The sequence below is a fragment of the Myodes glareolus genome, chromosome 6 (assembly GCF_982192425.1).
Source record: "Myodes glareolus chromosome 6, mMyoGla1.1, whole genome shotgun sequence".
Classification (NCBI taxonomy): domain Eukaryota; kingdom Metazoa; phylum Chordata; class Mammalia; order Rodentia; family Cricetidae; genus Myodes; species Myodes glareolus.
In genome coordinates this window covers 43,131,068-43,203,156 of record NC_142031.1, presented here as the reverse complement: position 1 = coordinate 43,203,156, position 72,089 = coordinate 43,131,068, and the positions used below count along the sequence as shown (strand labels likewise).

The window sequence follows — 72,089 nt, the reverse complement described above, 5'->3', positions numbered from 1 at the left end:
GGAGGACTCAGCCTCCAGGTATATGTAGGAGGCGTGGCAAAGGTCGACATTGAACCAATGAATGTAGGTTAATGACAGATAGACAAGACAACCCAGTACCATCGGGAAACACCCTGAGGGGCCTCGCTTAAGCCCCCATGATGAATGTGGTTCAGTCAGTCCCAGTTACTGTGGAAAACCTGTCTCACCAGGAAAATTTAAATATTCACTGACTGCTGTAACAAGCAATACTGGCAAGAATGATGGGTTAAATGTGGAAAATGAGTCAAAAAACTCTAGTAGGACAAAGGAAACACATATTTTGGTAGTCTATAAATTATCAAAGACAAAAGCAAAGAATTTGTATAAAGGGTATTTTTATTGAAGGCTTATTAGACACAACTCAAAGAAGGGAAGCACACAAACACTACCACAAAAAAAAATAACCAGAGTTAACAACCACTGGTCATTAATATCATTTAATATCAATGTAGTCAATTCACCTATAAAAAGGCACAGGTAAAGAGAATTTCATAAAAACATCATTTCAATAGCAAAGTTTAAAGAAAGAGTTTTCAATACATGGCAACAAGCTAAGGAGATTATAAAGATGTGCACTACTTGCTCTTTCTATAAACAAACACCATTGCCTAAAGAGAGGAACTCTAAGGGTGCTCAAAGAAATGAAATCTGGCAGATGGATGTGTTCCATTTATGGAATTTGGTAAATTAAAATACGTACACTACACCATAGATACATGTTCAGGTTTCAATGGGCAACTACCTTGAGCTTAGAAAAGGCTGATTCAGTTATCACACATTTATTAGAAGTTATGGTCATCATGGGCATTCCTGCACGGATAAGGAAAGACAATGGTCCAGCATATGTATTTAAGAAAATGAAGCGTTTTTATGCTTATTATAATATAAAGCACATTACTGTAGAAGGCCGCAATCACACTCTCCACCATAGATGGCGCTGCACCACCAGATGAGCTAGAAAGCTCACATGTGTTGGTATTTTTCCACTACTCCCAAGGTTTCACCTGGGACTTGGAGCAGTTGACCAATCCAGGAATGACACGTCCAGGGCAGGGTCTGTTTCCTTTATAAGGGCTGGGTTCCCCTCATTCTGGGTCTCCGCCATGTAAGCTTATGCTCTCCCTCTCAAGAGACATAAAGCTTTACTGCAGAAGAATCCTAAGTGTCCCGCGTCGTTCTTGCTGGCGAGACGGTAGCGTGGGACAACTGGTGCCGAATCCCTCGGGACGCTGAGGGACCCTGACAACTGCTTGCACCGCCGGAAACCCCTTGGACACAAGGAGGATTCAGAACTGCAGGGTGTTTGCTCAGAGAGGTACGACTATTCTTGGACTTTTCGGTTTTGGGCTTGACTTGTCTCCACCTTGGAAAGATTTTGTAGAGGCCTTGGTACTTCTTAGCAGTTCTCTTATCATTTTGAAATTGCTTAGAAGATAAATCCTGCCAGGCTGTTGTTGCAGACGGACAAAATGTATTGGAGGAAGTCCAGGATAGCATATCAGAAACTGAGTGCAGTGAGAGGTTAGGCGCGCCTGTAAGAAAAAGAAGTAAGGAAAAAGAACCCCCCGGTGGAATGGGGGAGACTGAAAAGGAAATAAGAAAAAAGGACCCCCCGGTGGTTCTAAAAATGGGGGAGAAGATGCAAAAAAGCTTTATGTTATGTTGTTTGTAATGCAGCTGCGGCTGGAGGGCGGCTGGAGTGGAGCTTTGCTCTGTGGCTATGGTGGGAGACACGTTGTGCCGGCTCAGTCGGTGCCTGGCCTGGAGGGTATCACAGCAGTACCGAGAATGAGAGAGGTGCCACGGGCTGCCAGGCCAGAAGGCTTGCAATGTGCCTGAAACTGTGAGGGGCTCTGAGGCTGGAGTGGCTTCTGTTCCGCTTGGCTGAGCTGAGCTGTGCTGATCCTAGGTAACAAAGGTGGACCAATAACCTGGGGCAATGGGCGGGGCGAACAATGCCGGCTACTAGCCCGAGAGATTTTCCATCTGAATAAGGAACTGAAGAGATAGCTTAGGGGTTAAGAATGCTGCCTGCTCTTCCAAGGGTCATGAGTTCAATTCCCCAGCGACCACATGGCAGCTTACAACTATTTGATTTTAAATCTAATGTTTCAGGATCCACAGGGAGGTAGATGCAAAAAGCCCTTAGATTTTTAAGGTGATTGGGTCATTGGCTAAATCTGTGACTGTGGCAAAAAAGCCCAGAGTTTCCAAAATGCCTCTGGTAGACTTCTTGATGCAGCTGGAGAATTGCGCCCCTGCGATCCCAGATGCAATGACTGATTATTAAGCAATTGTTTAGTTATCTTCTAGGTAATTGGACTGGAAAACTTGATGAGAAAGTAACAAGGATGACCCTCTAAACGCTACCATACATCTATTAGAGGTAGAATAAAGAACAGGTGGATATCTTATGGCAGCTTGCCCAGTTGGGCTGTGAATGGAAAACTCCAGCCTTATGTGTAACCAATGTACCATATGAGAACTTTATAAAAGTGGCTAACTTGTCCCGAGAATTGTCTTTGTATCTTGCAGGAGAATTTTGATGATTTGCTGTCCTCCTTGAGATGGTCCATCGTGACAATCAACTCCACGCGAGTGGACATAAGCTTGGCCAAAGAATTCCAGTCCTGGATTGTGTCCTTCATCTCCTACTTCAAAGAATGGGTGGGGGTTGGAATGTTTTGGAACAATCCTATGATATGGAATAGTGTTTCTCCTCTGGATGGTCTGCTGACTCAAATCCCAAAGTCTTAGGGACAAAGTGGTTTTTGCACAGCGCTGGCTGCCCTGGAACAGGGAGCCTCTTCTGATATGTGGTTATCTATGTTAAAGCAGTAAGGTTTAAGCCAACCAGCTCTTGCACCCCTAGGACTGTGGTCCATTGCACAGGGTGGAGTGCTTGGCTTAGCTAGCCCTGAAGGTTGTCGAGCTGAAGAGCATCGCACAGAGAATGACCCTCTCTGAGAGATAAGTCGCTCTGCTTAAGGGTTTCCTGCCGTATATTCCCTTTCCCAGAAAAATGGCAGAGGGCAGGCCGGATAGGTTCCAGGTGTCATGAGCCTAGGGACAGATTCCGTGTAAGCCCATTTTAATGTTTTCATTTTGGGAAGTGCGACCTCTATCTTTACCTTCCTAGGGAGTTGCCTTTCTGCAAAGAAGTAAAATTAGGGGGAGATGTAGAAGGCCGCAATCACACTCTCCACCATAGATGGCGCTGCACCACCAGGTGAGCTAGAAAGCTCACATGTGTTGGTATTTTTCCACTACTCCCAAGGTTTCACCTGGGACTGGGAGCAGTTGACCAATCCAGGAATGACACGTCCAGGGCAGGGTCTGTTTCCTTTATAAGGGCTGGGTTCCCCTCATTCTGGGTCTCCGCCATGTAAGCTTATGCTCTCCCTCTCAAGAGACATAAAGCTTTACTGCAGAAGAATCCTAAGTGTCCCGCGTCGTTCTTGCTGGCGAGACGGTAGCGTGGGACACATTACAGGAATACTAAATTATCCTACAGGTCAGGCAGTTATAGAAAGCTCAAATCATACTATAAAGGACATGATGTTCAAACAAAAAGGGATAGAAAATACCCACAGAAATTGATTACATAATGCTTTTTAACCTTGAGTTCTCTTAACACTAATGAGAAAGGGATAACGGTAGCAGAGAGACATTGGATAATAAAAAAACAATCTTCTGAATTGATTCAATCATTGTATTTCAAGGATGTGTTGACCTCACAATGGAAATCAGGAGATGTACTACATTGGGGATGGGGTTTTGATCATGTTTCCACAGGAGAAGAAAAATTATGGATACCATCAAAATTAATTAAGAATCGGTTTGCAAAGGAGAAACCTCTTGAAAAAGAGAAATGACAGCCTGTCCACAATGGTAACAACCAAACACGTGGTAAGCAATCTTCATTAGGGTTGGGGCAGAGTTCTGTTCTTGTCTTTGCAGGTAAATACTCATCTTCAAAAATTCAAGAGAAGAAACCCTGTATGTTTGGATACTGACAGAAGGACAATTAACTAGGCACTAAAGAACATCAAGAAAAACAAATCCTATTCATGAGATCAGGTAACTGATATATGTGTGTGTGTGTGTGTGTGTGTGTGTGTGTGTGTATTTATGAATGTATAGAGCTGGTTTTGAAGTTGGACAATGACTCTGTCCTTCTCTAAATTCAATCATGTTGTTAAAAGAAAAATTTAGAGTTTCTGTCTAATGTCAAGAGCCGTATAGTGTGGAACATAAAGAAAAAAAGAATTACTTTTTTTCCTTATCTATTTTTGTCTCTTTTATAGATTTCATTGAATATAGATGGCTGTATATGTCTATATAAATAATGTTTAAGTTTGTCATGATGAACAATAGATTTTCTTACAGATCCCTTTCCTGCAGTAATCTTTGAAGTTTCCAGGAAAAAGATGGGGCCCACAACAAACACTCCACCTAATTGAGGTGACATCATGATGTACCAGTGCTACTATAAGACAGTTGATGAAATGGTGCACCTTCTCATATTCTGGCCAGAACTCCAAATGAGAACTTTGGAAAAAAACAGAACAAAAACAAACAATCAAAAATATACTGACTGCTCAGAAATTGTTTGCAACTAATACTAGACAGTAACTTTGGAACTTAACCACCACTTAATTATTGCAGGATCTCATTAATAGAGCATCATCCCCATCAGAGCGGGAAGCAATTCTAGAAGACGATGCCCCCAATCCCAAAAGTTTGTCCATAGAGTTGGAAACATTGTTTAGGGGTTGTTGATTGTTACTTGTACTAGATAGATGGATAGTGAGAAAACTTTTCAAAAAAATGGAGAAATACTAAAAGTAGGTAATAGAGTGAATACTTATGAACTATTATTTATGGATGATTTATATTGGTATAATTTTTGTATATTGATACAAGTTCAAATTATATTTGTTACTTTTGTTTACATTATTTGTACATATATACAAAGTTATTTTGTCAGATTGTTTATATGCATGTTACTATATCGGTTTAGGACATTTTGTACATTGATACAACTTTTAGGGTGTATTTTCATATTATTATAGGTCAATAGTTGTTCGTGTTTCTTGTACATACAGTTAGATCAATTAGGTTCTTTAGATACATAAATATTGTATTCTGTATACATAGGTAATCCTCAACCATTTCAAGGATTTGTGGAACACGGCATTTAAATAACTTAGGGTTCTGTTGACACAAGACATGATTGTTTCTGACAGCACCAATCTATTCCTGAGAGAATGTTGAGTACTGAAGACACTCCAGTTGGAGCTTGTTTACTTCTTGGCAAAACTGGCTTTTGGCCAAGGAACTGACAATGCCTCAACCACTGACAAGTTACATAGTATCTAGAAATGGATAAGCAGAACTGTCAAATTTTGCCAAGAGAGGTTAAAATGGTTTTGAAAATTTTCCTGCCTCTGAAATGGTCTATCAGTTACACTATGCCTTAGCCAAAGTTGACTGCTTCAACATTGCAAAATGAGACTTTGTGTGATTGCGCAGGTAGTTAATTGTCTCCATTATTAATTATTATTAATTGTATAAAAATATAATTGATTGTTAATTACTGACTTTGGAAGTTACTTAATTGTACTTTCTGCCTGCTCAAGTAATATCTCCATTCTCAGGCCTTTGATGGTATTGATCATTAGATAGTCATAGTTACTGTACTCTCATTATGTAACCAAGCCATTTCTTATACAAGACTTAGACTCCATTGGATAAAATGTTTATTAAAACATTTAGCATATGTTCCTTGCTTAATATTGTTTATGCTGATTGTAATTCTAATCTTATACCTGATATCTGTTCCTAGGCAAAATTGGTTTGTATAGTGTTTGGAACTCTCTTACTTAACCAAAAGGGGAGGTGTTCTGGAAGTTTCTTCGGCTCTTCAGCCAATAGGCATTAAGATACCAGCCCACTGGTGCATGGTCTCTTATACTTTAAAAAAAAAGGAGCTGGAACTGAATTCTGTCTCTTTCTTCTTGTTTCTCTCTTCCTGTTCTGGTGGCTAGACTCTCTTTCCTGTATGCAACGAGAGAACTGTTGTTTGGGAAGGTGATCTGTAAGTTTTTCCCCTTAAATAAATAAACCTTTTTATTGTTCATAATTCTTTTTTTGTCTCTAACAGTTTCAAATTTATTTAAAAGTCCAAATTTCAAGGTGTCTTCTGAGATTCATGCATTCTCCTAATTATAATCCTTAAAATCAAAATGAAAAAACAGACCATTTACTTCCAACATACAGTGTCACAAGATGTACATTATCATTCCAATATAAAAGAAAGGCAGCATAGTGAAGAGACACTGGACCAAAGCAAGACAAGAAACCAGCTGGGCAAACTCCCAAATCAGCATCTCCATGTTTGATGTCAAAATATAAAAGATCTCCAACTCCTTTCAGCTTTGTTGACTGCACCACACTTCTATTTCTTGGGAGAGTTGCACTTCCTTCTAACAGCTCTCCTCAATAGGCAACCCATGCCTCTGTCATCATCAAAATTTTGTGGTCGCCAAAGCAATCCAGGCTTCACCTTCACAGTTTCACATAATGACCTCTATTAGCCTCCATGCAGAGACAATACTGACACATTCCTGGCCTCAGTGGCTTTCCTAGGTTGTGGGGGGCGGGTCCATTCCCTTTTTTTCTGTCCTTGGATCTAATGGTAGAGTCATGTGGCCAGAACTGCAACATTCTCCTGCTTGGAACATGACCGACCCATTCAATTACAACTCCACCAACTTTCTGTATTCCAAGGATTCCATCACTGCCTAAGTTTGGCTGTCCTGGAACTCATTCTGTAGAACAGGTTGGCCTCTGACTCAGAGATCCACCTGTTTCAGTCTCCTGAGGGATGGACTTAAAAGGAGTGAGCCACCACATCCCACTTAAAGTTTTTCTTTAATTCCTATTCACAGCTGGAGGCTTAGCTGGGTGGGATCTTATCCTGAAGTCACCAGTCCCTTTATTCTATTTAACATCAGGATTTTCATTAATCTGTTTATCCCCTTGAATGCAGGATTTAGCTCCATTTTATTTGTTGGTGCCCCTTTTCTACTTTTCTATTTTTGTTAGCTTGTTCTTTTTCATTCTAGATCATCATAAGAATGAACACTAACAAGCACATGATAAAGTCAATACTAGGATGTTTTGAAATTTCCTCCACAAACACAATTAATCAAAAACTCTTCAATTCAGCCCTGGTGGACTTTTTGGATAAGGTTCAAAAGCAGCTATGTTCTTTACAAGATGGGTCTTTAGGTCTCAAGGCCACATACATATATTCTTCTCTGAAACATCTTATATTTATTTATTTATTAGAAATTTCCACCTCCTTCCCTCCTCCTAATTTCCTCCCACTTCCCCCTCCCTCTCCCCCTCCCCCTCCCACTCTAGTCCTAAGAGTAGTCAGGGTTCCCAGCCCATTGGAAAGTCCAAGGTCCTCCCCCTCTATCCAGGTCTAAGAAAGAGAGCATCCAAACAAACCAGGCTCCCACAAAGCCAGTCCATGCAGTAGAATCAAAACCCAGTGCCATTGTCCTTGGCTTCTCAGTCAGCCCTCATTGACAGCCACATTCAGAGAGCCCAGTTTGATCACATGCTCTATCAGTCCTAGTCCAGCTGGACTTGGTTAGCTCCCATTAGATCAGTCCCAACATATAAGTGGGTGGATGCACCCCTCCTGGTCCTGACTTCCTTTCTCATGTTCTCCCTCCTTCTGCTCCTCATCTAGACCTTGGGAGCTCAGTCCAGTGTGGGTCTCTGTCTCCATCTCCATCCATTGCCAGATGAAGGTTCAATAGTGGTATGCAAGATATTCATCAGTGTGTCTATGGGATAAGGCCAGTTCAGTCACCCTCTCTTCTGCTGCTCAAGGAACAAGCTGGGTACATCTCCTTGAAACTGGAAACCCCTCTAGAGTTAAGTCTCTTGCCAATCCTAAAACGGCTCCCTTAATTAAGATATTTACTTTCCTGCTCCCATATCCACCCTTCCTCTATCCCACCCATCCCATTCCCCCAAGATCTCCCCAATCCTCTCCTTCTCCCTTCTCTCTCCTCATTTCCCTTTAAACCCACCCACCCCCACCCCTGTGCACCCAACTTTTTCCAGGCAATCTTGTCTACTTCCAATATCCTGGAGGATAACTGTATGATTTTCTTTGGGTTCATCTTCTTATTTAGCTTCTCTAGGATCACAAATTATAGTCTCAATGTCCTTTAATTATGGCTAGAATCCTCTTATGAGTGAGTACATACCATATTCCTTTTTTGTGTCTAGGTTATCTCACTCACTAAAGTGTTTTCTATTTCCATCCACTTGCATGTGACATTCAAGATGTCATTTAATTTTACCGCTGAGTAAAACTCTAAAGTGTATGTGTACCACACCTTCTTTATCCATTCTTCATTGAGAGGCACATAGGTTGTTTCCAGGTTCTGACTATTACAAATAGTGCTGCTATGAACATAGTTGATATTATTCATAATTCTTAACTGGTGTGAAATTGTTTTGCGGCTTCAGGATGGAATATTCCATACATGTCTGTTAAGTCTCTTTGAGTTATAACATCTGTTAGTTCTCGTATTTCTCTGTTTATTTTTTTTTGTCTGACTGACCTGTCCAATGTTGAGAATGGAGTGTTGAAGTTTCCCACTCTTAGTGTTGTGGATTTAATGTATAATTTAAGCTTCATAAGTGTTTCTTTTACATATAAGAGTTCCTTTGTATTTGAGGCATAGATGTTCAGTACTGAGCATTCCTCTTGATGGATTTTTTCTGTGACTATTATGAAATGTCCTTCTTTTTCTCTTTTGATTGATTTTAGTTTAAAGATTGTTTTGTTAAATTTCAGGATAACTACATCCACTTGATTCTTAGGTCCATTTAATTGGAATATTTTTCAGAACCCTTAACTCAGAGACAATGTTTATCTTTGAGGTTGAGATAAGTTTTTGCATGCAGAAAGATGGATTCTGTTTTTTTATTCAATCTGTTAGCCTGTGATTTTTTATAGGTGAGTTGAGTTCATTTACATTAAGGGATATTAATGATCAGTGATTGCTATCACCTGTTAATTTAGTTTTCATTGTTGGTGATATTAATTTGTGTGTTTTTCCTTCTATGGGATTTGCTGCTGTGAAATCATCAATAATGAAAATTCAGGTGTAATTCTTATAGGTCTGCCTTTATATGTTACTTGGCTTTTTTTCCTCCGTAGCTCTTAATATTCTTTCTTTACACTGTATATTTAGTGTTTTGATTACCATGTTGTGAGGGAACTTATTGATGCAGTCTATTTGGTGTTCTGTAAGCTTCTTGCATCTTCATAGGCATATCTTTCTTTAGGTTGGGAATGTTTTCTTCTATGATTTTGTTAAATATATTTTGTGTGCTTTTGAGTTGATCTTTTCTCCTTCTTCTATACCTATTTTTCTTAGGTTTGACCTTTTCATGGTGTCACATATTTCCTGGATATTTTGGGTGAATCTTTCATTAGATTTAATATTTTCTTTGGCTGATGAGGCTATTTACTCTATTGAATCTTCCATGCTTGAGATTCTTTCTTCCATCTCTTGTATTCTACTGTTCATGCTTGTGTTTGTGGTTCCTGATCATTTTCTCATGATTTCTGTTTCTATAATTTCCTTGGATGGGGTTTTCTTTATTGTCTCTATTTCAGTTTTCAAGTCTTGAATAGTTTCTGTGAAATGTTTGATAGTTTTTTTTTCTTGGTTTTCTTTAAGGGATCTGCTGATGTTTTCCAATGTTTTTGTTCAACTTTTTTTCAATTTCTTTGAGGGAATTTCTCATTTCCTCTTTAAGAGTTTCAAACATTCTCCAGAAGTTACTTTTTAGGTAATTTTCTTCTGCTTCATTGATATTGGGTTACTCAAGTCTTTGTGTTATATGGTCTTCATTTTATTGGTGTTGTTTTGCTCTTTGTGGTATGGCATGTATTCTTACTTTTCCTACTCATCTTTTCCTCTAATAGGAGTGGTTGGCATTGTCTGTGATTGTGTTGATTAAATTTCTAGGTGCCAGTGAATCAGATGGTTCTTCCCCATAGTATAGTCAGTGTCATGGTTGTAGTTGCTTCTTTGGTCACTCTGTATACTGGAAGTTGCTCAGCAGTCCTGGGTTTTGATCTACTCCCTTACAATTCTCTGTCTCAGGTCTCCTCCAGTCTAGGTTGTTGGATCAGACTTGTTTCTTTAAATGTCCCTGGTCTGGATCTGTTTCTGCAGAGGTCCCTGGCTTGGGGGTGTCGGACTATAAAGATCTCTCACTCTGGTCTACTCCCTTGGATTTCTCAGACTCTGGTGTACCCAGACCCGCAGAGGACCTCGCTCAGTTTTACTTCCTCATAGGTCACAAACTCATGCTCAGACCTGCAGAGGTTTCTGGTTCCTGACTATTTCCTTTGATTTTCCAGACCAATGGCCAGACCCATAGAGTTCCTTGTTCAGGCTTATTCACTCTGAGGTCCAAGACTCACACCTGGACCCACAGAGATCTCTGATTCCTGCCTAATCCCTCAGAGCTCTCTGATTCATGCCTATATCCACAGAGGTCCTGGCTCAGGCCTAGTTCCTTGGAGGTCTGAGACTCACAGTTCTCGCTTAGGTCTACTAGCTTGAAAGTCCCAGATTTATGTCTGAACCCTCAGCAGTCTCTGGTTCTGACTTATTCATTCAGTGGTTGCTCCACGGTACCTGTTTCTACATAGTTCTCTCTCTCAGGTCCACTCTGGCCCAGTTTGCTAGCTCAGTATTGGCCTGACAAATGTCCATGTACTGGATGTGCTACAGTCCCATGGAGATCCCAAGGAGATTGCTTTCTCAGGCCACAATTGATGTTTCAATTTTATGTTTCTTCAGTTTTTTTCTTTTCTTTCTTTCCTTCTCCTTCTCCTCCTCCTCCTCCTCCTCCTCCTCCTCCTCCTCCTCCTCCTCCTCCTCCTCCTCCTCCTCTTCTTCTTCTTCTTCTTCTTCTTCTTCTTCTTCTTCTTCTTCTTCTTCTCCTTCTTCTTCTCCTTCTCCTCCTTCTTATCCTACTTCTCCTTCTTCTTTGGGTTTTTTGAGACAAGGTTTCTCTGTAGCTTTAGTGCCTGTCCTAGAACTAGCTCTTGTAGACCAGGCTGGCCTCAAACTCATGAGATCTGCCTGCCTCTGCCTCCTGAGTGCTGGGATTAAAGGCGTGTGCCACCACTACACGGCTGTTTCTTCATTTTCAAACTTGATGCAGGATATTCTTACTTCTGTTTTATTGAGTGTTTTGGTGATGTCTTTTTTCTCTGTGAAAGGAAAAGTAAGAGTTTAGGACCCACAAGACCAAGTTCTCAGCACAAAGGAGAAGTCTTTACTTCAGAGGGAGAGAGGTCAGGGAACTAGGGAAAGTACAGGAGAAGGAGGAAGGGGGAGGGGGATATGGTAACAGTGAAAGGGGACATAGTATTTGTCTTAGAGAGAAAAAGGATTGCCACTCAATAGAGAGACAGACATAGAACATAATAAAATTGTAGTTTATAAAGTAGAAACCTGGTGTTAGGATGAGGTGCTTAATCTTATTTGGAAATGTTAATTAGGAAAATCAATGGGGACTTTTGATTGCTACCTTTTGATATTCTGATAGCTGTACTTTAGAAGTCAGTCTCAGGAGAAGGAATTAGGCACATAAGCAAATAGACCTTGGTGAAGAGTTTCAGGAATGTAAACTAATGGTTGTTAGCAATACAGAAAATTGAGGATAAGCGGAAGGCTTACAGAAGTCACATGCTTGAGTAGGCTAGTGTGCCTTCACTGAGTGTTGTATTATTTTAATTTAACATTTCAATTGTGATATTTCCCTTGCTCAGTTATTTGGTCGAGTTGCTGACTGTTTTCTCCATCTTGCTTAAGTTTGCCTATATGTCACCAGCCTTCCTCCCTACATCCTTGTCTGAATGAATTCTTTTGTTGTAATTGATCATTTTATTAGTACATTTTTTTTAAATCTTCACACAGTTTTTTATCTTTTTCAAATATTTGATTTGAATCCTTCAGTGAATGATTATTCTTTAGGACATCATTTTTCTATATTATTTTTGACAATTTCTGTGTTCGGTTCATACCTGTTGGTTTAAGTACCTTTTAGATTTATGTGAGGCTTTTGTTACATTAGCATTCTAAACTCAAGGGATCACTAAGCAGAAACATTCAGAGAACTATGCAGTTTTGGGGAATGTGGAGATCTCTAAAAACTTTTTGTAGACTGTAGCTCTTGTTCCCTGCCAGAACTCCAAAATACATGTTCAATATTTCTTAATGAATATATGGACATGATTAGTTATTATATGGTTCACACAGGAACAAAAATACCCCCTCAAAAAAACCACTAAACCTATTCACTGATATGAGACTAGAAGGGAACAACTGTTGACACAAAGTTATATCAACCAATTAGGGTGAATTGAAGGATATCAGTCTACACAGTCAACAATCAGAAAGAAAAACTTCAGAAGGAGATGTGGCCCCAAAATCAAAGGCAATATATATCATAATTTCCCTCTTTTTCAGATTCTAAATATGTCTGTATGAGTGCATAAGTGTCTTGTGCTAATATGTGTAAACATACTCTATACATGTCTATCTATCTATCTATCTATCTATATATATATATATGTGTGTGTGTGTTTGTGGGTATAGGTAGGTATAGGCATGTGTGAATGTATATGTCTGAGTGACTGAGTGATAAATGTAGAAGACGAACTAAGGGAAGAAGAGAGAACAGGAGAGGGAAGAAGAAATGAGAAAGTTTTTTGGGTAGAGTAAAAAACTTATGATTTACTGGGAAAAAACCCTGCTTATAATAAAATTGAGTAAAAAACTCATGTACAATAAAGGAACTTCTAGAAGCAACACATTTCTCATTCCAAGCTTTATTATAGATCTATAGTAAGGAAAACACCTTGGTACTCTCATAAAAAACAAATGGGTTGACTAATAGAATCAAATTGAAGTCCACATATCTCTGAACACCTGATTCTTAACAAAAAAGCTAAAATTAGACAATGGAAAAGTGAAGCATCCTCAACAAATGGTGCTGATATAACTGGATGTCAGCATCCAGAAGGATGCAAGTAGACCCATATCTATCTGCATGCACAAAATCAGGTCCAAATAGATCAAAGACCTCAACTGAACTGCATAAAAGAGGAAGTGGGAAGTAGCCTTGAATTCGTGGGTACAGGAGACCACTTCCCAAATATAACACCAACAGCACAGACACTGAGAAAAACAATTAATAAATGGGACCTCTTGTATAAAAGAAGATCCTATAAATCAAGGGAAAAAATCATTAAGACAAAACAACAGTTAACCCCACATCAGACAGAGCATTAATGTCCAAAATACAGATCTCAAGAAACCAAACATAAAAATACCAAATGATCCAATTAGCAAATGGGATACACATGTAAAGAGAATTCTCAACAGAATAGTAGCAAATGGCTGAAAGACACTTAAGGAATTGCTCAATATGATTAGCCACTATAGAAATGAAAATCAAAATGACTCTTAGATATCATCTTACAACTGGCAGAATGGCTAAGCTCAAAAACACCAATAATAGCTCATGTTGTAGAGGATGTGAGTAAGAGCAGCACTCCTCCATTTTAATGGAGGTGTGAATGCAAAGTTTTACAGCTTCTTTGGAAACCAGTACAATTTGAGTACAATAAATTTATTTCAATTAAAGACTTTAAGGGACATAAGGATCCATCCGAGGGCAAAGACACTTGCCAACAAGCCTGATGTTGTAACTGACTTTGATCCCCAGACCCAAATGACAAGCAATCAATATAGTTCAAGTGTTCTTTAATGTCCACACTATGCCATGTCAAATGTGTACCTAGAAACATGCCCACACATACACACAGACAAACAAATGTACACTCACAGAGACACAGAAAAAAGTGCATAATTAACTAAAATATAATAAAAAGTAAATAATTTATGGAGAGGCATAGAAAAAAAAAACCAGAAGAAATGGACACCAGAAAGGAAATAAGAAAGCACCACAGAATTCAGTAAAAGAACAATAAACATTTTTCCCTTCCTTCCAAACTGCTACCATCATCATTATTTCTGTCCATAGCATCTTATGCTGGACACTGAATTTCCAGAACTGCAAAAAGAAACCCCTCATGTTCAAGCAGCAGAGCTTGTGGTAATGTATTACAGAAGGAATAGAAAGATAACACTGAATTCTTTTACACCACTGTTTGAACACATCAGTCTCAGTTAGCAGAGGACATATACAGATCCAGGGCTGTGTGGTGCAGCCAGCTGGTAAGAATGTCAGAGAGGTTTCTGTTGGAGGCTGAAGCACTGTGGGAGGAACATTATAATGCTTCATACAGTAGTAATCTGCCAGGTCTTCAGACTGAACACTGTTGATGGTGAAAATGAAATCTGTCCCAGACCCACTGTCTGTGAAGCGATCAGGGACCCCAGTGTGCCGAGTGGATGCATCATAGATCAGTAGTTTAGGAGCCTGCCCTGGGTTCTGCTGGTACCAAGACAAGTAGTTATTGCCACCACTCTGACTGGACTTGCAGCTGATGGTGACCTTCTCTCCTGCTGACACAGACATGGAGGATGGAGACTGGGTCATCACAATATCTGCACAGCACCTGCAATCAGCAATAAAAATGATGATGCATAACATAAAAAATTGAAATTAATGCATTTGTAATATCATATTGTCACATATTGTCAGAGTATTATTGTGTAGGACAAATTCTATCATGACACACATTGTAAATATCTTATATACAAAGAAGCAACTCTAAAAAGATTATAATACTTTTGACTTCCTCACCAGACACCCAGAGATGCAGGGACATAAGAACCTGGGTGTGTGACACCATGTTGATGCCCTGCCTGTCAGTTCTCACTGAAAAGACTTGGTTTATAAATTCTTGGTGGTTGGACTGAGTTGGAGGAGCCTATGCAAAGCAGTTAGCAAATATCTTAGAAATTGCATGAGTAGTGTGTGTGACTAGCTGGTGTCAATCAATAGGCAAAAATAACAACAGGCAAAAAAATAAATAAATGGGGAGTGTGAGCAATCACTGAATGATATCATCTTATAGCACTCAAACAGAAATCTCTTAGGCACTCTAATGACAACTTGGGTTTAAAATTCACAATACTTTAAAATCAGTTTGTTTTGTAGAATGTTAGGAAAGCTATCTAAGATTAACAATTCTATGGAAGTGATAGATTATGTTCAAAAAAATCACAAGCAAAGGAACATAGAGTTCCTTTGAAATTTGAAAATCAATAAAAGAAAGAAATGATGGAGAAAGGAAAGAAGAAAGACAGAGAGAGATAGAATAAAGGTTAAATTTGTTCATGTTATCCTATTTTTAAAACTAAACTTAATAGAGGACAATGAAGAGTGCCAACAACATTGTACTCCAGGTTCTAGACTTAAAACTAGTACATTCCAGAATTCCCTCTATGCAAATCCTGGAGAACATTAAGATTGAGATGAAATAATTTTAAATCTCAAGCAATGGTACACCCTGTGGAAATAAACCCACATGAAACAAACAAGTGTCATCTGCACAACTTAGGGAACAGAAATAAGATGATAAATTGTGGGAAATTCAAAGAGGAAGAAAACAAATTTGATTTCTTTTATAAAATTCATTGTTGTAGACCAATACTTGCCATGAGTGTTTATTCCATAATGCATTTATAAGATTACTTACAAATTAACTGTATTGTAAGTGTGTAAAAATTGTCTTCCAGACATAATAAACACTAAAAATCCTCTCCAGAAGGGAACACTGTCATAAATCAAGCAATAATTTTACAGAGATCAATAGACCACGGTACCAGATATTGAAGCTATACAAAGAAAAAAATACTTGGGTATGAATGACAATCATAAACAATAACTTATTTCACAGTACATATATGGACTTCAGGTTGGTGAACTCTTAAAGAACATATAAGAAGTAAAGCCAGTATTATGGGTAAAGTACAAGAAACCGAAAAATAAATAAAATGTCATGTGAAGACGTTGGGAATCATATCTTTAATCTTAGACCTGGAGAAACATAATAAGGAGAATTATATATTTGAGATTAGACTGGGGCACAGGTTCTAGGCCAATCTAATTTGTGCAAGGAGACAATCTTTCAAAATGTGTGTTATTTAGCAAGTGCTTAAAAGGCTTTTTATGCATTTGATATCTAAATCAAAGTAGTTTTCTAACATTAACAGTTTAGCATTAATGCTTCCAGAAGTTCCTTTGTTGTATAAGATGGTTTTGGCTATCCTACATTTTTTGTTTTTCCATATAAAGCTGATTATTGTTCTCTCAAGGTCTGTGAAGAATTTTGTTGGGATTTTGATGGGGATTGCATTGAATCTATAGATTGCTTTTGGTAGAATTGCCATTTTTACTCTGCTGATCCTCCCAATCCAAGATCAGGGGAGATCTTTCCATTTTCTGATATCCTCAATTTTCTTTCTTCAAAGACTTAAAGTTTTTGTCAAATAAATCTTTCACTTCCTTGGTTAGAGTTACCCCAAGATATTTTATGCTATTTGTGGCTATCGTGAAAGGTGATACTTCTCTGATTCCCCTCTCTGTTTCTTTATCCTTTGTGTATAGGAGGGCAACTGATTTTGGGAGTTGATCTTGTATACTGCCATGTTACTAAAGGTGTTTATCAGCTGTAGGAGTTCCTTGGTAGAGTTTTTGGGGTCGCTTATGTACACTGTCATATCATCTGCAAATAACAAAAGGTTAACTTCATCCTTTCCAATTCGAATCCCAATTGATCCCCTTATGTTGTCTTATTGCTATTGCTAGAACTTCAAGCACTATAATGAAGAGGTATGGAGAGAGTGGACAGCCTTGTCGTGTTCCTGATTTTAGTGGAGTGGCTTTGAGTTTCTCTACATTCAATTTGATGTTAGCTGTTGGCTTGCTGTAACTAGCTTTTAATATATTTAGGACTCAGCAACTCCACTCCTGGGAATATACCCAAGAGATGCCCTATCATACTACAAAAGCATCTGTTCAACTACATTCATAGCAGCACTATTTGTAATTGCCAGAACCTGGAAACAACCTAGGTGCCCCTCAATAGAAGAATGGTTAAAGAAGGTGTGGAACATATACACATTAGAGTTTTACTCAGCGGTTAAAAACAATGACATCTTGAATTTTGCATGCAAATGAATGGAAATAGAAAACACTTTACTGAGTGAGGTAACCCAGACCCAAAAAGATGAATATGGTAGGTACTCACTCATAAGTGGATTCTAGCCATAATTAATGGATGTTGAGCCTATAAGTCATGATACTAGAGAAGCTAAATAAGAAGGTGAACCCAAAGAAAATCATTTAGTTATCCTCATGGATATTGAAAGTAGACAAGATTGGCAGGAAAAACTTGGGTGCATGGGGGTGTGTGTGGGTGGGTGTAAGGGGTGATGGGTACAGAGAAGGGAGAAGGGCAGAATTCCGACAGCTTGGGGGAATGGGATGGGTGGGATGGAGGAAGGGTGAATATGGGAGCAGGGAAGTTAATATCTCAATTATGGGAGCCATTTTAGGGTTTGCAAGAGATTTGATTCAAGAGGGCTTCCCAGGTCCAAGGAGAGGTCCCCAGATTGTTCCTTGGGCAGCAGAGGAGAGGGTGCCTGAACTGGCCTTGTCCCATAGCCACACTGATAAATATCTTGCATATCACCATAAAACCTTCATCTGGCGATGGATGGAGAGAGAGACAGAGACCCACATTGGAGCACTGGTCTTAACTCCCAAGGTCCAAATGAGGAGCAGAAAGAGGGAGAACATGAGCAAGGAAGTCAGGACCACGTGGGGTGCGTCTACCCACTGATATGTTGGGACAGATCTAATGGGAGCTCACCAAGGCCAGCTGGACTAGGAGTGATGGAGCATGTGATCAAACTGGACACTCTGAATGTGCCTGGCAATTAAGGCTGGCTGAGAAGCCAAGAATAATGGCACTGAGTTTTGATTCTACTACATGGACTTCCTTCATGATAATTTGGTTTGTTTGGATGCTCACCTTTATAGACCTGGATGGAGGGAGGAGGACCTTGGATTTCCCACTCGGCAGGGAACCCTGTCTTCTCTTAGGACTAGAGAGGGAGGGGAAGGTGGGGCAGGTGACAGAAAAGGGAGGTGGGGAGGAGGTAGAAATTTTTAATAAATAAATAAAAATTTTAAAAAATTAAAAAAAAGAATTCTCTAGAGTATTGTCGGTACTGTATCCCAGATGACATTTTGGCTGGCCCTTTGGTATTGTCAGTTTCTGTTATTCTGAGGTACCAGGTGAGGAGTGAAATGCAATTACTCTGACTGCTCTAGTGGATGTAGGTTGCAGAAGCCTGGTGAACCCTCAGAACTAAACTATTGAAATAACTTTTATTTGTTCTTTTTGTTTTTCTGAGACAAGTTTTCTCTGTAGCTTTGCAGCCTGTTCTGGAACTAGGTTTTTTAGACCAGGCTGGCCTCAGTTTCACAGAAATCCACCTACCTTTGCCTACTGAGTGCTGGAATTAAAGGCTGTGCCACCACTTCCCAGATCATTTACTCTATGTGTATTTGAAGATTTTTCTGCATTTGTGATTCTTGCACTTGAATTCTAAAAGAGGTCATTGGATCCCTTGGACCTATTTTGACAGATGACTGTGAATATGGGTGCTAGCATATGGATGCTAGGAACTGAACCTATGTTAACTACAAGTCCAGTAGTTAACTACTCTTCTCCACTGATCCATCTCTTTATCCTAAACTAATTTTTATATCTTATAACAACAACATATTTTGCATTTGAGTAGATACTTCTCAGCAAGAGAATATAATTAGATTCAATAAGATTGAGAAAAATAAACTTGTTTTGTGTTCAGATTAGAAGGGGAAGTTGGCTTCACTACGAAGCTTTAAAGAAATGTCCTCAGGAATCAAACAGGCAAGGAGCTGTGAGAATAAAATAAAGAATGGGACTGTAAATGTTAATGTGTAATGAACAAGTGTCACTGAGAGTGAGGCAGGTCTCTACATCATCTCATTCCAAAGTCAGTACTGAGTCCACATGAAGCTTTCCCAAATGGAGGAAGCTTTTACCCTGTAAACAGAAACATATCCTTAGAATCACAGTTCCTGTCAATCAGCAACCAGATTCAAGTCCACATTGTTCTGTTGGCAAAATGGTGGATGTTCTGTGGACAGAATGATTGACATTCTGTCAATTTCCTTACTATAAAACCCATGGAAGATTATGATGCTGGGCTTTGTGACCCTTTGGACACTCAGCATTCTGTCAATTCCACATACAACTACAGCTTTTAATAAAAACCTCAGATTAGCTGGGAAGTGACACTTTCATTATCAGCATTTTCCTTTTCTATGGCTCCTGAACTAGAGGTACTGATAATATGAGGGCAAGTTGGACATTTCTGTTTCCAGGTTTTTGACAGGTAGAAATGTCTCAGACCCTCACATCCTCACATAATATCATTATAACTCAAGGGACTGAGTGAAGCTCAGTGCTCTGTAATCAAGGACTGAAATACATTGCAACTTGACTGTCTTCATTAGGTCGTGAAGCAAGGCATTGATCTTCAGGCTGTTATTTTGTTTGGTGAAGAAACATGGATGGACACAGGGGCACTGAGAAGGTGTGCTGTCTCTAACCCTGTGCTCATGTAGACAACAGTGTGTCTGCGATGTCCTCCTCTTTCCTTTCCACAAGATCCTCAGCTTTGATCAACATACTCCTGTCCTAATAAACTACCTCACAGTAGTCTCACATAGGACCTTACTCCCATGGGACACAACTTCCAAAACTAAACCAACGTTAAATCCATTATCTCCTTTTCTTCTTGATTTCACAAACATGGTTTTAGCCTTTCAACGAAATTCAAATCAAGAGATACTTAAGTTATTGCACAAATGAACACTGACATACTTACTTCAATGGATGGTCGTGAGATTATTTTCACCACTGTTTTTCATTTCTATGACTAAAGTTCCTGGGGTATTGAGATATATTGCATTATTGTATCACACTGTCACCACAGACTGCATGGTTATTTCTACTAGGGAGTGTCAGAAATTTTCCCACCCTCTATTTTGTTCAACTTCATTATTCCATGTCTCAAGGACTTCATTGTAGGAATCTTTAACTTTCTTGTTTAAGCTGGTTTTAAGATATTGTTTTTTGAAGTTGTTAATAGAATTTACCCTGATTTTTTCTTTTTTTTTTTTTAGTTTCAGAGGCTTAGTTTATTATCATCATGGCAGGAAACATAGTGTAATGCAAGCAAGCATAATACTGGAAAAGCATTTGGGAGGTACACATCTTGATCTGCAGACAATAGAAAGTGACCTGGGACACTGGGCATAACCTGAGCACAAAAGAACTCAAAGCCAATCCCCACAATGACACATCTCATCCAACAAAGGCACACATACCTTAACAAGCTGATAGATCATAATAATGCCACTCCCTTTGGAGGCCATTTTCTTTCAAAGCACTTCACACATGCTAATCTAAAGAAATTATGTCTTCTTCAAAATTGTCTTCATATTTCAATTTTCTGCCTTCAATTCATTTTTTTTCACATTTACTATTTATTTTTCTCAATAAGTTCATTCCTATTTGACGGAAAACCTACTGATTCTTGAATGCTGACTTTATTTCATATTCTTTGTTTATATACTGTTTTTTATGATAATATTTTCAGGTCTAAGAGTTCTCTGGTTGAGTTTATGGGGTATTTTATGTATAAAAACTTATTGCGGAAATTTCACTACATCATTTGCTATTTCTATCCTTTTTATTTCTCCCTCCTTCCTCTTTTCTATTGACTGAGGTCTGAGCATCACATTGAATAAAATTGAGGGAGTAGGAATGCACGCTGTTCTCATCTCATACTTGTGAATCTCTTGCTCTGTGTTTCACCACTTACGGTAACTATAATGATATTGCTACCATTCATAATTTTTGTTTTTGTTTTATCTTGTCTTACTGCATGATTACAAATTTCTTTCAGAAAAACATCCATGTTTCATTGTTGTTATTATTATCATATAATCCCATGGTTAAATGACTAATTAATCAACTCAACACTGTATAGCAGACACACAATAAAACAACTTGGCTCAGAATTGCCCAGATTTGTCATTCTCTCAAATGCTTTTGTAGTGTGACTGGGCATCTCTTGGTATATTCCCAAGAGTGGAACTGCTGGGTCCTGAGGAAGGTTGACTCCCAGGTTCCTGAGAAACTGCCAGACTGATTTCCAAAGTGGCTGCACAAGTTTGCATTCCCACCAACAATGGATGAGTTACTTACTCCACATCCTCTCCAGCATAGGCTATCAATGGTGTTTTTGATCTTAGCTATTCTGACAGGTGTAAGATAGTATCTCAAAGTTGTTTTGATTTGCATTTCCCTGATTGTTAAGGAGGTTGAGCATGACCTTAAGTGTCTTTTGGCCATTCAAAGTTCTTCTGTTGGGAATTCTCTGTTCAGATCAGCACCCCATTTTTTAATTGTGTTAATTAGAGTTTTAGTGTCTAGTTTCTTGAGTTCTTTATATATTTTGGAGATCAGACCTTTGTCTGATGCAGGGTTGGTGAAGATCTTCTCCCAGTCAGAAGGTAGCCTTTTTGTCTTACTGACAGTGTCCTTTGCTTTACAGAAGTTTCTCAGTTTCCGGAGGTACCATTTATTCATTGTTGCTCTTATTGTCTGTGCTACTGGGGTTCTACCTAGCAAGTGGTCTACTGTGCCCATGTCTTGTAGGCTACTTCCCACTTTCTCTTCTACCAGGTTCAATGTGGTCAGATTAATATTGAGGTCTTTAACCCACTTGGACTTGAGTTTTGTGCTTGGTGATAGATACGGATCTATTTTCATTCTTCTACAGTTTTTTATTAGGTCCAAAAAGCCCAAAAGAAAATGCTGTTTCCCTGTACAGAAATTACAACTGTCATCTAAATTAATGAGGATGTCTATAGCTCAGCTAATACTTCCTGAGATTGTTCACATTAGGAGGCCAACATTCCTCCACCCATTTAATATGAAAGAACCGATTTTCTCTTATACAGAAATTGTTATGTATACACCTAATCTACAAAATGTGAGTAAAGAAGAATTTTTCTCTTTTCCTCTGTATCCTAGGAGAAAGCCCTTTTGAAGTAATCCCTGTTAAGATTTACTAAGTGTCCTGTTGGTTCAGTGCATTTATTCTGGCATTTTTCTCTGGTGGTGTTCCCATATGCCTGTATATGGATCCCTATTTTACAAAAGCTGTTCCAACGGTGGCACATTTTCATCTGACATCCAACAAGATCACACAATTCCAAGTTCCAACTAAAACTCTTGCTGCAATTACTTCATCTACAAGTGCACCTGGCACATCTAAATCCCTCCAGCTCCCACACTATGTCTAGTATATAGTCTGATTCTGGGTGGAATTTGTATAGCTGCCGATACTTTAGCTGTGCAAGCCTTTTCAATTTCTAAACTACCACTTTGTGCTTAGTTTTTACTACCAGGAGTGTTTGCAGTATTAGTTTCTGGAGTCTTTGTTCTCTCTGTTTATGCTCTATTTCCATCTACCTATTCATCTTCTCTAAGCCCATGAAATGCTTCATCTCTGGTGTATGGGTTTCATTGACTTCTTTCAAATCCTCCAAAGAGATGAAGAACTCTTCTGTGGGATTTCTTTTGAATCTTGACAAAGGCAAAGTTTCTTATTTACCCTGAAAATCATTCACTTGACTTTAGAAATGTTTTATAAGTATCTCTTCAATTGTGAATTTGTGATTTAGTTTGGCAACTTTGGGAGAGGAACTTTCTAATGTATTTTCTCTATGATGAGATATGTGGAGGGCATCAATATGTCCAGCAGTGCCATCTTTGACCCTTTTAATGGAGTTTTCAAACTACTCTATTGATGCTTCAGATTCCATTCTCAGTTTATTTCTCTATGACACAAATATGTCTAGCTCACTTCTCAGTCTACATTTTACTCTTTAAACCTTTCGAATATGGGAAGCACTAAAGGCATGTTGATGGTACAATTTGGCATGCAGGTTTCCAGGTAAACAGTTTGCACATCCCCTATTTGAGTGAAATTCTTATTTTTCAGGTTTTTGGCAGAAGTTTCCTCTCAGATTCTGGGGTTCTGCCTAGACACCATCATTCTTCTCTCCTTGAAGGTTCTCCAGAGTTTTCAAAATGTCTTGTAACTCTCTCCTTTTATCTGCCAGTTTTTACTCAAGTCTTCCCAACTGTGCTGTGGCATTTGTCTACTCTACCTGGAAGTCTATATACTGAAGGTTCTGATCATCTTTGTCATTCTTCTTGTGTCCTAACTTAGAATTTTTTTTTTTAGTAAATTTTATTAAATTATAAAAGTTTCCATTTCCGCCCCCCCTCCCAACACCCTCCCACTCCCCCCACTCCCCCCCTCCTTCCCCTCCGTCCCCCAGGGCAGTCAGGGTTTCCTGCCCTGTGGGAAGCTCCAGCTCCCTCCCCCTCCCTCCAGGTCCAGGAAGGCGAGCGTCCAAACAGACTGGATCCCCAAAATCCAGCATATGCAGAGGAAACAGGTCCCAGTGTCATAGTCAATGGCTTTTCAGAAAGACCCCGGGCCAGCCACAGTCAGAGAATCCGGCCAAATTCCGAGAATCTGGCTAGATCACGTCCTCGTTCAGTCCCAGTCCGGCTGGCCCTGGTAAACTCTCATCAGATCCGTTCCCTTGTATCAGTGGGTGATAGCATCCCTCGCAGTACTGATTTCCTTTTTCATGTTCCTCCTCCTTCCGCTCCCCCTCCGGACCTCGGGGGGCTCAATCCGAATGGTTAAAAAAGGTGTGGAACATATATACATTAGAGTTTTACTCGGCGGTAAAAAACAATAACATCTTGAATTTTGCATGCAAATGGATGGAAATAGAAAACGCTTTACTGAGTGAGGTAAGCCAGACCCAAAAAGAGGAACACGGTATGTATTCACTCATAAGTGGATTCTAACCATAATTAAAGGTCTTTGAGCCTATTATTCGTGATCCTAGAGAAGCTAAATAAGAAGATGAACCTGATGAAGATTATTTAGCTATCCACCAGGAGGTAGGAAATATACATGAGTCCCAGGTAACCTCGGGTGCATGGGGGGGTGGGAGGGTCGATGGAGGGGGAGAGGACTAGAGAGAAGGGAGTAGGGGAGGAACGGGGAAAGCTTGGTGGCCGGGGATGGGGGGGGGTGAGGGAGGTAGGATGAATATGGGATCAGGGAACAATATATTTCAACTAAGGGAGCCATTTTAGGGTTTACAGGAGACTTGATTATATATGGGATCCCAGGTCCAAGGAGAAATCCCCCAGATTGCTCTCTGGACAGAGGAGAGGGTGCCTGAATCGGCCGTGGCCCATAACCATACTGATGTATATTTTGCTTATCACCATAGATCCTTCCTCTGGCGAAGGACGGCTAACTTAGAATTTTGATGTTTAAGAATATCTATTTCAGTTCCCAGTTTTTAAAATAGTGCTACGATGAATTATCATTATGTTCCCAAGTTCTGCCTTGAAAAGAAATTGATAGACATTTTATTTCCACTTCAACAGTATTGTTTGCTATGATTCTGTTCATGTTGTTGTTATTCTTTTTATTTAATTTTATAATTTGTGAGTCAAAACATACGTATTCTAGGGTTTCCAGTTTGGGAGACAAGTATAAGATTTCTATATACTACTTAGTGATCATCAGAATTTCATTACCATCAGTTACAAGCTTATGTCTTCTCTCTCTGATTTTATTAACTTAGATATCTTTCTTTTCTCTAGGTCAGTTTGCATGCTGTTTATTCAAAGAACAAATTCATTGAATACTTTTACATATTGCTATTTTAATCCCCATATCATTAATTTCTGTATTAATATTTATCACCTCCTATCATTGACTGCCTCTTGTTTCATTTGATCACTTCATTAGATATTGAGGCTCATCATTAAGTGCTTATTTGAGATCTCCCTGAATTTGAACATTTACTTCAGGTGTTACTGTTTTTAAATGTAGCCATTCAAAAGCCATAAACTTTCCTCTCATTATCACATAGCTGCCACCCAAAGATTCAGGGAAGTTGTGCTCTCGATTTCATTTGATTCTAGGTATTGGTTGTTCTTCTCCTTGTCTTCTTCAATAAATCAATGGTATTTCATGAGGCTACTGCGAAATGTCCAATTAATTATTTAGTTCCTATAATTTATTTCTGTGATTCTAGTTTCATTTAGATTGTTTTATTTGATTTAAGACTTACATTGTGGTTTAAAATGAAATCTATTTTTTATAGAAGGTTGATGGAATGTTATGAAAGATATATAATATAGATGTATAGATGATAGATAGATTAATGGGATTTATTTTAGATGTAATGGTGGCTGTTCATTTCTCCTTCAGTATAGTTTAAAATTTGCCTGATAGTTTTTAGTTTGAATCTAAGGAAGAGAGCAATGTTCTGAAATTACCCTCTGCTATTTTATCAGGACAAATCTGAACTTCTATATCCATTCTAACTGTGGGGTCCCCTTTTTCCTTACAGTTCATTGGTCACCAGTCCAAAGTGACAAAGAGGCAGAATTATCAACTTGAAACTTTGGATTGTCTGTGAACACGACAGAATAGTCTTATGGGTGGTAGTTTCTGAGAGTCCTCTTTAGCTTACAGAGAGAGAAAATGTAAAGAATGGGAGCAATTGCTGACTCATCACATAATTTGCATTATACAGCACAATCTTATCATAAAGCACCTAGTACAAGTCTTAATTATCATAGTTGGAAGGACAGTCCTATCAAAAAGTCCTAGCACAATATCAAATAACCATTTGGGCAACATGGGGAAATCTTTTGCAGAGATCTGTTTTAATGTTCATACTAGATGTAAATCAGGCATTTAGGACAAGAGACAGTTCCAAATAAGGTCAGGCAGAGAACAGGGTGTCCTCCACTAGGGGGGTAGTTGGAGTGGAGGGACTCCTCCATGTAGTCAAGCTCAAAGAGTACTGCCAGGCTATGGAAGACTGAAGGCTTCAACCAAGAAGGCCTCCCAATATCTATCCACATTTGTTATATAAAACTTGAGCCCCAAAGTTTGATGTGTATGCATTTGAAATTGATATTAGTGAATCATTTACTTTATGGCTGATTTTATCTGTTTGATTAAAATTTGTTCAGATTCTAATGTAACAGATATCAACAGAGTTGTGCCAGCTTTGTTTGGACCCCCATTCTGTTAGATTTGCTTGCATCTTTTGACTCTCAGAACATCTGTTTTGTTGCCAGTTAGATGTGTTTCCTGGGGAAAACAGATAGTTGGATATAGTTTTTAACCTAGTTAAACAATATGTGCATGATTTTTGCTGAATTGTTGCCACATAAGATTATTAATAGATGCTTATTAATTTCTATGCTTTTGTTTCCGTTTCCTGGTATGTTAGATTTTTGTTAGTTTCCTTTCCTTTGCCCCTACTCCTCAAATGTATTGGAGTTTCTGACTTGCAGCATTGGAATAATCATATCTTTTTCCTGGCAATCATTATTCATCTACTCTTCTCTTTCCACTAACATTTTGTCTGTGTTCTCATGATTGAGATGATCTTTCCTTTTTGTGTGCATAGTATTTTGATACTGTATGTGTATGAAGTTATATGTGGGAATGGGTGTGTGTAATTATGAGAGACGGAGATAAAAGCAGAAGGTAGACAAGAGAAGAAAATGAAACAGAAAAGGTAAAGAAAATGGGGAAGATTAGCACATATGGTCAAATATATGATATACTGGAAAAATTGCTTTTAAGAAAATTGTTTATAATTATTTTAGATTAATGCATGGATCTAATCTACATGGGATGTGGAAAAAGAGAAGATCTTCTGAGTAAATTTGGATCATGGGAACCTTGGGGAAGGGATGAAAAGTAGGGGAGTGGCAGCGAGGGAAACAGAGAAAAATGTAGAGATCAATAAAAAATTAATTAAAAAAGATTTTAATGGGCAGCATAATGGTTCACATTCCAACGACACTTGAAAACAATCCTGATGTCACACCTGTTTTATCCCCAGATGTCGAATGAAAAAATGACAAACAAGTCCAAGTTGTTCTCTAAACTTTCCAACTAGGCCATGTCATGTGCACCTAGAAATATGCACACACTTGAACACAACACACAAATGCACACTCACATTGACACAGAAAAACTTATTCAACTAAAATGTAGTAAAAAGAAAAGGAAAAGAAAAAAATCAGAAGAAATAGACACCAGTAAGGATTAGGAAACTACTCTAGAATCTGGATTAGTAGAAAATATACCTTCCCACAGCTTCCAAAAATTAAATACAGTTTGTCATCATCACTTCAGCCCAAAGAGTCTTATGATGGACACCAGAACTCCTGAACTATAGAAAGATAAATCCTTTGTATTCAAGTAACAGAGTTTGTGGTATTTTGTTACAGAAGGAAAAATAAAAAGACAATACTGAGTACTCCTCTGCATTTTCATGTACAGGATTTTTATACCAAAATATGAAGAGACACTGAATCTACTATATCTTGCTCAGCTCTGACCACATTTTGTTTTTTTTTGTTTTTTTTTATACTTTTTTTGAAAGTAATTTTATTAAATTATAAAGAGTTTCCATTTACGCCCCTCCTCCCAATGCCCTCCCACTCCCCCCTCCCTCTTCTCCTCCCTCTTTGTCCCCAAGGGCAGTCAGGGTCTCCTGCCCTGTGGGAAGTCCAAGTTCCTCCCCCCTCCCTCCAGGTCCAGGAAGGTGAGCATCCAAACAGATTGGATCCCAAAAATCCAGTATATGCAGAGGAAACCAGTCCCAGTGTCATTGTCAATGGCTTCTCAGTAAGACTGCAGGCCAGCCACATTCAGAAAATCCGGCCACATTCAGAGAATCTGGTTGGATCACATGCTCGTTCAGTCACGGTCCATCTGGCCTTGGTAAACTCTCATTAGATCCGACCCCTTGTATCAGTGGGTGATAGTATCCCTCGCAGTCCTTCGTCTGACCACATTTTGATCATAGTTTTAAGCTCACTGTCTACCAGACAGAAAGGAGAAGTGTGCAGGTGCAGGACAGCCTGTGGTGCAGGCAGATGTTGAGATTGTCAGAAGTTTTTGTTGGAGGGTGAAGCACTGTGTGAGGATACTCATTAACTTGCATACAGTAATAATCTGCCAAATCTTCAGCCTGGACACTACTGATGGTGAGAGTAAAATCTGTCTCAGATCCACTGCCTATGAAGCGATCAGGGATCCCAGTATCCCGAGTGGATGCATAGTAGATCAGTAGTTTAGGAGACTGCCCTGGTTTCTGCTGGTACCAGTTCAAGAAGTTTTTGTTGTATTCACTGTCGAAAAGACTCTGACTGGACTTGCAGCTGATGGTTGCCTTCTCTCCTAATGACACAGCAATGGAGGATGGAGACTGGGTCATTACGATATCTGCACAGGCACCTTTAATAAGGAAGACAAAATGAAGATTCATAACATGCAAACACAGAATATGGTAACATCTGAAATTTATCATTTAATAATCTTGCAGTGTCACCTTGTCAGTGTATATCTTACAAAATACAATAAGAAATATTATTGACCAGCACACACTTTAAATTTCTTATATACAAAGAATTGACCCTACAAAGATTATACCACTTTTAAATATCTCACCAGACACACAGAGCAGCAGGGACATGAGGAACTGTGTCTGCGACTCCATCTTGCTCCCCCTGCCTATCTGATGCTGCTTAGATCACACTGTAAAAGTCTGGTTTATAAATACTTAGCAGCTGGCCTGACCTGGAGGGGCCTATGCAAAGCAGTCAGCAAACACATAAGGAAATTTCTGGGCAGTGTGTGTGAGTGGCTGATGAAAATCAGCAGACAAAAAAACACTATGGACAGAATGAATGATCACTGAAAGACACCAGCTTATAGTTCTCCGACAGAAAACTAATAGGTACTCTAAAAACTACTTTGTGTTAAAATCCAAAAGATCTTAACCAGTTTGCTTTTGTAGAAATGATAGAAATATATGTTTAAAAATAGTAAAATATGTTTAAAAATTTACAACAGCAAAAGAAACTTAGAGTAAGAAAACATGTGGTAAAAGAAAGCATGAGTGGAGTGAAGAAAAGAGGAAAATATGAGAAAGAGAATTGAGGCTAGTTGGGTTTGTTGTCAGTCATGTGTAAATTCATTCATTCTGAGTTACTATTGAGCTCCAGATTCCAGAACAAAAATGAAACATAAACAAATATCAGCTAAAACATCACTCTTGGAAATCATGGGAGGAAATTAAGATTTAGACGAGAGAAACTTTTATCTCAAAGCAATGGTAAACAGCAGATCAAAGAAATATCCTCCACATAACAATGTGAAAATGAAACAAGACTCGAAATTTGGGAAGATAGAAAGGGAAACAAATTGAACTGAATTTCTTCAAGCAGTCATGGCTGAAGACCAACACTGTCAAGAGTGTTTATTTCAGGAATGCATATACTAGAATAATCTAGAAGTCGGCCATGTTGAAAGTAGGTGAAAATGGTCCTGCTGACATAGTGAACATGTAAATCTTCTCCAGAAGGGGTTTCTGTCAACCTATATCAAGTAGTTATTTTATTGACACCAATAAACCACAGCACTAGAGAATGTTGCCATCCTAAGGAAAAAAAATGTCTAAGTATGAATGAAAATCAGAAACAATAAAAGAAATCATAGAACCAGCCTGGACTTTAGGTTGTTGAACTCTGACAGAATATATAAGAAGGAAATTACAAACCCAGTATTATGTGTAAAGTACAAGAAACAGGAAAATAAATAAACAAAACATCATGGCAAGAATTTGATATTCATGTGCAACCCCAGAAGTGAAGAGACATAAACAGAAGGATTATGTACTTGAGGCCAGCCTAGGGCACAATTTCTAGCCTAGTGTAATCTGTCCATAAAGACAATCTTTCAAAAATGTGTCTTATTAATAAAGTGGTTACAAGGCAGCCCATGGCATTTGCTATCCAAGACAAGGTAGTTATCTAATGTTAAGATTTTAGCAATAAGTCAAGAATATTAACAAAAACTAAATATGCATTTAAGTAACTTGCATTTCCCTTTTTCTTTGAATTAATTATATGATTTCATACATCAAGGTTTCATGTACAAAATGTTAAATTATTTCTAATATTCATATCTCCTCTGCTTAACTGCTAACATACCATAACAAAATGAAAACAAGCAGTATGTGGATGAGGAAATTGCCAATTTCAAGATCAATAATAAGACAGATGAGTAAATGCCCCAAACAAAGTCTAATAAGTTGTGTTGGCTCTGGATCTTTGATAAATTTTGTATTTTGTTTTGTGACTGTTACAGTGAGCTCAAATTGTGCTTTCAGTCATTTACTGCTGCTCATTCAGATTGGACACATGGAGACAGAGGGGTGTTGTAGCGTTTAAGTTACCTGCCCACTTGGGCATAGCCTTTTATACAATAAATGTCAAAATAAAGCATGTGTGCCCTCTCTATTCCAGCTACTGGATTCCCATTCAAGCAGAAGACTGTGATCTTTGATTCTATATCTAAATAAACAACCCTTTATTATATTAAATTCTGAACTAGTGTAGGATTTTTTTTCTTATCATCCCTATTCATCTGGTATCCAATGTGTATGTAGACTCAGGAATCTCTTTAGAAAAAATGGGGGCGGAAATTGGATGGAATAATAGGTTAGCGTGTGCTTACTCACACTAATAATAATAGTGAGTGATAGAGTGAATACTTGTGAAGTATTATGAATAGGCAATTTACAATGGTATAGATTCTTGTACATTGATACAAACTTAGATAATACTGAATATGTTACTTATTTTGTCTATAATATTTGTATAACTAGGCAAAATTATTTTGTCATATTGTATGCATGTGTGCTTATACCTCTGCTTAAGGCATTTTGTATATAGATATGTTTTGAGGTCATTGTCCTTATTTGTTGCACAGTTGTTTAAAGGTTGTTTAATATTCTAATACAAAGTCTTCGTCTTTAAGATATATGGGTATTAAGAATTATAGGTAAAGAGTTCTCTGTGTTTGTGAGGCTTATAATTAGACTAATCAGGTTCTTTAGATACTTAGAGATTGTATTCTGCATAGATAAGTGATCTTCAACCACTTCAAAGAGCTGTAGAACTTGACATTTAAATAACTTAGCGTTGTTATGTTGATATGAGACACAATTGCTCCTGGAAGCCCCAATCTGTTCCTGGGAGAATGTTGAGCACCAAAGACACTTCACTTGGAATTTGTTTTCTTCTTCACAAAACAGGCCTTTGGACAAGGAACTACCCATGCATTGACTACCAAAAAAAGTCTTGTTGTCCAAGTAGCACAAGTAGGAAACAAGATGAAAGACTGTCAAATCCTTCTAAGACAGAGTAAGATGCCTCAACCACTGACAAGATATAGTATCTTAAAACAGAAAAACAGGACTGTCAAATCATGCCAAGACAGGTAAGACAGTTTTAAAAATTTTCTGCCTCTGAAAATGGTTTGTAAGTTATTTTAGGCCTTAGCCAAAGTTGGTTGCTCCAACATTACAAACAGGAATTTGGGTGATTGCCCAGGTAGCCAGTTGTCTCTATCATTTGTTGGACATTTTGAAAGGTGCTTGATTGTACTTCCTGCCTACTCAAGTAATATTTCCTTTCTTGGATCTTCAATAGGTTTGAAAACTAGAGGGTCATAGTTACTCTCCTTTCATGACTTGACCAAGATATTTCTAATACATTACTTAAACTCCTTAGGATAGGATAATGATTGAAACATTTATCAATTGATTCTTGATTGATATTGTTTATGCTTGTTGTAATTCTAATTTTTATACTTGATACTTGTTCTTATTATATATAATTTTGTATTAGGCCTAGAACTCTCTTATTTAAACAAAAGGGGGAGGTACATTATGGAATCCTCCAGCCAGTAGCCTTTAAGTTACCCACCTACTTGTGTGTGGCCTTTTATACTATAAATGCTGATGTAAAGCATGTGCTCCTTTTCTCATCCAGGTGAGGACTGTGATCTGTGAGTCTACCCCTAAATAAGTACCTCTTTATTCTATTGACTTCTGAGATAGCGTGGAATTTCTTTTGAGCATCGCTCTTCAGGGGACTTACAAAAACAAAGGCTCTTGCTGTTAAACATATATTTTTACAGCACCACAAGGGGAAACATGGAGACTAAAAAGACAAAATTCCCATGGTCTTTTTTGTTTTTATATGTGGTAGAAAAAGCCTGACTGTCTTTAATTGCTACGATTTCACAAATGAAGTCTTCATCATGGTACATTGGATTCCTTGGACTGTAATTAAAGGTGAACTAAGTACAAACCCACTGGCTCAAAACAACACAGATTAATTTGTCCCAAGGTTTGGAGTCAGGAAGTCTGATGTTGATAATTTTGAGCTCATGAGCAAAGCATCCTCTTCCAGGGACACCACTGTGAATGAAGGCCCAAGGAAAACCTATTTTGTCCTCAAACTCAGTCATATGGGGGGCTGAGTATGTTGTCATTTTTCATGGTGTAAAAATAATGCAATTTCCAAATACAGAGTTATAGCCTAAAATGCAAATCTCCCTAGTTAGATGGTCCAAAGGCTATCACATGTTACTTTTCTTTATAACATCATAGAAAATTTCCTGAAATTGTGGAGAGAAAGAGCAACACAGCAACAAGTTACAGGTGAGTTCTGTGCTCCCTGAGAATCACAGCTTCACCCAGGCAAACCATAAGGGTGCTCTCAGCTCCACCATTTTCATTACAGAAATATGGAACAGGAGAATATAAAATGAGGGCCTGATTGTTGGGATTTTGGTCCTGCCCAGTTCCCACAGTGAGTAAGCTCCAAAGAAAATCACACAGAGGTCTCCATAGGTTATAAACTGATTGGCACATTAGCTCAGGCTTCTTGTTAACTCTTATAAATTACATTAACCCATTAGTCTAGTGTATGTTAGCCACATGGCTCATTACCACTTTCAGTGGAGCAGTTCACATTCTGTTTCTTCAATGTCTGGACAGGACTGCAGAGAGAACTTCCTTCTTCCCAGAATTCTCCTGTTTCATTGCTCTGCCTCTACTTCCTGTCTGGTTGTACCACCTATACTTCCTACCTGGCTACTGGCTATTCAGTGTTTATTTAAAACACTATTGACAGAATACAGAATTCTCTCACATCACTTCCCCCTCTTTTGTTGTTTAAACAAAGGAAAATATGCACAGTCTATTTTTGGACATGTGGGCATAGTTTTCCAGGCTACATGCTGCTGGTTGGTGGTGCTGATAATCTTATGGGGACCTAAAGAAAATTTAAATTTATGATAAAGTCCTGACTGGAGTATCCTGTGAGTCTTTATCATCTCAGGCATCAGTCTTAAATCAGTTCTGGATGTAGAACTCAGATATCTGGCTCATCTCTTCTGACTGGAGATTTCGTAGGGAGTCTTCCTTGAACAAAGCTGATTTTTCATAACTCAGAATGAACCCACAGCCTCTCATTTCCTATGGAAACAAGAGCAAAATCTTTTCTCCAAAGTAGCATACCTTTTGACTTCAATTTTGAAGTCAAGGTTATTTTCAAAATACCTATCTTGGATTAATTCAGCAGCATTTATTAGTCAATATCTTTTAGTAGCTGTTTCTCCTTCCTCATCATTCAACAATTCAAAGACAGCACTCTAACATACAGTATCTTTGTGTTTTCCATCTTTATACAGCTTTATTTAAAACTCTATTTCTTTTCATTTTTGCCATTCTATTATTATTATTATTATTATTACTATTAAAATTTTTCACCTTCTCCCCTCCTCCCCTCCTTCCATTTCTCTCCCCCTCCCCCACTCCCCCTTCTTCTCTTTCTCCAGTCCACAGAGAAGTCAAGATTCCCTGCCCTGTGGGAAGTCTAAGGTCCACCTTCCTCCTTCCAGGTTTTGGAAGGTGAGCATCCAAACAGACTAGGTTCCCACAAAGCCAGTACATGCAGTAGAATCAAAACCCAGTGCCATTATCCTTGGCTTCTCAGTCAGCCCTCCTTGTCAGCCATGTTTAGAGTCCGGTTTGATCACATGCTCCATCAGTCCAAGTCCTGCTGGCTTTGGTGTGTACCCATTAGATCAGCCCCACCATTACAGTGGATGGGTGCACCCCTCGGAGTCCTGACTTCCATGCTCATATTCTCCCTCGTTCTGCTCCTTATCTGAACCTTGGGAGTTCAGCCCACTGCTCCAGTGTGGGTCTCTGTCTCTATCTCTATCCATCACCAGATGATGATTTTATGGTGATATTCATCAGTGTGGCTTTTTGAGAAAGGGTTTGTGTGTATTTTATCTGGGAACTCACTCTATTGAACAGGATGTCCTTGAACTCACAGAGATCCTTCTGTCTCTGCCTCCCCAGTGTTGGGATTAAAGGTGTGTGCTACCACACCTGGAACTCACAGAGGTCCCTCAACTTCTGCCTCCCAAGTGTTGGGATTAAAGATGTGTACCACCACACCCAGCTACTCTCTTTCTTTTAATTTAAAGGATTTTAACCTTTTTTTTCTCTTCCAAGCCTGCATATATTTTTAAACACACAGTAATCCATTTAGAGATTTTCTTCATCTTTGAATCTATCTTTACTGTATATGTCTCTTTTTCTGACCACATAAGTCTTTAATTTACTAGGCAATATGGATAGGATTAAAGCCATGGCTTTGACGGCTGAATCCACCCCATTTCTTAGCTTTCTGTGATTTCAGTCTCATGGCAGAGGTACCAGTCAGAGCCATGTTTTTTGCCACAATTCTATGGTATTTCAAGGTCCTCACCAGTAAGCCAGCCACAACAGTGTGTTCACAAACAACACTCAAATTCTTTGTAGTCAAACCAGCTGCCTAAAAGAGTCAGTTTGCTCTGGCAGGATGGAACAGTTTTTTTTTTTTTTTTTCCTGTTACAGCTGAAAACCAAAAAGCACGTAGTCAGCTTTTTATCAACAGTATTTAAGTGTTTCTTGGCAAGATCTCTTAAAAGATCTGCAAGGCTTTACAGCTTAAACTGAGGCAGGAAGCCTCTCTTAGATGAGAGTGCTTGCTTGCCTCTAGCAAGCAGAGCAGACTGGAGAAATTGCTGCTATCAAGAAACCATGTGTAGGCTCAAAGACATTTAATTATGGCTAGAATCCTGGAGAAAGGGGGGAGGAACTTGAACTTCCCATGGGGCAGGAAACCCTGACTGCTCTTAGGGATGGAGAGGGAGGAGGAGAGGGAGGGGGGGAGTGGGAGAGTGTTGGGAGGAGGAGCGGAAATGGAAACTTTTATAAATTAATAAACTTTTATAATTTAAAAAAAGAAACCATGTGTAATGCTGTTATTTTGTTCTAGAATTACTTCCTAAGCTGTCTCAGGTTTTATGTGGATGCAGTTATCCACACATTCTGGTGCCATTTGTAACACAAAGTCCTGGTTGTTGTGATTTCTGTTCTTCCCAAATCTCACAGCCATTAAGCCCCAAAGAAAATCACATAGAGGTCTCCATAATTTATAAAATGATTGGCCCATTAGATCAGGCTTTTTGTTAAGTCTTATAATTTACATTACATTAACCCATTATTCTAGTATATGTTAGTCACATGGCTCAGTACCTTTTTTAGTGGGGCAGATCACATCCTGTATCTTTGGTTTCCAAAATGTTTGCCCATAGGGTTGGGAACACTGTTTAGAGGTTATTGATTATTAGTTGTACTAGATAGAGGGTTGCTGTGAAAATTTTGTTTGTTTTAAAAAACTGGGGGATAGTAACATTGGGTAATAGAGTGAATACTTGTGAGTTATTATTCATGAATAATTTACATTGGTATAGTTTTTATATATTGATACAAGTTCAATTATATTTGTTACTTTTGTTTATTTGTACACCTATACAAATTTATTTTGTCAGATTGTATATATGTAAGTTATTATCTCTGTTTAGGACATTTTGTATATTGATAAAACTTTTAGGATATATTTTTATATTTCATTATATTCCAACCTCTGATCAAGATACTTATATATTGTTTACATTTTGAGGTTATTGTCCTCATTTGTTGCATATTTGCTTACACGGTATTTAATATTCTTACATGAAGTTTTAGTCTTTAATTTATACAGGTATTGATTATTATAGATCAATTATTATATGATTATTATATGACTATTATAATTATTATAATATAATATATAATAATATATATTATATATAATATATAATTATATATAATATAATATAATATAATAATATTATATATTATTATTATAATAGTTACTCATGTTTGTTGTACATACAGTTAGATCAATTATGTTGTTTAGATACATAGAGATTATATTCTGTGTAGATAGGCAATCTTCAACCACTTCAAGGATCTGTGGAACATGGCAGTTAAACAACTTAAGATTTTTTTGGCATGAGACATGATTGCTCCTGACAGCACTGATCTATTCCTGAGAGAACGTTGAGCACCAAAGACACTCCATTTGGCACCTGTTTCCTTTTTGGCAAAAACTGGCCTTTTGGCAAAGAAATGCCCATGCCTCAACCACTGACAAGATATAGTATCTTAAAATGGATAAACAGGACTATCAAATCTTGCCAAGACAAAATAAGACAGTTCTGAAAAATTTTTTGACTTTGAAAATGGTCTGTCAGTTATTCTAGGCCTTGGCCAAAGTTGGTTGCTTCAACGTTGCAAATGAGACTCTGGGTGATTGCTGAGGTAGCCAGTTATCTCTATCATATATTGCTAGCTTTGGAAGCTACGGGATTGTACTTCCTGCCTGCTCAAGTAAAATTATCTCCCTTCTTAGGCCTTTGATAGGGTTGAAGATTAGACAGTCATAGTTACTGTCTTCTTACGATCTAGCCAAGCCATATCCAAAACAAGACATAGAATCCTTAGGATAAAATGTTCATTAAAATATTTATCACATGCTCCTTGCTTAATATTGTTTATGCTGATTGTAATTCTAATATTATACTTTATATCTGTTTCTACTGTATATTATTTTTTAAAATCTGGTTTGGAAGTCTCTTACTTAAACAAAAAGGGGGAGGTGCTGTGGGAGCTCCTTTCACTCCTTCAGCCAATAGCCTTTAAGATACCAGCCCACTTGGTATCTTATGAACTATTTTGCTTTATAAAGCAGAGGTAGCCCAACTCTGTCTCTCTTGCTTTGGACTCTGCTTCCAGGTACTAGACTCCTTTCCTGGTCACACAGAAGACTATGGTCTAGGATGGTGATCTGCACATTTACTCTTTAAATAAATAAACTTTTTATTAATAATAATTCCAAAGTGGTGTGGAATTGTTTTGTGACTTATGCCTTCAGAAGAATAAACATTATCTAATCTCTTCTGAATACAGACTTATGATTGAAGGTAAAGGAAGATCCAGATTATCAATAACCTGGGATCTTCTGAAGTTGGTTAGTGAGTTATGGATAATATTTAGTGATTTCTAATTTTGGCAGTGAAATATAATCCAAAGCAAAAACATAAAATCACTTAATTTGATTAAGAAATTGAAAGGAAATCATAAATTGATGAAAAATGTTGGAAAGACAGAACAGAAAGAACAAGCAGTGTATGGTACCAGAGGGATTGAAAACTGGTACAGCTACTGTGAACTTCATTATGGAAGTCCACAAGAAAACAGAAAATTACTATATGTTTTTTTTCTCTTCTTATCTGGTGATAGTAATTTGAGGAACTTAATGCCCTTTTGTGCTTACCAAAAATTTTTTTAGAGATATGAATTTTTCTGTTCTATTCCATTTGGTATGTTCCCTCTGCCTTTAGTTTTTATCTCAGCTCTTTTTTTATCTTATAAATCTTGGTATTGGTCTATTCATCATATTCTAGAATTCTTGGGCATTATAGTCATGACAATTTTTTTACCCAATGATGTTTCAACATAGCACATAGGAAAATGTCAATTTATAGACGTAGAGACCTCGTAATAAGATGAGGTGCTTAATCTTCATGAACATGTTAGTTAGTTGAGGCAATAAGGGCTTGTGATTGCTGGATTTTGATTCTTTGATAGCTAGATATTGATAGTCAGCCTCAGGAGGAGAAACTGGCCAAATAAGCAAATATAACTTGGTGACTAGCTTCAAGAGTGTTTTAATAGTTTGAGCAGAGGAAGAGGAAAATGGAGAGAGGAGCAAGGCCTACCAGAGCCACACATTTGAGTGGGATAGTGCTCATTCACTGTGTGTTGTATTTGATGCAAAGAAATTTTAAAATAACATTTTAATTGTGATATTTTCCCCTTGTTCACTTATTCTGGTATGTTGTTGATTATATTGTCCACCTTGTTTATGTTTCCCTCTATGTCACTAGCTTTCTCTATAGCCTTGATTGAATAAAATTTTTATTTGTATCTTTTGTGGTAACTCACCATTTTAAGAGTATACTTTTGAAATCATCAGCCAAAATTTTACCTATTTCAGATATTTGAGTTGATTCATTAAGTTATATATGATCACTTGGGGTACAATTTTTGGCTTAATTTTTTTCATAGTCTTGTGTTTCTGTGTTTTGATTCATAACTGTTGGTTTAAGTACCTCTTTTGGTTTATTTTAGGATTTTCTAAATTTAGCCACCTACACTAAACGGTTCATTGGGCAGAATCACTCAGCTTTAACATATTTGGAGATCTCCTGCATTTTATGTAGTTTATAACACACTTGTTCCTTTCTATATCTTCAAAATAAGATGTTTCTAAATCAGAATATAGACATAATAAGGTAGAATTTTTTTACATGAGAGCACAACATATGCAACCCCTACCTACCTGATGCTGCTCAGTTCACATTGTAAAAGTCTGGTTTATACCTTCTGAGCAGCTAGGCTTTCCTGGAAACACCCATGTAAATAAGTCAGAAAATGCATAAGAACAGTGTGTGTGAGTGGCTAGTGACAATCAACAGGCAAAAATAACACCAGAGGCATATTATGATCACTGAAAGATATCAGGTTATAGGTCTCCAATAGAAATATATTAAGTACTCTAATAACAATTTTGTGTTAAAATCCAAGACATATTTAAACCAGTTTGCTTTGGGGAACTGTTTGGAAAGCTATCTCCGATTAACAATAGTAGGGAAATTGTGAAAGATGTTCAAAAATTCATGACAGCAAAATTAACTTAGAGTAAGAAAATATACAGTAAAAGAAAGGGTGGGGTGAAGAAGAGGAGAAAAGTATGACAGAGAGAATTGAGACTAATTGGCTTCACTATTTCTCATGTTTGAAGTCACTCATGCTGAGTGAACCCTGGGTTCCAGTTTCCAGGCTTAAAAAGGAACAGAAATATAAAGAGCAGACTAGAATTCACTCTGTAGAAATCCTGGGGAATATTCATTTAAGATTGATATGAGAGAAGTGTTCATCGTAAAACAAAGGAAACCCAGAAAGAACAAAGAAGTATCCTCTCATCCTCACCCAACATCAGGAAAATGGAACAGGACTCTAAATTTGGGAAGATGGAAAGGGAATACAAATAAACAGGATTCCTTTAAGTAGTCATGGGTATAGATGAACAATGCCAAGAGTGTTTATTTCAGAAATGATATTCTAGAATAATCTAGAAATCAGCCATATAGAAAGAGGGTGAAAACGGTTCTATTGACATAGTAAACATGTAAAAACCTCTTCAGAAGGAGTTTTGACCATTCTATATCAACTATCAGTACTATAGACACCAATAGACAACAGCACTAGAGAATGTTGTCATCCTAAGGGAAAAAAATTTTAGTATAAATGAAAATCAGAAGCAATAACAGAGACCATAGAACCTGCCTGGACTTCAGGTTGCTGAACTCTGAAAGTATATATAAGAAGTAAATTACAAACTTAGTATTATGTGTAAAGTACAAGAAACAGAAAAACAAATAAACAAAACCTCATGGCAAGAAGTTGAGATTCATCTGCAATTTAAGAAATGAAGAGATATAAGCAGGAGGATTATGTGCTTGATGCCATCCTGAGACACAAGTCTTAGGAAATCTAATCTATCCATGGAGATAATCTTTCAAAAGTGGGTCTTACTAATCAAGTTGTTACTAGGCAGCTCATGGCATTTGATATCCAAGACAAAGTAGTTATCTAATGTTAAACTTTTAGTATTAAATCAAGAATATTATTGAAAATTAAATGTGCATTTAAGTAACATGCATTTTCCTTTTAATTTGCACTTATATAATTTCATGCATCAATTTTTCATGTAAAATATGTTAAATTATTATAGGCATATTCAGATCCTCTTTGTTTAATTGCTAACACTCATCATAAAAGAGAAACAAGCAATATGCAGATTAAGGAGGTTCCCAATTTCAAGGTCAAGAATATGACAGATGAGTATCTGCCCCAGACCCTGCCTAAAAGTTCCATTGTTCTCTGTATCTGTGTTAAACTTTGTATTTTGCTTTGTGACAGCTACCATGAGCTCAAATTGTGCTTTCAAGTCATTAACAGCTGCTTAATCAGACTGGACCCATGGAGACAGGGGTCTTACAAACACAAAGACTTTTGCAGTTAAACATGTGTTTTTATTGTACATAAGGGGAAAGCATGGACACTAAAGGACAAAATGCCCATGTTCTTTTACATGTGATAGAAAAAGCATGACAGTCCTTAGTTACTGTTTTTTTTTTCAAAATTCAAGTTTCCATTCTGGTGCATTAGATTCCTTAGCCTGTGATTAAAACTGAGTTAACTACAACACATTGGCTGAAAACAACACAGATTAATTTGCTCCCAGCTTTGGAGACAGAAAGTCTGATGTTAATGACTTGGAGTTCGTGGGCACAACACACTATTTCAAGGACACCACTGGGACTGAAGGACTAGGAAAATCATATTTCATCCTCAAACTCAGCAAAATGGGTGCTCAAGATGTTCTGTTATCATGATGTAAACAGAATGCAATCTCCACATACATTGTTAGCCTAAAATTCAAATCTCCCTACTTAGATGGCCCAACTGCTAACACATATTATTTTTCTTTGGAATATCATAGAAAATTACTGAAATTGTGTGAGAGGAAGAACCATAGACAAACAAGTTTCAGCCGTTGTCTGTGCCCCATGGGAAAAACAGCTTCACCCAGGCAAAGCCTTAATGGTACTTTCAGTTCCACCATCCATAGTATAGAAACATGGAGATCAGGAGAATAAATATCACCCAATCTCTCCTAAATAAATAGATATGTTTGGAGGTAAAGGAAACTCCAGATTACCACTAGTCTTGGTTCTTCTGACGTTGGTTAGTGGCTTCTAGTTGATCTTTAGTGTCTTGTGGATCCACTAATTTTTGGCGCTCAGATAGAAACCAAAACAAAAACATAAATCACTTCATTTGATTAAGAAATTTAAATGAAATCATGAAAGAGACAAAAAATGATGTAAACACATAACAGAAAGAGAAAGGTGTATTTGGTGCTGGAAGGACTGAAAACTTGTACAGCCAGTGTGAATTTGAGTATGTAAGTCCACAAGAAGACAGAAATTTACAATATAATTTAGGTACTCCTTCACTAGGTATATTCTGAGCAAATGTACATCATCATAAAATTGATTTACTTGTATGCCCATGTTAATTGTTAAACTATACAGAATGGCAAGAATTTAAATCAATCCAGTGTCTATCAACATATAAATGGATATTGAAAGTCACTTATGTACAAAGAAATTTATTCAGCTCTCATAAAAATAGAAATCACATAAATGTATTATTTTTTTTCTCTGTAGCTCAGTCTATAGTTTTGTTTCTGAAAAGCATCATTAGGTATGTGAATACAATACTCATTTTTCTGTGTTTAGGAATGTTGTTCAGCCCACTTCTCTTGGTCAATACTGATTAATAGCAGTTTTGATATCTTCTATCTCCTTGATTTTTTTCCATAATGCATGTCCCACCAGTAACTGTGAGAAATATTTGTACATGAACTATTAGGCTTTTAATCCTGGTACATGAGTGGTTGAGTCAAAACATTTACAAAGTCAAGCTAATCTTAGAAAACTTAATGAGACCAAATTGGGGGGGGGGAATGTTGCATTACTCTTACAGTGAGAAGTTCTTGAGTACCCAGAGAAGAATACAGCGTTGACAATACCTTGACTGTGACTTGTGATAGTCTGAGGAGATTATGCAGACAAATTACAGATATTGAGCTCATAAGTCACTGGGTTTTTGAAAATTTGTAATGCAGCATTAAGAAAATCATACAGTACAGTTTCACTCTCCTGAGGTAAGCTGTTAACACAGAAACTTTAAACATATGTCCTTGAATGTGCTGCTAAGGATCATTTTGTTGAAGTTTCTCACTCTACATCAGATGAAAATAAAAGTCTAAAAAAGGTCCATGAAGAAGTGGAGGATTTCTGTAGAGTAAAGCTTCCATGATCTTGGGCCTCTAGAGTTTCATGCATCTGCAATGGGAGAAAAACTAGAATATGCAAAAGGACCCCGGTGTGGTGATTTGTAATTCAGCAGACCAGGTGAAGAGGCTGGTGGGTTGCAGGCGCAGTGTCACTGCGTGTTAGGTAGTGATTTCCAGGTCAGTTCAGGATATATAGTAAGACTTGATAATTTTCCATCTAAGAAGATAGCAAAAAGTGAAAGTAGGCAAGAAGAGAATGTGGCCACATTGTGGAAGAGAAAGTTGTGAGTATTGGTCAAGGTTAAAGAAAAGCTAGTGAGCACTAGTCCATGTATGACCTTCTGTGATGGACAAAAAGATGCAGATCAGAAGTTAAATAGTAAATCAACTTCAGGAGGCCTGTCTGAAATCCACGGAAGAGGGACTTTTATAATCTCCAATAAATGCAAGATTAAGTGTGATGTTAGGATGATGTCAATTTGTGTCTTCAAGACAAGTAGCAGTTTTTAATATTCAAACTTATTTTAAACAATTGATAAAACATCCCATAAATTTTGAATAGTTGTCTACTCAATCTATTGAACATAAAACCATACATTGAAAATAGTAACAGATGGATCTTTATTAAGGAAGAAATTTGAAAACTTGTCAAGCATATATGATAGGATAAACACACACATTAGTTTAAGAAATTTGTTTTTCATACTTTCACTATTTTTACAACAAAGTTTTCTCAAATTCCATGTTTTACATGAGTGAGTAACAACACAGATCAAAGACTGATACTCAGTGCATAGTAACGACAGAAATTTTTTTTCAGCCCTGTGGGAAGAAACTCCCTAGTCTGCTGACAGTAATAGCTTGCAGTAGCAGTACTTCCAAAGTGATGGATAGAAAAGTTGAAATCTTTCTTTTGACCCACTGCCACCAAACACAGTAAGCATGCCAGATTCAAGGTTGGAAGCTAAAGAGAAAAAGAGTTTGGGTGAAGTCCTGATTTCTGTTGATACCAGTGCATGTAACTAACTCCAGATTAACTGACACTCTTGATGACCCTTCAGGAGATGGTGACCCTCTGCATAGAGACACAAGCAACAAGGTTTGAGATTGGATCAGCGCAATATCACCAGCTGAACCTGGAATAATAAACACACCTTGATGTCACAGATACATTGAAAGCACCCAACTGTAAAACCATCATGTAGAATGGGTAATAGCAGTCATGAACTATACTCTGAGAAGCCATAAAATAAAATAGAAACTTATCACTAATTAAATGTCATAATTTTGATGATCAGCACACTAAATAATGGAGAACTACAAGGGCTACAAGAGATGTTTCCAACACTGTACCCTCTCCCTGGAACCCAGAGCAGCAGAAGGCAGACCTGGAGAGAAGCTGACCCATCTCTGAGACCTGGAGTAGAGAGGTTGCTTCTTGGGGACTAACAAGCTGCCTTTAAATATGTTCTGAGCAATCTGCACTATGGCTAATGTCTCAATATACCAATCAGTGCATAAAGCCTTGAATTGGTTCTCAAAGGACACCTACTTTTATGTCTCTCTACAGCAGTTATGATTAGCAAAGAATTCCTAAGAGAATTTTAGTGTATTACAGGTGATTGTGTAGTGGGTCCTGTGGAATTAACAGGTACTTTTAGAGATTCCCTCTAGGCAGTGCACTGTCACTGCTCTGCTTGCTCTAAACAGCATTGGTTGTAGGAGTACCATGATTCCTCACAATTAAGGTTTTCAAAGGGATGTTTTTATTTGAACTTTATGTAGATATGTCTTTTCTCTGCATGCATATCTGTGAAGCACATATGAGTCTATTGCCCTTGAATTCCAGAAGAAAAAACTGGATACCCTGGAACTAGTGTGACACATAGTTATGAACTCTCACATGAATGTTGAGAAGAAAGTAAACCTACATCCTTTGAAAACTAGACAGGGCTTTTAACCACTGAGCCATCTCTCCAGATCCATTGTGATATGTCTGACCAAGGGAAAGAATTTAAACTGATGTGGTTATATTGTAACCTCTCGAATCCTTTTGATTCTAACTTAGATTTCATTTGCATGAATTGGAAGTGGTGGCCTTAGGTTAATCATATATACTTATGTACATGATAAATGAGATATATTTTCCATGTATATTGCATTTGTTTTTTTATCATGCACTTCAATTCTAATGTTTCTCTAGTGGTCTTCAGTTTGAATCTAAAGAGAAGTGTGTTTTATTGAAAATACCATCTTCTGTTCTATCAGAGCATACCTGAACTCCTATGTCCATTGTATCCTGACTTGTTTCATAAAATTTAAGTCCCAAAATTAAAGTACACCTTTGGTGAATAATTTTCTGTATTTCCTTATTTATCTTTTTGATTAAGCTTTGTATGTATTCTATTGCACCAGACAGCAGTAGAACTGTGTTTTTACCCCACTGTGTTTTTACCCCAACTGTCTAGAATTGTATAGGTAGATTTTTTTTTTCATTACTTGACTCTCAGTACATGTTAGGTGTACTCTCAGTACCAGTTAGGTGTGTTTCATAGATAAAACAGAGTTGTATATAGTTTTTAAATCTAGTCCAATATTTTTTTTAATTTTTTTTACTGAATTGTGCTAACATAAGGTTATTAAGAAATGTTTTATCAATTTCAATAATTCTGTTTGTGTTTCTTGTTGTATTATTTTTTATTTGTTTTATTTTTCCTTACTCCTCAACTCCACTGGAGTTTTATGGCTTACAGTGTTAGGCACATGACTAGACTGTCTTCCTGATTATCAGTGTTCATCTATTCCTCATGACAGTGCTTTCATCATTGAAGCACTTTCTCCTTTTTCTATGTAAATAGTTATTTTATAGTATCTTATGCAATTCTGTCTTCATGGTCATGAAATTCCTGACTTTATGTTTGTCTTGTAATATCGTTTGAAGACCATTGTTAGTGTGTACATATGGATGTGTTGTGGTTCCTTATTTTTCAAAAGCTGTGCTGACAGTGTCATCTTTTTGCTGAGAGTTGCTGGCATCAGTGATTTATTAGAGGCCACCAAAAATATATATCAGATGATGCAGAACACATCAAATATAAGAAAAGTGAGTCAAATAATCCCAAACTATCTCCAAATAGGGCATTATAACGTTTTTTTATTTTTTAGAAGGGAGCTCACAGATCACAACCTGTAAATAGGAATAGACTTGTGCAATACTCTTAACTTCAAGGTTCAGACAACTAATTCTATATTGTTCAATACAATTTTAATGTCACTTTCTGTCTGAGGACACAAATCCCTGAGAATTACATGCTTAATTTACTCACCATTTCCAGTCTGCACAAACTCCCTAGACTAAGAGAAACAATGTAATTGGTAAGCCTCTGTGACCCTGAAAATGGGATGCGTATTTGTCCAGGGGCTTTACAATGGAGAGAGAGAGAGAGAGAGAGAGAGAGAGAGAGAGAGAGAGAGAGAGAGAACTTGGGTGCATGGTGAAAGGGAGATGTAGCTGTATGTGCAGAGAGAGACAGAGAAATGGGAAGAGACGTAACTGAGTGAGTAGATAGTTATAGAAGATGTAGGTATCTGGGTGAGAGATATGTGTGTAGGGAAGATGCTTGTGATGGAAAAAGTATATGACTGTGTGGAGAATGACACTGTATGGAAAGAAATTTGACTGTGTAAAGAAGAGGTACAAAAGTAAGTGGCTCTGTGGAGAATACATGGAGAAAATATTAAGGGTGTAACTCTTAAAATAGATGTAACTAGAGATGTACTGCTCTGTAGGAAAGAAATTCATGTTTGTAAAAAGAGATATTTAGCTGTCTGTAAAGTGATGTAGCTATGTAGAGACAGAGAGGTTTTCAGAAAACGATTTTTCAAGATGAAGCAAAATAAAAAGGTGCCATCATAAAACATGTATATTTGATTTTTTACTCACAGAAATGAAAGTCTATCCATCAGATAGATAAAAACCTGTTCTAAGTCTCAGCTATCCTGAAGGTATTCGTTTTGCTACCCTGAGTACAGTGCTTGAACTGGTATCTCAGGTTGCAGTCATTTTCATCTTACCTCCAACAAATTTACTAATATCCAAGTTCCAAACAATATTCTTGCTGTATTCACTGCATCTGCAAGAGCATTGGCACATCTACAACTATTATTGCAGTTCACACACTTCTCAGAATAGCTTCTGTAGTTTCTGTTCATTACCTTGATTTTCTATATCCAGAATTCCCTTGTTTTGTGTTTCCTTTATTGCCTCTATTTCTGTTTCTAGTCTTGAACTGATTGCTTTACCTGTTTGGTTTTTTTTTTTTCCCCTTGGGTTTCTTTGAGGGATTTATTAATTTCTTCCAATTTTGATTGTCTGTTACTACATTTGTTTGAGTTTTTCATTTCCTCTTTAAAGCTCTCCATCATTTTCATAAAGTCATTTTTTTTAAAATAAAGTCATTGTTTAAAGTCATTTTCTTCTGCTTTTTGTAAATTAGGATGATCAAGTCTCCCTGTCGTGTGATAACTGGATTCTGGTGCTACCATATTGCTTTTTAGATTGTTGGATGCATTTCTTTTAGTTTATTGTTTTTATTTTATTTATCATTAAAAAATTTCTGCCTCCTCCCTACCTCCCATTTTCCTCCCCCTCCCCCCACTCTCCTTCCCCTTCGTCTCCAGTACAAAGAGCAGTTAGGGTTTCCTGCCCTGTAGGAAGTCCAAGGTCCTCCCCTCTCCATCCAGGTCAAGGAAGGTGCACAACCAAACAGACCAGGCTTCCACAAAGCCAGTACATGCAGTCGGATAAAAACCCAATGCCATTGTCCTTGGCTTCTCATTGGTGTCTACCCATCGCTTTCTTCAAATGAAGTCGGCAGTGTCTTTATGTTTTGCTTCAATCTTAGCATTAGCTGTCTAAGTGTTTGGGAATTTTTCTTGGTCTGATAGGTACTTTCAATGTCTATGTCTCAAGAAGCTTCTGAGGTCTCTCTAAACCTGCTCTCTTGGACTTCTCTCCTGGTTTGCTCTGTTTCTTTTGTATTGGAGCAGGAAAACGTTCTGCTGGCTGGCTAGAAAAGCCAAGGAAGTTGGAGTTGGAGGAGGGGCCCATGGTTTTGTGCCACTGTGGAGGTCCTAGAAAGTGGGGTGTCTGCCATATGGCTGTTCACTTACCTCTTAATTCCACTCAGTATTGGACCAAAATGTGTTTCAGAGTTCCACTGAGGTTGCGGGGAGATATATGAGTTTGGGAATGCAATGGGGCTCGTCTAGAATTTCTTAATTTTTTAAGACTGAGACTTACATTGTGGCTTAAAATGATGTATATTTTTAAGAAGGATGATGGGATACTTTGAATGATGTGTGTGTGTGTGTGTGTGTGTGTGTGTGTGTGTGTGTGTATTACATGTATATGTGATACATGAGACATATTTTATATGTCATGGTGGTCATTCATTTCTTCTGTAGTTTAATTCAAAAATTTCTCTGGTTGTTTTCAGTTTGAATGTCTAAAAAACAAGCAGAATGCTAAAATTACCATCTGCTATTGTACTAGGAAAATTCTTACCTTCTATGTGCATTTTATATGTTGGTTGCCTGTTTCCTTGCTGTCCATTGACCACAAGTCCATGAGGACAAAGGGGCAGAAGCAGCAACAGAGAGTTTGGTTGGGCTGTGAATATGATGGAAATATCCTTCTTCTGGAAGAAAACTTTATGAGAAAGCCCAACTTCATTCCAGAGTGAGAGGAGATGTAATGGATATTGACAGTGGTGGGAGCATCACATAATCTGTATTAAACAGCAGAATTCTATCACAAAGCTCCTAATTCAAGTCTTAGTTATCACCTATAAAATCACAACCCTATCACAAACCACTTACAGCAATATCTAAAAGTAAGAACATAAATGTAACCAGGGAAGGGTAGCAGGAGTATATGTCCTTAAGGGTAATTGGACTGCCTCTGGATAAATAGACAGATGTAGCACATTTGAAAATGGCAATTTACAAAGGTTGAAACAAGGTTTTAGGATGAGGTGCCTAATATACCTTGCTCCTCAATTATATTTGAATTATCTGTATTACCGTGTTGGACATATTATAATCCTTTCCTGATAGTCGTGGTTCATCTTTTCTTTACATGACAGAAACTTTTTTCAGTACTCTCATGATTGAAACACTCTATTTCTATGTGCATACTGTTTTATACTATCTTATATAGTGTTGTCTTCATGGTCATGGAATACCTTAGGTTCTGGTAATATGTTTATTTCTCCCTCAACTAAAAATACAATTTTGCTGGAAATAGCTCATTTAATTACATACTATCAGCTTCTAAAATATATCGGTACATGTTTTCTGAACTTTAAGGCTTTGAATGAAAGTTCAGATGTCATTCTGATGTGTTTGTCTTTGGATTTGAGTTAGCATTTTTAATTATATCTTTTGATTCTGATACTTTACTTTGTGTTATTTTGTACATGATAAGCAAAATGTATGACTTGTAAATGTTCTTCTTTAATCCTATTTGTTTCTAGAACTAAATGTCCTTCTATAATTGCCAATAATTTGTAGATTTAAAGTTTTTCATTCTCATTTCATTCAATATCTTTCCTAAATATCTAGTTTATATCTCAGATTTTCTGTTATGAATTGTGGTATTGGTCTCTCTATCATATGTTAGAATTCTTTGATATTATAGTGATGATAAATTTTTAACAAACGATGTTTCAATGTTTCTTATTCATTTTCTTCATTTTGAAACTTGATTCAGAATATTTTTTTCTGCTTTATTGTGTCTTATAGTGATTTCTTTGTTCTGTGTTAAAAAAAATATAAACTAAGGGCACACAAAACCAAGTTCTCAACACAAAGCAGATGTCTTCACCCCAGAAGGACATAGGTCAGGGAACAAGAGAAAAGACAGGAGATAGAGGAAGGAGAAGGATGGGTATGAAACCAGGGAAAGAGACATAGTATTTGTCCTGGAGAGAAAAAGGACCATCTCCAGGTAGAGAGACAGACATAGAACACAGAAAGATCGCAGATTTAAGCTTTTAGTAATTAGGAAATCTCTGACAATTTTATGCAGTCTGTGTCACTTGTTCCCTGCCATATATCCAAAATAGGTGTTCAGTGTGCTTCTTCATGAAAGTATGTACATGATTATTTAGTACATGGTTTACAAAGGAACACCAAATGTTCCCCTCAATAAACATTAAAGTCTACTCATTGATAGAAGACTAAAAGGGAGCATCTTCTGAAACAATGTTATATCCACTATTAGTGTGGATTGAGGGATATCAATCTCAACATTTGGAAATTAGATGCAGAAACTTCTGAAGGAAATGTAGCCCCAGAATCAGAAGCAGCAAATATCACAGTTTTCCTTCTTTGCAGATTCTAAATATATCTATATGAGTGAATGAATGTCTTTGTATATGTATACACATACTTTGTATGTGTGTGTATCTGTGTGAATATGTATGAATGTGGGTGTTGGTGGATATGTGTGGTAAGAGGTGAAGACATGGGTGAATGTGTATGCATGAGAGGGAGTATGATAAAATTAATAGAGGGACCAAGGGAAGACGAGGTAACAGGAGAGATAAGGTGCAATAGGGAAGGCTAGTACATATAGTCAAACTCTGTGAAATACTGAAAAAATATTACTTTAGAAAATAGAGTAAAACAATCCATTTACAATAAAAGAACTTCCAAAGGCATCATTATTCCTCACTCCAAGCTCTGTTATAGAACTATAGTAATGAAAACAACCTGGTATTGGCATAAAAAACAACCATTGGACAAATGGAATCGAATTGAAGACCCTGATATTATTCCACACATTTATTCACACCTGATTCGTGACAAAGAAGCAACAATTATACAATGAAGGAAAGCATCTTCAAAAAATTGTGATTGCATAACTTGATGTCAATATGTAGAAAAATGCAAATAGTGACACATCTATCTATATACACAAAACTCAAGTCCAAATGGATCAAAGACATCAACATCTATTCATTATACTAAAACACTTAAAAGAGAAAGGGGAAAGTAGCCTTGAGTGCATAGGCACAAGAGACCACTTCCTAAATATAAGACTAGTATCACAGACACAGAGAGTAACAATTTAAAAATGGTACCTCATGAAAATGAGAAGCTTCTGCAACACAAAGGACACAGAAATTAAGACAAACTCACAGTTAACTGATTGGCAAACCACACTTCAGACAGAGCACATCAAAATAATTCCAAATAATCCAGTTAGAAAACAGGGTACAGACCTAAACATAGAACTGTCAACAGAAGAATTGAAAATGGCCAAAAGACAGTTAAGGAAATGTTCAACATCCTTAGTCATCAGGGAAATGCAAATCAAAACATCTCTGAGATACCATTTTACACCAGTCAAAATGGCTAAGATCAAAAACACCAATCATAGCTTATCCTGGAGAGGATTCAGAGTAAGTGGAACACTCCTCCATTGCAGGTGTGAGAACAAATTGTACTGCCCCTTTGGAAGTCAGTATGGCTGTTTCTATGAAAATTGGGAACTGATATACCTTAATACCCAGTAGTATTACTCTTATGTATATACCAAAGGATGCACATTCATATAACAAGGACATTTTCTCAACTGATTTCATAACAGAATTATTTATAATAGCCAGTGCCTGGAAACAACCTAGGTGCTCCTCAACCAAAGTATGGATAAAGAAAATATGGTACATTTACACAATGGTGTACTTACTACTCAACAGTTTAAAAAAAAACACTAATATTTTGAAATTTCCATGTAAATGGATAGAACTAGGAAAAAACATCCTGAAGGAGTAAAACCAAACCCAGAAAGACAAACATGGTATGTACTCACTCTTAAGTGGGCATTAGATGTAATTCAAAGGATACCCAGCCTATAGTCCATGACCACATAGAAGCTAGGTAACAAGGAGAACCCTAAGGGAAACATATATGTATCCACCTTGGAAGGCAAAATAGACACGATCTCCTGAAAAATTTAGGATCATGGGGCAGGAGTGAAGGGAGGGCAGAGCAGGAAGGCAGTACTGAAGGTAGGAGGTGAATATGAGGAAGCAGGTTGTTCAAGATTGGGGAAGGGCAGAGAGGAAGTGCAAAGAAAGACATATTTTGATTGTGGGAACCATTATTGGGCTAGCATGAAGCCTGGTACCAGGGAAATTCCCAGGAATCTACAACGATAACCCCTGTAAGGACCCTAAGCAAGAGTGGAAATATTGCCTAAACTGGTCAGTCCTTGCAGTCAGACTAATGACAATTGTTATCATAAAGCCTTCACCCAGTAATTGATGGAAACAGATGCAGGGATCCACAGCTAAGTACTAGACCAATATTCCAGAGATCAGTCAAGGTGAGAAAAACTATCAGTAAAGGGGACAAGACCACAATGTGTATACCCACAGAAACAACTGATCTGAACTAGTGGGAGTTGACTGACTGTGGACTGATAACAGGGGAACCTGCATAATGCCAAACTCGGCTCTCCGAATATTGGTGACCTTTGTGTGGTTTGGGCATTCTGTGGGGCCAATAGCTGTGGGGTGAGGATTTATCCCTATTGCTTGAAGTGACTTTCTGGAGCCCATGCTTTTTTGAGGGATATCTTGTTCAACCTAAATATAGGGTGGGGGGAGCCTTGGGACTGCCTCAAAGTAATGAGTCAGTCTGTGTTGACTCTCTGTGGGAAGTCTTACCTTCTCTGAGGAGTAGGTGGGGGTGGGGGTGGGATTGTGGGGGAGCAGGAGAAGGAGGTGAGTGAGAACTGGGATAAGTATGAAAAATGAGAAAAGATCACTTTAAAAAGACAAATTAAAAAAAAAAGAAATTTGAGTACAATAAATTTGCTTCAATTATAGATTTTAAGGGACAGAATGATGCATCAGATGGCAAAGACACTTGCAACCAAGCATGATGTCATACCTGACTTTGATCCCCAGTCCCAAATAACATAAAAACAATCATGTGCAAGTGTTTTCTGATGTCCACAAATTTGCAATGTCAAATATGTACCTAGAAACATGCCCACACATACACACAGACAAACAAATATACACTCACAAGGACACAGAAAAGACTACTCAATTAACTAAAATGTAATAAAAAGTAAAAGAACTTATGGAAAGGGAAAGAAAAAAAAACCAGAAGAAATGAACCCCAGTAAGGAAATAAGAAAACACCACATAATTCAGTAAAAGAACATAAAACATTTTCCTAGAGCTTCCAAACCTTCTGCATTCATCATTATTTCTGCCCATAGAGTCTTATATTTGATACTGTAAGTACAGAACTGTAAAAATAAATCCCTCATATCCAAGCAGCAGAGCTTGTGTTAATGTGTTACAGAAGGAATAGAAAGATAATACTAAGCTATTTTTACATTTTCATTTAAAGGCTTTTTCATACCTAAAGACATAAGAGACATTGAGCCCATTATTTTTCCTGGGCTTGTAAATTTTTTTTAACCACTGTTTGAACACAACATTCTCAGGCAGCAGGGGGAAGTGTGCAGGTCCAGGACTGTGTGGAGCAGCCAGATGGTGAGAATCTCAGAGAGGTTTTTGTTCAAGGCTGAAGCACTGTGGGAGGAGTGCTGCGATACTGCTGGCAGTAATAATCTGCCAGGTCTTCAGACTGAACACTGTTGATGGTGAGAGTGAAATCTGTCTTAGATCCACTGCCTGCAAAACGATCAGGAATTCCAGTGTACCGCGTGGATGCATCGTAGATCAGTAGTTTAGGAGCCTGCCCTGGTTTCTGCTGATACCAAGCCAAGTAGTTATAGCTACCAACTAAAAGACTCTGACTGGACTTGCAGTTGATGGTGACCTTCTCTCCTACTGACACAGACAGGGAGGATGGAGACTGAGTCATCACGATATCTGCACAGGCACCTGTAATCAGCAATAGAAATGATGATGCATATATTAAAAATACAGTAACAGTTAAAATTTGTCATTTAATATTTGTGTAATATCGTATTGTCAGAGTATTATTGTGTAAGACATAACCTTTCAGAGCACACATTGTAAATTTCTTGTATATAAAGAATTGACTACAAAAAGATTATAATACTTTAGAATTTCTCACCAGACACCCAGAGCAGCAGGGACATGAGGACCTGGGTTTGTGACACCATGTTGCTCCCTCTGCCTGTCTGATGTAGCTCAGTTCTTACCGAAAAGGCTTCGATTATAAATTCTAGATCATTGGCCTGTGCTGGTGTTTTCCATGCAAAGCAGTTAGCAAATACATAAGGGAAATGCGTCGGCATGTGTATGAGTGGCTGGTTTTAATCAACAACACTCAAACAGAAATCTATTAGAGATTCTAATAACTACTTTGGTTTAAAGACCACAACAATTTTAAATCAGTTTGTTTTTCAAAAATCTTAGAAAAGCTATCTAAAATTAACAGTACTATGGAAATGATAAAAATGTTCAAAATCACAACAAAAGAAACTTAGAGTAAGAAAAAATTCAAAAAAAGAAAGATATGATGGAGGAAGTAAATGAAGAAAGGTAGAGAGAGAAAGAGAAAGAGAGAGAAAGAGAGAGAATCTGTTCATTTTCTCCTACCTTTAAAACCATACATATATAGAGGACAATGAACAGTTCCACTGATATTCTGCTCCAGTTTCCATACTTAACAAAAGAGCAGCCCAGAATTCATTCTGTGTAAACCTTATGTAACATTAAGATTGAAATAAGAGAATCTTAAATATCAATAAATGGTATACTCTGAAGAAACAAGTTTCATCTGCACAACTAAAGGAACTGAAACAAGATGATAAATTTTGAAAAATAGAAGAGAAAGAAAACAAACTTAATTTTTTTCAAATAGTCATTGCTGTAGATCAATACTTACCAAGAGTGTTTATTTCATAATGCAGATTCTAAGATAATTTATAAATTAGCAGTATTGAAAGTAGATGAAAACAGTCTTGCTGACATAATGAAAACTATAAATACCTCTCCAGAAGGGAATACAGCCATTCTAAATCAAGCCTGGGGTAAAAGTTCTAGGCCAATCTAATCTGTGCATGGAGACAACTTTTTCATAATGTGTGTTATTAATCAAGTTGTTACATGACAGTTCAGGCATTTGGTGCCAAAATCCAAGTAGTTATCTGACATTACCATTTTAGCATTAAGCCAATAATATTATTGAAAATTAAATATACATTTAAGTAACGTGCATTTACCATTTATTTGCATTAATTATATAATTTTTATACTTTTACTTTTCATGTAATATTGTTAAATTATTTCTGATAAGAGTATTCAAATCTCTTTGTCTGCTTCCAATAAGGAGATACAGAGCATGTGGATTAAGGAAGTTCCCAATCTCAGATCAAAAATATGACAGATGTGTAACTCTCCTCCAATCAGTGTCTAAGAATATGACAAGTAACTGCCCCAGTCATAATCTAACAAGTTCTGCTGTGCTTTGTAGAATTTTGTACTTTACTTTGTGACAACTGCAATGAGATCAGATTGTAGATTCATGTCATTTACTGCTGATCATTCAAATCAAACAGAGAGAGACTGGTCTATAGACATCTGAAGGCTACTTCAGTTAAGTATGGATTTTCACAGTTTGAAAGGGGAGATCATAGAGAATAAAAGGACAAATTTTTTATGTTCTTTTATGCATAGTAGAAAAAGTCATATTTTCTTTAGTTACTACTCTTCCAAAAAATCCAGTTTCCACCCTTGTGCTTTTGATTCATTGGGCTGTGATTAAAAGTAAACTAACTGCAAATCTAATGACTAAAAACAACATAGATTAATTTGCTCCCAGCTTTGGAGCCAAAAAGTCTGATTTTGATAACCTTTAGCTCCTGGGACACAGAACCCACTTCTATGGATGCCACTGTAAATAAGGGCTTAGAGAAGTCGTATTCCATTCTCAAAACCAGCATAATGGGGGTTTAGAATCTTGTCATTTATTATGATATAAAAGTCATGCAATCTCAGAAAAGAGGGTTATAGCCTAAAATGCAAACCTCCCTATTAAGAGGGTCTATCTACTATCATGTTACTTATCTTTGGAATATCCTAGACAACTGCATGAAATTATAAAAGAGGAAAAACAATAGAACAACAAGTTACAGCTGAATTCTGTGCCCTATTGGAAACACAGCTTCACCCAGGCAAAGCCTTAATGGTGCATTCAACTCTACAACCCTCAGCATGGCAATATGGAGGAAAAGAATAGCATTATCCAATCTCTTATAAATGAATAGAGATGGGTGGCAGTAAAGGAAACTCCCGAGTATCAATAACTTGTGCTCTTCTGAAGTTACTTAGTGAATTATAGATGATGTTTTATGGCATGTAGTTTCTTCTCATTTTGGCATTGAGATAGAAACCAAAGCAAACACGCATGCATGAACGCGCGCGCGCACACACACACACACACACACACACACACACTTCATATCTATGATGATTTAAAAGGAAACTATGAAAGGGACTGTAAATGATGGTTAAACAAGACAGAAAAAGCAAGCAGTATATGCATCTGGAGGATCTGCAAACTGATACAGAGTCACTATGAACTTTAGTATGGAAATGCCTTAAAAATATGAAATTACCATATGATTAATTACTTCTGCCCTATGGCTTTTCCAAAACAAATGTAAATCAGCTTAAAAGAGATAAGCTTCAACACCAAGGTTTGTTGCTGCACTATTCACAATAGTGAAAATTTAAATCAACCCAGTGTTTATTAACAGATGAATGAATAGTAAAAAGGTACATAACTGCAAAGAAATGAATTAATCTATATTAAAAATTAAAATTACATTAATGTGTTAATTTTTCCTCTGTGGTTCAATATATACATTTGTTTCAGAAGAGACTTATTGTGCATGTGAATATAATACTTATTTTTTTGGTGCTTGGGGATAAAATTCAGTCAATTTCACGTGGTCCAGGCAGAATTGTATTATTCTTGAGATAGTCTACACCTTTGATGATTACCTTATTACATGTTAGCCAGTCATTAGACAAGGTGGACCAGGATTCTAATCCTGACACATGATTGTGTCAGGACATTGGCAAAGTGAGGGTAATTATGCAAAACTTTGTGATATAAAATTTTAAAAATTGGTTATATCAATAACGTCACTGGTCATAGAATGAGAATTTTTTTGAGTATCAAGAAGAGAATGCACCTTTACTAACCTGTGAGAGCCTGAGAAAAGGACCCAGACTCACCATCCTCAGATCGTTGGTGTTGAGCTCATAAGTCACTGAGTTTGTGACAACTTCTTGTGCATCACTAGAAAAGACACACGATGCAGCTTAACTATCCTGAGCAAGGATTGTAATCTTGAAAAACTCAAAGATGTTCATCAGGTGTTAGGTGTTTCTAAGAATCATTTCCTTGAGCTTTCTCACTCTGCATGGAAGGATACAAACACCAAAAGATGGTTCATGAAGAGGTGGAAAGTTTCTATGAAGTAAAGTATCCTAATAGTGGCTTGTACTCCTAGATCTTTAGAGTTCCTGTACTGGTAATGGGAGAACAACTAGACTATAAAAAGAATTCTAGGTTGGTGTCATGTAATTTAGCATTCAGTGTGAATGTATGCTCAGTAGTGATTTCCAGTTCAGCTCAGAATATGTACTAAGACATTATATCCCTCCACCTAAGAAGAGAGAAAAAAAATCGAAGGAAAGTAAGAAGAAAATGTGACCACATTGCAAAAGAAACTAAAAACAAAGATGTGAATATTGAATAAGAGTAAAGAAGAACTAAGTAGTCTAAGCCTGTATATAAGCATCAGTGATGGACCCAGTAACACTGATCTGAAACTAAGCAGTAAATCAGCTGCAGGTGGTTAGCTTGTGTGATCTGTTGAAGAGAGACTTTTGAAAACTTAAGCAAATAGAAGTGGAAATGTGACATTAGGTTGAGGATGTCAACTTGTGTCTGCAAAACTACTAACAGTCTTCAATATTCAAAACTCTTATTTTGAGTGTCAGAGGAAGGTTTCCTGTAAATTTTAAATGATTATCTATTCAATCTATTGAACCTAAAAATTGTGCTTTGAAAATAGTAGGAGGGAGATTTTTATTAAGGAGACAAATTGAAGAAAAATAAAGTATCCATGGTCAAACAAATACACATTAGTTTAAGAAATCTCTGTTTCACATCTTTACCCTTTTATGAATAATCTTTCTAAAATCACATAGTAGAGATATGTGGGAAAAGACCCACCTCAGAGATTAAACTTCACTGCGCAACAGGCCCAAGAGATTTTTGTTTAGCCCTGGAGCACTGAGGGAGGAGACTCATAACTCTGCTTATAATAATAGGCTGCATCATTATCAGTCTCCACAGTACGAATGTATAGGGTGAAGTCTGTCCCAGACCCACTGACACTGAACCTGGTAGTAACCCTAGATGCTAGGTTGGATGCACAATAGATGAGGAGTTTGGGGAGTTGTCCTTGTTTCTGTTGGTACCAGCACATGTAACTAATTCCATATTAAGTGATACTCCTGCTGGCCCTGCAAGAGATAGTGGCCCTTTGCCTTACAGACACAGACATCAAAGCTAGAGACTAAGTAAGACTAAGTGGAGCCTGGAATGACAAACACACAACGCTGGGACTGTAATACTGAAAGCACTCGGTGTAAAACCATAATAAATGAGGAAACATTAGCATCAGTCATGAGCTACATTCTGAGAATCCACAAAATAAAAGGAATCTTAATATTACTTAAATGTCATAATTTCAATGATCAGTACACCAAGGCATGGAAAGCAATAAGGTGTACAAGGGTTTTCCCCAACACTGTACACTCTCACCTGGAACCCAAAACCCACAGCACGATAGCAGCTGACCCCATCCTTGAGAACTGGACTAGAGAGGCTGTTTCCTGGCACTGTCAAACAGCTTTTAAAGGTGCTTTGAGCAATTTGCACTGTGGCTAATGTCTCAATATGCAAATAAGTGGAGAAAAATTTGACTTGATGCTCAAAGGACACCTGCTTTTGTGTCAACCTATGGCAGTTAGGATTTGCAGAGTATTTACTGGAATATTCTTAGTGTTGTGTCCTAGCTGATTTCTTTTGCTGGTCTTTTGTAATTGCTGCATTCTGTTATTTTGAGATTCTATCTGTGCTGTTACTGCATTGCTGTAAAGATGTGGATTACAGAAGCATGGAGATCTCTAAGAATTAAACTTTTAATATTTATTTTGAAAAGAAAACACTCTTTTTGCCATTTAACATACCAATTCCAGTTCCTACTTCCTCCCCTCCTCCATTTCCCTACACCTAACACCCAGACCCTAGCCCCCATCCGTTCCTCAGACAGTGTCCTTCTCAGACAGGAGATCCATGGTGTAAGCCACTGTGGTCTTCTTCCCAGCATTAAGTTCTGTATTCTCCGCCTACCTAAGTTCTACCCTATTAGGCCCAAAACTGTTTCTTTATTCATTAACCAAGGAAAGCAAGACATGAACAGAAGAAACTCCTACACCATTTCCCCTTGTCTGTTTAAACAAAAAGGAAGGCTTTAACTTTAACATTGTAAAATTACATAAAACAAACAGGTATCAATTAAGAATTACAATTATAATACTTATATTTACTTTATCTTTTATCATAAATAAGGAGAACTATAACTATAAATTCTTCAACTTCATGAAAGACTACAGAAGGATATATTACCTAAGTAAACAGGAAGTGCATTGTAGGCAACATCCAATACTCTAGAATATGCAGAGACATCCCACTTCCTGGACAGTCACCCAAAGTTCTTCTGAATCATTGGGGCATCTTTCTTTAGCCTATAGGTCCATAGTATCCAGCAGACTTTTCCGTGAAGGTGGAACTTTCAAAGACAGTTCAGTCACTTTCTTGTGTATTCTGCAAAATGTCTCACAGACTCTTTTATGAATCAGGAACCCTGAAAGATCATCTCAATTTTGGGCAAGTTTAGCAGTTGTCTCTCTGTGGATTCTTCATGTCCAGTTTATGCAACAGCCCAGACAAGAGCAGCTTCTTGCCCAAATGGCTAGCCAACTCCATAAGGAGCCTCTTCAATGCTCATCTTCCTCTTGAAGTAACTAGTGTTTCCAGGAGCAAATGTGTCTCATTGTCATGAAAAGCCCTAAGTTATTAACACATTTTATATGCCATATTGTGTAGTCTTTGAAAGATATGAAGAATACCTATCTGAAATATATCTATGCACCTCTAGAAAATTTAACATGACTACAAACTTGACTATTATACATGATTATCTATTAACATATATTTCTTAATTATACATTATAATTTTAATTGAACTACAAAATCACAATACCTTCATCAAGATCAGAAATACATATAAAAATAACAAAATTGACCTTAAATTTGTATCAATAAATCAAGATTTATACCAATGTAAATTGTTCATATTTATATCACATTCCCCTTTAAATGTAAAAGAACTTTATAAACAATATTTGGGAATATGGGCACAGTTTTTTCTCTCCAAACTGCTTCCTGCTATATGGGGGTGCTATTAATCAGGTCCTTCATGGTGTATTCTGTGTGCTAGGTTCATCTCAATCAGCAGTTTGGTGAAGCATTTTCTCTGTGGGGGTTTTCACAGCAACATTTCAGGGGGTCTTGTGCCATGAAACTATATTTTCACAGAAGCAATCCACTTGTTCTTATCTTCTGTGAAAACGAAAGAATAACCTCTTTTCCAAAGCACCATATCCTTAGACCCAAATTATAAAGTTAAGATACATTTAAAATATTGATGTTTAGCTTAGCACCCCAAACAATGAAATGTGTCCCTGTACTTAGCTCCTTCACAGTCAAAAATATTCAAAGAAAACACAATATATACATAATCCAGACTCTGTGAATTTTTCATTTTTACATGGCTTATTTTTCTTTACTTGTTTTTATCTATCAATACTTATACTGCTTGTCTCTTTAAAAAATTTACCCTTTTTTAAGCATTAACTTTATTTTATGACTTTCTATACTCTTTTTCTTTTCTCTTCCAAGCATACATACATTTGTCCAACACTGTGACCCATGTAGTGTTCTTTTATGTCTGAATCTGTCCTATTGCAAATCTATAATTCTTTACTGTCCTGGAACACTTTCACTTTGGGTTTTTAAAATGCTAAGTGCTTAAGAATCTAAGCTGCGACAATCCTAGGTCAAATATAGGTAGTGCAGACTTGCCCCACTCAGCCAAGCATGGCAGAGACCCTTGTGCCTCTGAGGGTCAAGCACATGACCTCACTTCCAGGCACAAAGCTGGTCCATATTGCCATCAAACAAAGCCAGAACAATCTGCTCACAAACCCCATCCAAACTCTCTGTCTCCCAAAAGAGTCAGAGGTCATGCTGGAGGCACAGTCCAGAAACTGGTATATCAAAACGGCCACTTTCTAGTAGACCTGATTCCGTCATCTACCCAGGCAGGAAAAGCCGAGCCATGGGCACGGTCTCAGCTACTTTACTCCCAACCCTGAGTAGGCACACAAACACCCAGGCCCACAAATGCTCTATAGCCAGAGTTTGCACTGGCAGCAGGGCCCAGGATGTCTCATTTTAAAATGGCATGGCTTTTTTTTTCGGGTGCTATTGGTGAGTCAGAAAATTCGCTCTTTGGCACACCAAAGGAAACAATAAAAACTCTGCTTTTTTCTGTATGTCTAGAATTAAGCTCTTTCAGGTTGTTAATTGGATTTAATGAATAATTTTGGCGCCAAACTGTTGCATGGAGAGCAGGGGGTAGGGAGCTTTTTTTTTTGTCCCAGCTGCCAGGCTAGCTTACACCTGAAATAACCACACAGAAACTGTATTAATTAAAACACTGCTTGGCCTCTAGCACTAGCCTCTTATTGGCTAATTCTTACATTTTAATTTAATTAATTTCTATTTATCTGTGTATCACCACGTGACTGTGGCTTACCAACAAGATTCTAATCAGTGTCCATCTCAGGCAAGAGATCCATGGTGTCTGTCACTCTGCCCTTCTTCCCAAATATCAGTTATGTCTCCTCTGCCTACTTAAGTTCTGCTCTATCAGGCCCAAAGCAGTGTATTCATTCATTAACAAATGAAAGCAAGATATGAACAGAAGAACCTCCTCCACCATTATTCCTCAGTCTGACTATAGGGCAAGACCAGTTCAGGCATCCTTTCCTATGCTGCTTAGGATATTAGCAGAGGTCATCCTTGTGAATTCCTGGAATTTTCTCTAGTGCCAGGTTTCTTGCTTGCCCCATAATGGGCCCCTCAATCAAAATATCTCTTTCCTTGTTCTCATCTCCATCCTTCCTCCATCTTTACTATCTAATCCCTCAAGTTTTCCTCCTGCCTTTCCTTCTCTGCTCATCTTTCCCTTCTGTCCTCTATACTACCCTAGCCCAAGGCTCCCATTTTTGTCAGGCAATCTGATTTCTTTCTCAGCTTCATTTTCATTTGTATATGGGAAGGCTACTGATTTTTTTTAACCTTGGACTTATATTGTGCCACATTATTGAAGGTATTTATCAGCTGTAAAAGTTTCCTTCTTACATGTTGGGGGTCACTTATACATACAATCATATCATCTGCAAACGACAAAAGTTTGACTTCATTCCAGAGATGCAAGAATTGATTGACAAATGAAAATCTATCAATGTCTATCTTGGTTTTTTTTGCTTTTTCATATGAAGTTCAGTACTGTTCTTTTGGGGTATGTGAATAATTTTGCTGGGATTTGGGTGGGTATTTTATTGAATATGTAAATTGCTTTTATAAGATTGCCATTTTTACTGTGTTAATTCTGACTACCCATAAGCATGGGAGATCTTTCTACTTTCTTGTGTCTTCTTCAATGTCTTTCTTTAGAAATTTAAAGAATTTAAATTCTTGTCATTTAAATGACAAGAATTTAAAGTTCTTGTCATACAAGCCTCCCACTTGTTTGGTTAGAGTTACTATGAGATATTTTATGCTATTTGTGGCTATTGTGAAGGGTATTGTTTTCTGATTTCCAAAACAATCATGTAACAATAAAATGACTTCTGGAGGCATCAAAATTCCTGACTTCAAACTCTACTACAGAGCTACAGTACTGAAAACAGCCTGGTATAAGTATAAGAACAGACAGGAAAACTAATGGAACTGAATAGAAGACCCAGACCCAGATATTAATCTACACACCGTTGAACACATGATTTTTGATAAAGAAGCAAAAAATATCAAATGAAAAAAAGAAAACATATTTATTAAATGTGCTGGCATAACTGGATATCAACATGCAGAAGAATGAAAATAGATCCATATATATCACCATGAACAAAATTCAAGTCCAATGGATCAAAGACCTCAACATAAAGTCAACCACAGAGAACCTTATATAAAAGAAAGTGAAAAGTATACTTGAACATATTGACACAGGAGACCACTTCCTAAGTATAAACCTAGCAGCACAGACACTGAGAGAAACAATTAATGAACGGGACCTTTTGAACTGAAAAGCTTTTGTAAAGCAAAGAACATTATCAACAAGACAAAATTACAGCCTACAGAATGGGGAAAGATCTTCATTAACCCCACATCAAACAGAGGTCTTATTTACAAAATATACAAAGAACTCAATAAATTGGTCATCAAGAGAACACACAATCCCATAAAAAAATGAAGTACAGACCTAAACAGAGAACTCTCAACAGAGGAATCTAAAATAGCTGAAAGACACTTACATAAGAAAAAGATCTCTCTGTTCTTATGCCAATACCAAGCTGTTTTCAATACTGTAGCTCTATAATAGAGTTTGAAGTCAGGGATGGTAATGCCTCCTGAAGTTCCTTTATTGTATAAGATTGTTTTGGCTATCCTGGGTTTTTTGTTTTGCCATATAAACTTGATTATTGTTCTCTCAAGGTCTGTGAAGAAGTTTGATGGGATTTTGATGGGGATTGCATTGAATCTATAGATTGCTTTTGGTAGAATTGCCATTTTTACTATGTTGATTCTCCCAATCCAAGAGCAGGGGAGGTCTTTCCATTTTCTGGTATCCTCCTCAATTTCTTTCTTCAAAGACTTAAAGTTTTTGTCAAATAGGTCTTTCACTTCCTTGGTTAGAGTAACCCCAAGATATTTTATGCTATTTGTGGCTATCATGAAAGGTGATGTTTCTCTGATTTTCCTCTCTGCTTCTTTATCCTTTGTGTATAGGAAGGCCACTGATTTTTTGGAGTTGATCTTGTATCCTGCCACGTTACTAAAGGTGTTTATCAGCTGTAGGAGTTCTTTGGTAGAGTTTTTGGGGTCACTTATGTAAACTATCATATCGTCAGCAAATAACGAAAGTTTGACTTCATCCTTTCCAATACGAATCCCCTTGATCTCCTTATGTTGTCTTATTGCTATTGCTAGGTCCAAGGAGAGATCCCCAGATTGTTCTCTGGACAGAGGAGGGGGTGCCTGAACCGGCCTTGGCCCGTGACCATACTGATGAATATTTTGCTTATCACCATAGATCCCTCACCTGGCGTTGGATGACCATACAGATGGAGGCCCGCGTTGGAGCACCGAACTGAGCCCCCCAAGTTCCAAACGAGGAGCAAAAGGAGGAAGAAAATGACGAAGGACTGCGAGGGATACTATCACCCACTGATACAAGGGGTCGGATCTAATGAGAGTTTACCAAGGCCAGATGGACCGTGACTGAACGAGCATGTGATCCAACCAGATTCTCTGAATGTGGCTGGATTTTCTGAATGTGGCTGGCCTGCAGTCTTTCCGAGAAGCCATTGACAATGACACTGGGACTGGTTTCCTCTGCATATACTGGATTTTTGGGATCCAGTCTGTTTGGATGCTCACCTTCCTGGACCTGGAGTGAGGGGGGAGGAACTTGGACTTCCCACAGGGCAGGAGACCCTGACTTCCCTTGGGGACAAAGAGGGAGGAGGAGAGGGAGGGGGGGAGTGGGAGGGCGTTGGGAGGAGGGGCGTAAATGGAAACTTTTTATAATTTAATAAAATTACTAAAAGAAAAAAAAAAGAAAAAGATCAACATTCTTAGTCATCAGAGAAATGTAAATCAAAACAACTCTGAGATTCCACCTTATACCTGTAAGAATGGCCAAGATCAAAACCACTGATGACAACTTATCCTGGAGAGGTTGTGGGGAAAAGGGAACACTTCTTAATTGCTGGTGGGAATTCAAGCTGGTACAGCCACTTTGGATGTCAATATGGTGATTTCTCAGAAAATTAGGAAACAACCTTCCTTAAGACCCAGTAATACCACTTTTGGGCATATATCCAAAGGATGCTCAATCATGCCACAAGGATATGTGCTCAACTATGTTCATAGCAGCATTGTTTATCATAATCAGAACCAGGAAACAAACTAAATGCCCATCGATTGAAAATAGATAAGGAAAATGTGGTACATTTACACAATGGAGTACCACACAGCAGAAAAAATAACATCTTGAATTTTGCAGGCAAATGGATGGAGCTAGAAAACATTATTTTGAGTGAGGTATCACAGACACAGAAAGACAATTATCACATGAACTCACTCATGGGTTTTTTTTAAAACATAAAGCAAAGAAAATCAACTTACAAACCACAATCCCAGAAAACTTAGACAACAATGTGAACACTAAGAGAGACTTACATAGATCTACCCTACATAGGAAGTAGAAAAAAACAAGGTCTCCTGAGTAAATTGGGAGCATGGGAACCTTGGGAAGGGTTGAAGGGTTGGGAGGGTCAAGGAGGGGAACAGAGAAAAATGTAAAGTTTAATAAAAATCAATCAAAAGAAAATCTATCAATGTCATCTACATATAAATAAACTGAAAAAAGCCTTATGATCATCTCACCAGATGCTGTAACAGTATTTGACAAAATTGAACACCCCTTTATGATAAAGGTCTTGAAGAGATCAGGAATACAAGGAACATTTCTAAACACAATAAAAGCAATATAAAGAAAGCTGACAGCCAACATCAAATTCAATTGAGGAACTCAAAGAGATCCCACTAAAATCTGGAAGAAGATAAGTCTGTCTATGCCATATTTACTTGACATAACTCTTAAAGATCTTGCTAGAGCAATAATACAACAGAAAAAGATCAAGTGGATTCATACTGAAAAAGAATTAAAAATATCTTTGTATTTATTCTATGTGTACATGTGTTTTGTCTGCATCCATTTCTGTGTGCCATATTTGTGACTGTTGCCCTTATTTCTAATGAAGGGCATTGGGTCACCGGGAAATATTGTGACAGATGGCTGTGAACTGGGCTATAGATACAGGGAATTGAACCTATGCCCTCGGCAAGACCAGAAAAGGGCTCTTATCCACTGATCCACCTCTCTATTCTAAACCATTTTTCTTGTATCTCACAGCAACAAAACAACATATTTTGCATTGTGATACTTCTCAAAAAGAGAAATCAATTAGATTTAATAATATTGAGAAAAAGAATGTCATGATTCAGATGAGAGTGAGATGTTGGTTTTACAAAAATGCTTTAAACTAAATGAGATAAGGAACAGAAGAAGCAGTAGGATGTGATCATAAGATGAAAAAGGACATTGGAAATCTAAATATGGAATGAATAGGCACCACTGAGGATAAACAAGGTCTCTCTCTTCTCACTCCAAAATTAATACTGAATCCACACAAAGTCTTTGCAAGTGGAGGAACATTTTTTCCTGTAACCAGTAGCACATCCTAAGAATCCACAATTCCTGTAAATCATCTTCCAGCTTAGGAGTCCCAGCTTAGTCTGTGGACAGAGTGGCAAGTATCCTAACAATGCCCCTCCTGTGGAACACAAAACATATAATGATGCTAGGGTTGTGACCCTCTGGACCCTCATCATACCATCAATTCAACCTAGGACTATAGTTTTAAGAAAAACCTCATGCTAGCTAGGAAGTGAGGCTTGTTCATAACCAGCATTTCCCTTCTCTACATTATCTGAATTGGATGTACTGACAATGTGAAGAAAAGTCAGACATTCCGATTTCATGATATTAGACAGAGAGAAATATCTCAGACCCTAATATTCTTGAATAGCATCATTCAACAAGAAGGCAGTGAGTGAAGCCCAGTATTCTCCAATCAATGATGGAAGTACATTGCAGCTTGACTGTACCCAGAAGGTCCATGTGGTAAACCTTAGTCTCAAGGTTGTTGTTTTGTTTGGTGGCAAAACATATATAACAACAGGCCCACTAAAAAGGTGTGAAGTGACTAATTCTGTGCTCATGAGTGTAGTAGAAGGTGAGCAGGCTGCGTCCTGCCAGGCTCCCTGCTGCCTGGCTAGCTTAGCCCCAAAATAACCACATGAAAATTGTATTAATTAGATTACTGCCTGGCCATTATTTCTAGCTTCTTATTGACTAACTCACACATCTTGTGTAACCCTTTTCTGTTAATCTGTGTATTACCACGAGGTCATGGCTTATTGGGAAAGATTCAGAATGTCTGACTCTTGACGACTCCATGGCAGCTCTCTTTGACTCTGCTTTCTTCCTCCCAGAATTCTGTTCTGTCTTCTCCACCTACCTGAGTTCACCCTATCTACTAAGCCAAGGCAATTTTCTTTATTCAACCAACAAAATCAACATAAATACAGAAAGGACTACTTGAGTTCACTCTATCTACTAGGCCAAGGCAATTTTCTTTTTCAACCAACAAAATAAACACAAATACAGAAGGACCTCTTACAACAGTGAGGAAAACTGTGTGACTGTGATCTACTCCTCTTTCCTCTCCAAAAAGTTCTTGGTTTTGCTCCTGTGCCTCAATGGCATTCAAAGAATAGAGTGAGTCATCAGTTGTCTGTGCACTCTATGGAGATTTATTTGATGGTTTCAATCAAGCTGCTATGGCTAAGTGACAGCATATTTTACATCCAAAAACATTTGTCTCCATGGTGACATGCTCAGATTTTGAAAGAAAATGAATAATTGACATTGTCTGTCTCAGTACTGACAGACTGAGTATTCTGCCTTCTTCCAGCAGAACCTGCAGACAGGACTGCACATGCCAGTTATTTTTTTCAAAGTTTATTAAATTATAAAAGTTTCCATTTCCGCCCCTCCTCCCAACACCCTCCCACTCCCCCTACTCCCTCTCCTCCTTCCTCTCCATCCCAAAGAGCAGTCAGGGTTTCCTGCCCTGTGGGAAGTTCAAGTTCCTCCCCTCTCTCTCCAGGTCCAGGAAGGTGAGTATCCAAACAGACTGGATCCCAAAAATCCAGTATATGCAGAGGAAACAAGTCCCAGTGTCATTGTCAATGACTTTTCAGAAAGACTCCGGGCCAGCCACATTCCGAGAATCCGGCCACATTCAGAGAATCTGGTTGGATCACGTGCTCATTCAGTCCCAGTCCAACTGGCCTTGGTGAACTCTCATTAGATCAGTCCCCTTGTATCAGTGGGTGATGGCACCCCTCGCGGGCTGATTTCATTTTTCATTTTCTTCGTCCTTCTGCTCCTCATTTGGACCTTGGGGGGCTCAGTCCAGTGTTCCAATGTGGGTCTCCATCTGTATTGCCATCCATCGTCAGATGAAGGTTCCTTCTGGTCTTGTCTTCTTTGCTCACGTTCTCTTTCCTTCTGCTTCCTGTTTGGACCTAGGGAGTTAAGTTCAGTGTTACGATGTGGATCTCTGTCTCTATCTCCAACCATCGCCAGATGAGGGTTCTATGGTGAAATGCAAAATAGTCATCAGTATGGTTGTGAGCCAAGGTCGGTTCAGGCACCCTCTCCTCTGTCCAGAGAACAATCTGGGGATCTCTCCTTGGACCTGGGATCCCCTTTAAAATCAAGTCTCTTGTAAACCCTAAAATGACTCCCTTAGTTGAGATATATACTTCCCTGATCCCATTTCCATCCTTCCTCCCTCCCCCCTATCCCAGTCCCCTGAGCTTTCCCCATTCCTCCCCTACTCCCTTCTCTCTAACCCTCTCCCCTTCCAACAACCCCCTCACCCCCCTATGCACCCGAGGTTACCTTTCACTCTTGTCTATTTCCAATCTCCAGGCGGATAACTATATGATTTTCTTGAGGTTCACTTTCTTATTTAGTTTCTCTAGGATCACGAATAATAGGCTCAAAGACCTTTAATTATGGCTAGAATCCACTTATGAGTGAATACATACCATATTCCTCTTTTTGGGTCTGGCTTACCTCACTCAGTAAAGCGTTTTCTTTGTCCATCCATTTGCATGCAAAATTCAAGATGTCATTTTTTTTTACCGCTGAGTTAAAGACTTCAACATTAATCGGACCACTTTGAACCAGATAGAAGAGAAAGTGGGAAATAGTCTACAAGATATAGGTACAGGAGGCCACTTCCTAAGTAGAACCCCAGTAGCACAGACAATAAGAGAATCAATGAATAAATGGGACCTCCTGAAACTGAGAAGCTTCTGTAAAGCAAAGGAGACTGTCAGTAAGACGAAAAGGCTACCTTCTGACTGGGAGAAGATCTTCACCAACCCCTCATCAGACAAAGGTCTGATCTCCAAAATATACAAAGAGCTCAAGAAACTAGACACTAAAACTCTAATTAACCCAATTAATAATGGGGTGCTGATCTGAACAGAGAATTCTCAATAGAAGAACTTCAAATGACCAAAAGACACTTAAGGTCATGCTCAACATCCTTAGCGATCAGGAAAATGCAAATCAAAACAACTATGAGATACCATTTTACACCGGTCAGATTAGCTAAAGTCAAAAACACCAATGAAAACCTATACTGGAGAGGATGTGGAGAGAGGGGAACTCTCATTCATTGTTGGTGGGAATGCAAACTTGTGCAGCCACAGTGGAAGTCAGTGTGGCGGTTTCTCAGGAAACTGGGAGTCAACCTCCCTCAAGATCCAGCAATTCCACTCTTGGGAATATACCCAAGAGATGCCCTATCATACAACAAAAGCATTTGTTCAACTATGTTCATAGCAGCACTATTTGTAATAGCCAGAACCTGGAAACAACCTAGGTGCCCCTCAATAGAATAATGGTTAAAAAATGTGTGGAACATATATACATTAGAGTTTTACTCAGCGGTAAAAAACATGCCAGTTATTATGCCCTATATTCTTAGCTATATTCAGGAAAGATCCTCCTACTTCTGGCTCATTCTGGGATTTATCTTTAGTTTAAATGAGTTTTCTACACTTACCAAGATGATGACAAAATTCCATCTTTTTAAGCACCTTGTGCTGAAATGGAGTTAGTATTTTTGGGTTTGAACCACCTCTGCATAGTAATCAACCTGATTACCATGTACACCCCTCTTAATGTATCTTTAGATTTCATTCACAAGAATTAGGAGTTCCTTATGTTAATAAGGGAAATACATCTCTCTACCTTTGTTCCCATTTTAGTCTTTATTTTGATATCTGGGTAATCCTAACTCCCTATAAGAAGGCTGTATGTGTTTCTTCCTTTTCTTTGGCATGGAACAGTTCCAGGGGTATTAATGTCAGCTCTTCATTAAATGACTGTTGGAATTCTGCAAAATACTCATAAGTTGTGTGCTTCACTCTTCTTAAAAAGAAATTATTTGTATTAAATTTTGAAATGTTGTACAAGAAAAAAAATGAAAGTAATAATGAGTTTTTCTTCCCATTCCAGAAAGAAAAAGATTAGTCAAGGCATTTGTGCCTAAAGACAGTCTCCAAATAAAGTCATGTAGAAAACAGAATATCTTCCATCAGGGAGTGATTTTAGAGATTATCTAGGGCCAGCCTCAACAAGATTACCTTTCTTCAATAGTGGAAGCATGGGAATTTAAAAATATAGTAAAGAATACAAAGACAAGAACAAATATAATAAAACGCAGATGCACATAGGATAATATCCGTAGGAAATTTCAGAGAGTACTGAAAATTCATTTAATTTCCAACAGCTTAATTGATTTCAAAAGATAGGAATAGAACAAAAGAGCTGCATTAACTTACAAATTGAAAGTCATGGTGTACAGTCATTTCTCATGCCCTTGACTCTTGCACTAGACCAAACACTAGGGGCAAACCACTTCCTGGCTGGAATCCCAAGTTATTTCCATAAAAGGAACTAGAACCTAGTTGGATCCTTAGTCTTATGTTTTAGGTAGGAACCAACTACTTCCCAACTACTTGAACTAACTATTTCAAGAGCAGGAAGTCTGGCAACTAGCCACACCTGCTGACAATAACCTTGAGAAATTTAAAACTAGGTGGGACCATTGTTTGAGTTAGAGGCACTAACTAATCTATGAACTAAAAACAAGTCCCAGACTCTCTGACCTTTGGCCTCTTTGTGCCTCCACAGGTGAGGGAGCCTCCATGTTTCCAAGCTTGGGGAGATCTGCCAGGCGATGGTAGATTGCAATCTCTGATCAACAGAGCCTCCCAGCATCTACCCAGTTTTGTCTTATAAAACTGTACTACCAAAGATGGACATGTATGCATTTGGAACTGTTAACATACTTTTGGTGACTCATTTGTTTTATGACTATCTTGACCCATTTTATTCAGCACTATTCATATTCTAATGCAATAGTTTCCAGTGTATGTGATGATATTTTGTTTGTGATATAACAAATTAAGCTTGCCTGAATACCAGAGTGCAGAGTTAGCCATATTTGTTAGCCATAGTCTAAACAGTGGTGGCACACACCTTTAATCCTAGCATTCAAAACACAGAGGTAGATGGATCTCTGTTAATACAAGGCCACCCTGGCTACACAAAATTGATTGAGTCAAAAATAATCTTACATAAAAATGATCCCATCACTTGGGATCATATGCCTTTAATCCCAACAATAAGGAGGTAGAGGCAGGAGTGATATGGTTGGGCAGAGAGAAGAATATATATAGAGAGGAGACAGGAGCCCAGGAAGTTAATATGGGGTTTGTGAAAACAGAACTCTTAGACATATATACATTGTATAAACAGTAACACATTCACATCAGAATGACTTTGACAGATATTTTTGCACAATGAAAAGTATCTTTAAGACAATGAAAGACAGCAGAAGAGAAAAATTTGATAGCATGCACTTGTCTTTTCAACTTTATAACTTGTTGGTCTTGTATTTGTATTTTACTGAAATTTGTTTGTTGAGGTTGTCCTTTTAAACTGACAAAACCTCTCAGCTGTCAAACTGCATCAGAGATCTTTGAGAAGGATAAAATTTTACTTGAGTTACTGATTTAAAAACAACAGAAAACTTATTTGGTTGGCACCTAGAGCTACTCTTCAGGGTCCTCCATTCTAGCTGAAGGTCATATTTGCTTTCTGCTGTTTAGCACAGAGCCTGTCAGGCTCCATCAGATCCTGTGGGCTAAGAAATCTGTAGGAAAACAAACCTACCTTGACCTGAACAGCTAGGCTGTCGATTCCAGTGATTCTGTTCACATCTGGAGACCTTCAGT

General features: G+C 37.7%; 1 pseudogene and 1 gene segment (V, D, J or C); both read right to left on the bottom strand.

Annotated features, from left to right (window-relative positions):
* Window positions 1–28,197: 28,197 nt before the first annotated feature.
* LOC125404233 (immunoglobulin kappa variable 4-1-like) lies at window positions 28,198–28,977 on the bottom strand. The segment is given in 2 exon segments: window positions 28,198–28,628; window positions 28,842–28,977. Coding segments are annotated over 2 exon segments (465 nt in total).
* Window positions 28,978–53,228: 24,251 nt separating this feature from the next.
* Window positions 53,229–53,896, bottom strand: LOC148121749 (immunoglobulin kappa variable 4-1 pseudogene; annotated as a pseudogene). The gene is made up of 2 exons (XR_015738205.1): window positions 53,754–53,896; window positions 53,229–53,557 (listed from the first exon to the last, which is right to left on the bottom strand). The product of XR_015738205.1 is annotated as an immunoglobulin kappa variable 4-1 pseudogene (transcript).
* Window positions 53,897–72,089: the final 18,193 nt, after the last annotated feature.